The 72,089-nt window shown below is 29.4% G+C and overlaps 2 protein-coding genes and 1 non-coding gene across 3 annotated transcripts; 2 read left to right on the top strand and 1 right to left on the bottom strand.

Annotated features, from left to right (window-relative positions):
* The first annotated feature begins 9,004 nt into the window (after positions 1–9,004).
* On the top strand, positions 9,005–11,083 carry LOC139429523 (uncharacterized). The gene is made up of 3 exons (XM_071195296.1): positions 9,005–9,911; positions 9,971–10,977; positions 11,045–11,083. Exons 1-3 carry the CDS (start codon positions 9,353–9,355, stop codon positions 11,081–11,083), a joined length of 1,605 nt encoding a protein of 534 aa, XP_071051397.1. The 5' UTR covers positions 9,005–9,352.
* Positions 11,084–23,580: 12,497 nt separating this feature from the next.
* LOC111421349 (uncharacterized) lies at positions 23,581–70,995 on the bottom strand. Its single transcript, XM_071195376.1, has 5 exons — positions 70,872–70,995; positions 47,599–47,711; positions 40,562–40,660; positions 31,943–32,035; positions 23,581–23,751 (listed from the first exon to the last, which is right to left on the bottom strand). Exons 2-5 carry the CDS (start codon positions 47,700–47,702, stop codon positions 23,652–23,654), a joined length of 396 nt encoding a protein of 131 aa, XP_071051477.1. The 5' UTR covers positions 47,703–47,711; positions 70,872–70,995; the 3' UTR covers positions 23,581–23,651.
* A 243-nt stretch (positions 70,996–71,238) lies between these two features.
* On the top strand, positions 71,239–71,310 carry TRNAD-GUC (transfer RNA aspartic acid (anticodon GUC)). Its single transcript has one exon. It is a non-coding gene; the product is annotated as a tRNA-Asp (tRNA).
* Positions 71,311–72,089: the final 779 nt, after the last annotated feature.

Genomic DNA, 72,089 nt, shown 5'->3' with positions numbered 1-72,089 from the left:
AAATGTTTTAAATAAAATTTGTTTCAATTTCGATTTTGAATCAATTATCTTAATAAAAAATTTTTACATCTCTATTAATTAAGCATCTAAGTATAATTATGTATAAAAACGGAAAAATTATTATTTTGAGGTTATCTCCTTAATTATTGATTAAATCAAAAAAAAATGTTGACAAAGTTTGTTTAGAATTGTTTCAGGAACAATTTTTGTTAACACAATTTTTTTCTAACTTGAAATTTTAATTTCCCACTGAACAGTATGCTGTTCTTTTAATCAAGATTTTCTGAGAACGAGTGGAGGGAGGAAATCGTATCGTTTTGTTCCGTGCCCTGGTTATTATACAATATTTCAAAACAACTAAAACCACAAAGAAAGTTAGTGGAGGGCCTACAGCGTATTAAAACATAATACCAACCTAAATTTAATCACTTTTGTGTCACACTGTATACTCAATTTTATGGCGTGAATTTCGTAACATATGTTATTATTGTGATTATATTATTAGGAAAATTGGATTATTTTGGATTATATATTACACAAACTTTAAAATAAATTAATAATTATTTCAAATTCTCCTGTATACTCAATTTTGTAATCAACTATACTTCTGTCATTTTAAACAAGACGAAGTTAGATACATAGTTAAATTTGTAACTTAAAACTGAGTCATATTATGACGTCTATTCCTTTTTCTGCACGAGATGACCGAGTTATTTGTACAAATCCGAAATTGCTGAGGTCGTTCGCCCACTTTATAATCAACCTACGTCATCAACGAGTAAAACTCGACGAAAATTACAGAGCGCAATCTAAACAAATTATATTTATTCAAGTTTTATTATTATTTTTTTCTTTATTTATTTCAATCGGTTTAATTGTAATCGCAAAATTTAATTTAAAATTATCACTAAACTCAATTACACATTTATTAACAAATTAAATCGATTAAACCAACTTCACGTTTGTTTTGGTTATCGCACAATTTAAAGAACTGTCATTGTCAATTAATCGGATTTTTTTTTGACAATGACAATAAAATAGGCAACCAATTTAACTTTATATAAAAAATTATTTTTCGAAAAAAGATTTTTGCGATAAGATATTTTGATAAACGTTTCGAAATAAATTATTTATTTAAGTTATAATTTATTTATTTGACAATGGAAATAAAATAAAGTGTTAAATAAAGTGTGGTAGTAGTTAAGCACGCATAACAGTTTTGTTCAAGGTGACATAGCGCAAAGAGGTCAATTGACCAAGATTAACGAGTTTTTCTCTCGTCTCTCGTTTATTGCTTAATCGAAAAGAATTCGAAACATTTTTTTGTTGAACTAAAAAATCTTTATTATTGATTATTATTAAATACTTCTATAATATGTAAAAAAAAATAAAACACCGGTGGCGTCATCTTTTAATGCAATTTTGATTCTTTTTTGGAACGAAAACTTTCAAGGTCACTTACATTATAAATTTCATTCTTCAACATAATAAATAAACATCGCCATTAAAACACGAACGTTTTTGGCTAAATTAATCGTTTTAACTTTAAAGTTTGAAAGTTATTAATAGTTTTTAAAGGTGTAAAGTAAAGTGGTGAAGTTATCTGCATTTGGTGTTAAATAACATCATTTTTTTAAGTCATATTTATCAATTTTTTTAACATTTCTTAAAGCAACAGTTTCAACAAACAGGTTTGTTTTTTAAATCACGTTTTATTTTAAACAAATTAAACCATTATTTAAAAAAAATCCACTTTTTACTGAACTGTCACTTTGACAGTAATTTTCTTGGTTATGTTTTTTTTGTAAATTAACATTTTTTTGCAAATCTTTTAAAAGCTGTCTTGTTCCTGTCACGTTTTATCGTCCGCTTTCCGGAATTTAATAAAATCGATACTTTAGCAGCGAGAACAGGTGCTGTGAGGGTCATACACAGTGTATCAAAGCAGTGTTGTATTTATAAACTCGAACCTTCCCTCTATCTGCTCCGTTGGGTTTCATCTCAAATCAACACGCTCATCGTATCACGTTCTTTGTAATCAAAAGGAATCTTCAAATAAAATCTAATTGAGCAGACTGCTTTTTTGACCATTTTAAGTCGCAAACCCTATCATTATTTGCATCATTTGCAGAGCCATTTATCTGATTTGGCACTGCCCTTATAGGTAAATTAGCAGTTTTGAGCCCATATTTATCCAATAAAACTTTTTTCATGGAATACAACTTTATTTATATCAGGTTTGTCATTAGCAACCTCATTGTAACAATTCCAATACGATATATAAAATCTCTTATTACATATAACATTCATTACTAATGAATTATTGAAATAATCCACAATTTTTTCGAATTTTGCAATTTTAGCCGATTAAGTTTTAAAAATTCGTATAAAATCCATTTCTTGGAATATGAGTATGAAAATTTCCCAAAGTGTTAATAAAAGTCTCCTCTTTCCAATGAACCAACCCGTTTTGAAAAATCGCTTTTAGTTTTTGAGAAAAAATTTTTTGAAATGATCGAAATTTTTTTCGAATTTTGCAATTTTCGCCGATTAAGTTTTAAAAATTCGTGTTAAATCCATTTCTTGGAATATGAGTATGAAAATTTCCCAAATTGTTAATAAAAGTGTCCTCTTTCCAATGAACCAACCCGTTTTGAAAAATAACTTTTGGTTTTTGAGAAAATAATATTTGAAGTTTTGATAAAATTTTCGATGTTGCAGTTTTCATTGATAACTTTCAAAATTCGCTATAAAATTCATTTCTTAAAGGATCCTTGTGAAAATATCACCAATTATTAATTAAAGTGTCCTCTTTTTAATGCAACAAGCCGTTTTGAAAAATCGCTTTTAGTTTTTGAGAAAAAATTTTTTGAAATGATCGAAATTTTTTTTGAGTTTTGCAATTTTCGCCGATTAAGTTTTAAAAATTCGTGTTAAATCCATTTCTTGGAATATGAGTATGAAAATTTCCCAAATTGTTAATAAAAGTGTCCTCTTTCCAATGAACCAACCCGTTTTGAAAAATAACTTTTGGTTTTTGAGAAAATAATATTTGAAGTTTTGATAAAATTTTCGATGTTGCAGTTTTCATCGATAACTTTCAAAATTCGCTATAAAATTCATTTCTTGAAGGATCCTTGTGAAAATATCACCAATTATTAATTAAAGTGTCCTCTTTTTAATGCAACAAGCCGTTTTGAAAAATCGCTTTTAGTTTTTGAGAAAAAAATTTTTGAAATGATCGAAATTTTTTTCGAATTTTGCAATTTTCGCTGATTAAGTTTTAAAAATTCGTGTTAAATCCATTTCTTGGAATATGAGTATGAAAATTTCTCAAATTGTTAATAAAAGTGTCCTCTTTCCAATGAACCAACCCGTTTTGAAAAATAACTTTTTGTTTTTGAGAAAATAATATTTGAAGTTTTGATAAAATTTTCGATGTTGCAGTTTTCATTGATAACTTTCAAAATTCGCTATAAAATTCATTTCTTGAAGGATCCTTGTGAAAATATCACCAATTATTAATTAAAGTGTCCTCTTTTTAATGCAACAAGCCGTTTTGAAAAATCGCTTTTAGTTTTTGAGAAAAAAATTTTTGAAATGATCGAAATTTTTTTCGAATTTTGCAATTTTCGCCGATTAAGTTTTAAAAATTCGTGTTAAATCCATTTCTTGGAATATGAGTATGAAAATTTCCCAAATTGTTAATAAAAGTGTCCTCTTTCCAATGAACCAACCTGTTTTGAAAAATAACTTTTAGTTTTTGAGAAAGCAATATTTCAAGTTTTGATAAAATTTTCGATGTTGTAATTTTCATCGATGATTTTCAAAATTCGCTATAAAATTCATTTCTTAAAGGATCCTTGTGAAAATATCACCAATTATAAATTAAAGTGTCCTCTTTTTAATGCAACAAGCCGTTTTGAAAAATCGCTTTTAGCTTTTGAGAAAAAAATTTTTGAAATGATCGAAATTTTTTTCGAATTTTGCAATTTTCGCCGATTAAGTTTTAAAAATTCGTGTTAAATCCATTTCTTGGAATATGAGTATGAAAATTTCCCAAATTGTTAATAAAAGTGTCCTCTTTCCAATGAACCAACCCGTTTTGAAAAATAACTTTTAGTTTTTGAGAAAGCAATATTTCAAGTTTTGATAAAATTTTCGATGTTGTAATTTTCATCGATGATTTTCAAAATTCGCTATAAAATTCATTTCTTAAAGGATCCTTGTGAAAATATCACCAATTATTAATTAAAGTGTCCTCTTTTTAATGCAACAAGCCGTTTTGAAAAATCGCTTTTAGCTTTCGAGAAAAAAAATTTTTGAAATGATCGAAATTTTTTTCGAATTTTGCAATTTTCGCCGATTAAGTTTTAAAAATTCGTGTTAAATCCATTTCTTGGAATACGAGTATGAAAATTTACCAAATTGTTAATAAAAGTGTCCTCTTTCCAATGAACCAACCCGTTTTGAAAAATAACTTTTGGTTTTTGAGAAAATAATATTTGAAGTTTTGATAAAATTTTCGATGTTGCAGTTTTCATCGATAACTTTCAAAATTCGCTATAAAATTGATTTCTTGAAGGATCCTTGTGAAAATATCACCAATTATTAATTAAAGTTCCTCTTTTTAATGCAACAAGCCGTTTTGAAAAATCGCTTTTAGTTTTTGAGAAAAAAATTTTTGAAATGATCGAAATTTTTTTCGAATTTTGCAATTTTCGCTGATTAAGTTTTAAAAATTCGTGTTAAATCCATTTCTTGGAATATGAGTATGAAAATTTCCCAAATTGTTAATAAAAGTGTCCTCTTTCCAATAAACCAACCCGTTTTGAAAAATAACTTTTGGTTTTTGAGAAAATAATATTTGAAGTTTTGATAAAATTTTCGATGTTGCAGTTTTCATTGATAACTTTCAAAATTCGCTATAAAATTCATTTCTTGAAGGATCCTTGTGAAAATATCACCAATTATTAATTATAGTGTCCTCTTTTTAATGCAACAAGCCGTTTTGAAAAATCGCTTTTAGTTTTTGAGAAAAAAATTTTTGAAATGATCGAAATTTTTTTCGAATTTTGCAATTTTAGCCGATTAAGTTTTAAAAATTCGTGTTAAATCCATTTCCTGGAATATGAGTATGAAAATTTCCCAAATTGTTAATAAAAGTGTCCTCTTTCCAATGAACCAACCCGTTTTGAAAAATAACTTTTGGTTTTTGAGAAAATAATATTTGAAGTTTTGATAAAATTTTCGATGTTGCAGTTTTCATCGATAACTTTCAAAATTCGCTATAAAATTCATTTCTTGAAGGATCCTTGTGAAAATATCACCAATTATTAATTAAAGTGTCCTCTTTTTAATGCAACAAGCCGTTTTGAAAAATCGCTTTTAGTTTTTGAGAAAAAAATTTTTGAAATGATCGAAATTTTTTTCGAATTTTGCAATTTTAGCCGATTAAGTTTTAAAAATTCGTGTTAAATCCATTTCTTGGAATATGAGTATGAAAATTTCCCAAATTGTTAATAAAAGTGTCCTCTTTCCAATGAACCAACCCGTTTTGAAAAATAACTTTTGGTTTTTGAGAAAATAATATTTGAAGTTTTGATAAAATTTTCGATGTTGCAGTTTTCATCGATAACTTTCAAAATTCGCTATAAAATTCATTTCTTAAAGGATCTTTGTGAAAATATCACCAATTATTAATTAAAGTGTCCTCTTTTTAATGCAACAAGCCATTTTGAAAAATTATAATTGAATATGAATTCATAATTTGAAAAATTATGAATTTTATAATATTTGAAGTTTTGATAAAATTTTCGATGTTGCAAAAAGAAGACAAGAAGAAAACAATATTTATTTGGACTTATATAAAAATAATAACAAATACGAAAAGAAATACATATGTAAAACAAATAATAAAAAAACAGTCCAAAAGGGCTATAAACTTTAGTCTTCCTGTCCGTGACTTTGAATTCGGTTTGGTTGTATTTAGATCTTCTCAGTTGGGCCTTATTTTTTTAAGCAGTGTGAGCCGTCTTATGGGACAGTGGGTAAGGGAGAGGGGAGTGATGATGAAATTTTTTAGGGCGTTTTTGGGGAATTTCATAGTTGCTTTATGGGATAAGGATTATAGACGGGAGTTTATAGGAGGAATCTTTGTAAGGTCGTAAAGGAGTTCGTTGGAAGGGTTGAAAAGTGGGTTGTGAGGGTGTCTAATGCGGGTGATAATTCTCAGGGCTGCTCCTCTACTACTTCCAGATGGTACTGTGATCCTCTCGGCGCTTCAGTCATTATTAATGAGGCATATTCGATTATAGGTCGGCATATTGAAGTGTATATGTGGTGGATATTCCTCGGCCTCTATATGACAGTGAGCGGAAGTGTTTGGCGCGGTTTTTGACTTTCATTTTTACTTTGATAGCGTGGGCAGAGAATTTAAGGGTTCTATCCAAGGTGATGCCGAGGTAGTTGCAAGTTGGTGATGCTGTGATAGGAGAAGATTGAATTATTATTGTGGGAGGAGCAACGCGAATAGGGAGGAAGGGGATGAAGAATTGGGTTTTGGAAGGATTTATCAGGATACGCCATTTTCGGTACCATTCCTCTATGTTTTGGATGAGCGTCTGCAGCCTTAGGAGTGATGATGGAGTGTCTACATCATGTGCGACGAGAGTAGTATCATCGGCATAAAGTAGGGCGTAAGACATCGGATCGAAGACGTCTGGGTTGTCGTTGTAGATGTCATGGCAGTAGACGTTGTATAGTGCTGGTGAGATGCGAGACCTTGTTGAGCGGTGAAACTGTGAGAGTAGTAATTTTTCACTTTAACCAATGAGGAGCGGTCTGAAAAAAATTTTTTTAGCAGGTTAAGGTGATAAGATGGGATTTTCAACATAGCTAGCTTGTACAGTGGACCTCTGTGCCATACGGAGTCGAATGCCTTCCGAACATCCAGGAAGACTGCGGCGGATTGTTGTTTTTGGTAACGTGCGACTTGGAAGTTTGAGACAAGCACTGCCAAGGGATGAGATGTAGATCTACCTCGTTGGAATCCAAATTGGTATGACGGAATCCTCCTTGCAACAACATCGAGCAGCTTGTTCTTCAAGTGTACTTCGAAAAGCTTCCCCATTACGGGTAGCAATGAGATAGGACGGTAGTTCGCAGGGTCGGATAGAGAAGAATCTTTCTTGGGGATGCATATGATAATAGAGGTCTTCCAATCTTGTGGGAAATGCTGGGTGGTAAGGCAATAGTTGTAAATTTTTCTTATGTAGGCGTGGATATCAAGATCCAGCTTCCTTAAGATTTCCCTTGAGATGTTGTCGTATCCAGTGTTAAGAAGTGTGAAGTATTCTTCTTCCTGCATGAGAGCATCTTGAGGTGTTTCGGACGAATTGAGAAAGGCGTGTTGGTACCAATTGTCTATTGTGTTTTTGTTGTGAGGGCAGAACAGGGCCTCATTGCTGAAGGAAAACACCCTCTCAAGGTATTCAGCGTGGATGTTTACTATTTTTTCCGGGCTAGAGTGTGAGCAGCCATCCGTAGGGTCAATAAGCTCCTGGGTTTTTGGCGACTTTTGGTACTTCGAAAGTTTGCGGACTTCTTGCCAGTAGTTTTTACCCTTGCTTCTGTTGATTTTATCACCAGAACCATGTTGACCACTTTTGGATATTTTTATTAAGCTCATTGGACATTCTTTTCAGAGCAGGCTCCTCATAGGATCTAAAATCGCGGTAGAGTCGTCTCTTTTCTTTAATTAAACGGAGAATAAATGGTGGCAGAGGGAAATTGTAATGTTTCTTGTTGTAAGAAGGGCTCGCTTCATCCACCAAATTAAGCAAGCGTTTATTAAAGGTTGCGATAGACTCGGGTGTGATAACAGGGTTAGATCTCACATATTCCTTTATTCCTGCGTTCACTCTTTCCATATTACAAAGTTTATAGTTTTTGATCAGAGTAGGAGCTACTTTAGGTATTCGAGTGGTTGTATTAATGCAGATCACAAGATCCAGATGGTCCGAGCACAGATCAGGAATGACATTAACAGACGTGATGAGTGGTCTTATGTTGTGTGTGCAGAAGATTAAATCAGGCTTGGAGTTGGGATTATTTGCCATTACAAACGTCGGAGGTGTTGCGATGCGCACAAAATTTGACATATTCACAAATTGATTGATGTGTCTGTTTTTGGCTGGGTTTGGGTTAAAGTCACCGATTATTAGACAATTGTCGTACCGTGCAGCCATGTTAAATATTATTTCTTCTATCTTGCTAAAAGGATGCATATAAACCAACAATATATGCATTCTTTCTGTGCCAATCATAAAAGTAAAATGGAGGGCGTTGTTTAGTGGAGAATTTATTCTGGGAGGATTAGCTTTTCCAATTTGTAATGCAGCATTGGGGACGCCTTGTATAGGTGCTTTGGGTCGATTTTTGCATATCATAGACCAGGCACTATGACCTTCAATGCCACAGGACCTACATTTCTGTGGTAGTTGGGAGGTACATTTGGTGGTGCTGTGTGGACCCAAGCATTTGGAGCATTACACCGGATTTTTTTTAATTGAAGAGTGACACATGTAAAGGATTGTAGTCGTGAAGTTGCTTTGTAGAGTATAAACTCGCATCCGTTAAATCCGAATGAGTTTTGTGTCGGTGGTCGTGATCATATGGTGAGGACTTTTGATCAAAGGAATTGTGGACCATCTGTTAAACCGTTAAAATGCTATAATCCTTTCGAGGTAATTATTTTTAAGTTAAGTAATTAATTAGCATTATGTTTTTTATTAATACAGTAAAACCTCGGTATAATGGATTAATATAGGGAAGGAAGTGTCTGTTATAGCCAAAAGTTTGTTATAAGAAAAAAAAATTTTATTTAACTTATTTTCCAATTGCTGTAAGTAGTAGATAAAAGCCGATTCTAGAACCTCCTCTCAGAACCTCAGGTCAAGGTCAAGGCCAAGGTCACGTTGAGTGACCATGACCTTGACCTTGCCCTGAGGTTCTGGGAGGAGGTTCCAGAATCGGCTATTGCAAAGGGGGTCGTTGACCAGTAACCTAGACCTAAACAATGACCTTTACTTTGAGCTCACCTCAGGTCAAGATCACGTTTAGTGACCATGACCTTGATCAGTAACCTTGACCTGAACAATGACCTTTACTTTGACCTCAACGGAGACCTTGAAGTCAACCTTAATTGTGACCATGACATTGACCTTGTACGTGACCTGAAATGAAGGTTACACGACGTGAGTTCATTGAAAACCCCACTTCGGAGGAGGTATGCTTTAAATAGCAGATAGAAAATCGTGTTCAACAGTATTGAAGTAAGAGTGTTGTGAACATGTTGACCTGCGACGTGTGTTACAAAGAGTTTACTAGACCAGATAATCTTGTGAGACATCAACGCACAGCATGTATTGGGAAACGTCGAAAGGTGGAAGAGGATCAACAAGGAGATGTTATAGTGTGTGAAATATGTGATGAACACGTAACCAGACAATGTTATTCCTCACATCTGCGCAGCAACAAACATAAACAGAAAGCCTTCGTAATAATAGATGATGGTGTAGAAAAAATAGATTCGATATTTGGAGATAAAATATGTAGTTTTAGAGTGAGCGATCATGAACGGAAGTACGTAGACATGAAGGAATTCAGTAACCGAATTAGAGAAAAAGTTATCAGTTTGATACAGTCCGTGAGGAATGTAAATGGTAGTTTAAAAGTGAATACGGAAATTTTTGGATTGTATTTCATAAATACGAAGGAAGAAGTGGAAATCAAATCATTCAACACAAAAAATAAAATTATAACAGTAGCCGTAGACTTGTACCAAACATACGAGGACTTTATGGACGAGATTATGGTGAAAATGTCGGAATTCCAAGAACGGGACTCAGGTAAGAGTATAAGAATAGAAAAGTAGTAAAATGCGAAACTAAAGGCGTTAATACTGCAGGTTGGACCTTGTTGGAAATATTATATCTTGAAGTGAACTGTAACAAGTTTAATCCTACAAGAGCATCGAGCTACATCGACTTACCGACATCCATAAAAGGGAAGAGAGCGGTAATAAACGTGCAAAATAACGATAATAAGTGCTTTGCTTGGGCACTGATATCCGCGCTGTACCAACCCACAGGTTTACCGCAAAGAATATCATCATACCCAGATTATAGGGAAACAGAATTAAAGTTTGACTGCGTAACATTCCCAGTACCCATCAGAGACATACCAAAATTTGAGGAAGAAAATAACATTTCAATTAACGTCTATGGTATAAATTCTTGGTATAATGGAGAGAAAATGGTAGATGATATTGTAACTGTATGTATATGTAAACAGAAACGGGAGCGTCATGTAAACTTATTAGTAGTCAGCGACAATTTCGGGAATAACCACTATTGTTGGATAAAAAACTTATCTCGACTGATAAATACACAATCATCGACTCATGAACATCAAAGATATATTTGTGAGGGTTGTTTGCAATACTTTTCAACTGAAGACAAGTTGGTACGACATCAGATGGATGACTGTAAAAAAGTGAAAGCAACAGTACCAAGCGAACAAATAAAAGTGAATAAGTTCGGACATCTAGAAAAGGAAAATGTTTTACAATTTGAAGGATTTGAAAAAAAAATGAAAGTTCCGTTTGTGGTGTACGCCGATTTCGAGGCGATTCTGAAACCCTTAACGCCCGAAGAAGGAAAAGTTTACGATGATAATAAACCATATACGGCCCGATGTTTTGAACACGAACCATACGCGTTTGCGTACTACATTAAGTGTGCTTACGATGATAACTTATCGAAATTCCGAATATACCGAGGGCGAAACGCTGCTCTGGAATTTATTATAAGATTGGAGAAGGATGTAATAGAGATCTATAAACAACATTTGAGGCAAACAAAGGATATGATACCGCTAAGCTGTCTGGACCAATTTGTACATGAACTGAGTTCCGTATGTCACATTTGTGATAAACCAATAAACAAAGAAGAGAAAGTGTGTGATCACGATCACTTGACAGGATTGTATAGGGGTCCTGCGCATTCCGTCTGCAATATAAATTATAAATTACCGATGTTTATCCCTGTGTTTTTCCACAACCTGTCGAATTACGATGCCCACATGTTTGTGAAAAGTATTGCCCTAAACAAGGAGGAAGTAGAGGTGATAGCACAAAACAAAGAAAAATATATTTCTTTTTCCAAAAAAATAGTTGTCGGAGAAACAACCGATAACAAGGGAAAGAAACGCAAAGTGTTTATGAAAATAAGATTCGTCGACTCGTTTAGATTTATGGCGAGTTCTTTGGAAAAGTTGGTTTCATATTTGGATGATAAGGATTGTGTGGAAGTGAAAAAAAAATTCAAAGACTCTGAAGAATTTAGATTGATGCGCCAGAAAGGTGTATTTCCATATTCGTTCGTAGATTCGTTTGAAAAGTTGGAGTATAGTAAATTGCCTGATCATACACAGTTTTACGACATATTGAGTTCAAGTAATATTTCAAAGGAACAATACTCTAGAGCACAGACTGTATGGAATAAATTTAAGTGTACAACGTTGGGAGAATACAGTGACCTGTATTTGACGTCAGATGTGTTAATGTTGACTGACGTCTTTGAAAATTTCAGGACAATATCTTTGGAGAATTACAATCTGGATCCTAGCCATTATTATACTGCGCCCGGGTTTGGGTGGGATGCTCTGTTAAAAATGACAGGTGTAAAATTAGAATTGTTATCAGACATTGACATGTTACACTTTTTTAAGAAAGGAATTAGAGCCTAATAATAGCCTAAGAATCCTAGAATGGACTGTAAGCCGGCTATAAGGATATAAAATGTATCATACTACACATCCTAACTCCAAAGGAAGCAGTGCAGTTATGATGATAGACAATATTAACTTTTACCAGGAGATGAAATACAGCACAAAGATGATGCAGGCTAATATCATCATAACTTATGAGCTAATTGTCACAGCTATTTATTGCCCACCCAGACATACTATCAAAAAAGAACAATATAGTTTCTAGAATTACAAAGCTATAGGTTCTTCATAGGAAGAGACCTCAATGCCTAGCACACCCACTGGGGATCAAGGCTTATCATAACTAAGGGAAGAGAACTCTTGAACGCAACCAAGCAATTGAATTGCGAAATTTTATCTACAAGCAAGCCACTGATTGACTTTTTCATAACAAGGAATATATCAGTAAACTACATGCTAGTAGAAGAGGAATAGGATTTGAATTCTGACCATTCTCCCATTCTACTTCTATTGTTAGACAAACAAGCTCCAGAAGATAAAACTAGACTGAATATTGCCACCCAACAGCTAAAAAGGGTTATCAAGAATTTCAAGAATAATGCTCTAAATGCCAAATCTAGGGATTACTCACTATGGAATCACCAAAAATCACCCAATTAGAAATAAAGATGGAAGCTGGGCTAGAAATAATTAGCAAAAAGCAAATAGATTTGCAGAACACCTGGCAAATACATTTAAAACTAATGCAGGAGAATAGCAGTTAGAACTGATAATACAAATCAGGACACTGTGGAAATAACTTTCACTACTCCAAGGGAGATATCCACTGGAACATTACATTTATCGGTCGTGTGAGCAAAATCATGGCATTTACTGCATGGAATTGGAATTGGTGGTGGAGGACGGCTCTCGTAAACTAGGAAATGACAGTTTTTATAAAAAAAACCCTCCTGGAGTAGCCTTTGGTACGAATCAACGCATCCTGTGATTATTCTAATCTTATAGGTTGGATTGTTAGTGGCTTTTGAAATTATTCTTTTGCAGAATCTATGCGATAGTTTCTGTGAATTCAGTTCGTCGCTAATTTCTTGGTCTCCAATTTCCAGATCGACGGATGTGATGACGGCCGAATACCAGGCCGAAGGTATTTTTTTAGTAGAAGGAATGAGATTCTTTGCTTCAGAGAACTCTGCGATTTTGTTTTGGTCTTTTAGGAGAGTTAGATTAGTGATTTGCTGTGTTTTATTGTTGTCGGATTTAATTATGAAATCCTGCTGTGTTTTAATAATAACGTCGCGAGGGTTAAACCAGTTTTTCGTCCAAATTTCGGACAATTCGATTCTGCTCAGTGAGACAGATGGTTTTACGAAAAATACGTTATTGTATGTTTTGGTTTTTTGTTGATATTTGAGAGGTCGTTCGGTGAACTGGTTTATGGTTGATGCACGTGGAGGGAGTTTATCCGAGTTCGGTGTTTGCGGAGTGCCCGTATTTTTTGGTAGTTTTGGAATTTTTAAAGTGGAGTCACTACCGCTTGTGTTTTGTTTTTTAAACGGACGATCCGTGTGTGAGTGTTTTTTTCGGACGACCCCGTTTTTTGTTACCACTACTAGACTCACCGTCCTGGTCGGATTCAGAGGCCGAAGCCTCTGAACCTTTCGATGTCATTGTTTCCATTCACAGTCCCTGAGTTAGGGGAGTAGATAAGGTATGTACAAAAACAAAATATTTGGTTGTAGCACTAAAACTAGATCACTTATTTACGGAAAGAACACGAATCACGCGTGATCCGTGCGAATGTCTTGAGAAGACGTATAATCGACAATTTTTTCAAATTTTGCAATTTTAGCCGATTAAGTTTTAAAAATTCGTATAAAATCCATTTGTTGGAATATGAGTATGAAAATTTCCCAACGTGTTAATAAAAGTGTCCTCTTTCCAATGAACCAACCCGTTTCGAAAAATAACTTTTAGTTTTTGAGAAAACGATATTTGAAGTTTTGATAAAATTTTCGATGTTGCAATTTTCATCGATAACTTTCAAAATTCGCTATAAAATTCATTTCTTGAAGGATCCTTGTGAAAACATCAGCAATTATTAATTAAAGTGTCCTCTTTTTAATGCAACAAGCCGTTTTGAAAAATCGCTTTTAGTTTTTGAGAAATAAATTTTTGAAATGATCGACAATTTTTTCGAATTTTGTAATTTTCGCCGATTAAGTTTTAAAAATTCCTATAAAATCCATTTCTTGGAATATGGGTATGAAAATTATCCAAAGTGTTAATAAAAGTGTCCTCTTTCCAATGAACCAACATGTTTTGAAAAATAACTTTTGGTTTTTCAGAAAACAATATTTGAAGTTTTGATAAAATTTTCAATGTTGCAATTTTCATCGATAACTTTCAAAATGCGCTATAAAATTAATTTTTTGAAGGATCCTTGTGGAAATGTCACCAATTTTTAATTAAAGTATCCTCTTTTTAATGCAAAAAGCCGTTTTGAAAAATCACTTTTAGTTCTTGAGAAAAAATTTTTGAGTAATCGACAATTTTTTCGAATTTTGCAATTTTCGCTGATTAAGATTTAAAAATTCGTATAAAATCCAGTTCTTGGAATATGAGTATGAAAATTTCCTAAAGTGTTAATAAAAGTGTCTTCTTTCTAATGCACCAGCCTATTTTGAAAAATAGCTCTTAGTTTTTGAGAAAACAATATTTGTAGTTTTGATAAAATTTTCGATGTTGCAATTTTTATCGATAACTTTCAAAATTTGCTATAAAATTCATTTCTTGAAAGACCCTTGTGGAAATATGATCAATTATTAATTAAAGTATCCTCTTTTTAATGCAACAACTCGTTTTGAAAAATCGCTTTTAGTTTTTGAGAAATAAATTTTTGAATTAATCGACAATTTTTTCGCATTTTGCAATTTTCGCCGATTAAGTTTTAAAAATTCGTATAAAATCCATTTTTTGGAATATGAGTATGAAAATTTCCCAAAATGTTAATAAGAGTATCCTCTTTCCAATGTACCAACACGTTTTGAAAAATATCTTTTAGTTTTTGAGAAAATAATATTTGAAGTTTTGATAAAATTTTCGATGTTGCAGTTTTCATCGATAACATTCAAAATTCGCTATAAAATTCATTTCTTGAAGGATCCTTGTGAAAATATCAGCAATTATTAATTAAAGTGTCCTCTTTTTAATGCAACAAGCCGTTTTGAAAAATCGCTTTTAGTTTTTGAGAAATAAATTGTTGAAATGATCGACAATTTTTTCGAATTTTGTAATTTTCGCCGGTTAAGTTTTAAAAATTCCTATAAAATCCAATTCTTGGAATATGGGTATGAAAATTTTCCAAAGTGTTAATAAAAGTGTCCTCTTTCCAATGAACCAACATGTTTTTAAAAATAACTTTTGGTTTTTCAGAAAACAATATTTGAAGTTTTGATAAAATTTTCAATGTTGCAATTTTCATCAATAATTTTCAAAATTCGTTATAAAATTCACTTCTTGAAGGATCCTTGTGGAAATATCACCACTTATTAATTAAAGTATCCTCTTTTTAATGCAACAAGCCGGTTTGAAAAATCGCTTTTAGTTTTTGAGAAAAAAATTTTTGAGTAATCGACAATTTTTCGAATTTTGTAATTTTCGCCGATTAAGTTTTAAAAATTCGTATAAAATCCAGTTCTTGGAATATGAGTATGAAAATTTCCTAAAGTGTTAATAAAAGTGTCTTCTTTCTAATGCACCAGCCGATTTTGAAAAATAGCTCTTAGTTTTTGAGAAAACAATATTAGTAGTTTTGATAAAATTTTCGATGTTGCAATTTTTATCGATAACTTTTAAAATTCGCTATAAAATTCATTTCTTGAAGGATCCTTGTGGAAATATCACCAATTATTAATTAAAGTATGCTCTTTTTAATGCAACAAGCCGTTTTGAAAAATCGCTTTTAGTTTTTGAGAAATAAATTTTCGAAATGAACGACTATTTTTTCGAATTTTGTAATTTTCGCCGATTAAGTTTTAAAAATTCGTATAAAATCCATTTCTTGGAATAAGAGTATGAAAATTTCCCAAAGTGTTAATAAAAGTGTCCTCTTTCCAATGAACCGACCCGTTTTGAAAAATAACTTTTGGTTTTTGAGAAAATAATATTTGAAGTTTTGATAAAATATTCGATGTTGCAATTTTCATCGATAACTTTTAAAATTCGCTATAAAATTAATTTCTTGAAGGATCCTTGTGGAAATATCACCAATTGTTAATTAAAATATCCTCTTTTTAGTGCAATAAGCCGTTTTGCAAAATCACTTTTAGTTCTTAAGAAATACATTTTTGAAATAATCGACAATTTCTCGAATTTTGTAATTTTCGCCGATTAAGTTTTAAAAATTCGTATAAAATCCATGTCTTCGAATATGAGTAGGAAAATTTTCCAAAGTGTTAATAAAACTGTCCTCTTTCCAATGAACCAACACGTTTTGAAAAATAGCTTTTAGTTTTTGAGAAAACAATGTTTGAAGTTTTGTTAAAATTTTCGATGTTGCAATTTTCCTCGATAATTTTCAAAATTCCCTATAAAATTAATTTCTTGAAGGATCCTCATGGAAATATCACCAATTATTAATTAAAGTATCCTCTTTTTAATGCAACAAGCCGTTTTGAAAAATCACTTTTAGTTCTTGAGAAAAAAATTTTTGAGTAATCGACAATTTTTTCGAATTTTGCAATTTTCGCTGATTAAGTTTTAAAAATTCGTATAAAATCCATTTCTTGGAATATGAGTATGAAAACTTCCCAAGGTGTTAATAAAAGTGTCCTCTTTCTGATGAACCAACCCGTTTTAAAAAATAACTTTTAGTTTTTGAGAAAATAATATTTGAAGTTTTGATAAAATTTTCGATGTTGTAATTTTCATCGATATCTTTCAAAATTCCCTATAAAATTAATTTCTTGAAGGATCCTCATGGAAATATCACCACTTATTAATTAAAGTATCCTCTTTTTAATGCTACAAGCCGTTTTAAAAAATCGCTTTTAGTTTTTGAGAAATAAATTTTTGAAATGATTGACAATTTTTTCGAATTTTTCAATTTTAGCCGATTAAGTTTTAAAAATTCGTATAAAATCCATTTCTTGGATTATGAGTATGAAAATGTCCTAAAGTGTTAATGAGGGTATCCTCTTTCCAATGAATTAACACGTTTTGAAAGATAACGTTTAGTTTTTGAGAAAATAATATTTGAAGTTTTAATAACATTTTCGATGTTGCAATTTTCATCGATAACTTTCAAAATCCGCTATAAAATTCATTTCGTGAAGGATCCTTATGGAAATATCACCAATTATTAATTAAAGTATCTTCTTTTAATGCAACAAGCCTTTTTGAAAAATCAAACATCGCAATAATGTGGCAATATAGGGTATCATTTCAGAAATGCACCAGAAATGGCCGGATAGATATGCCGGATATCCGGCCGAATATCCCGGATATATCACTAGTTAAAATCATCTGTAAGATTCAATAAATAATAATAAGATTGTCTAATAAATAAATAAATAATCTATAAAAGAAATATAAATTTATTGCTTGTTTATAATTGGTAAATTTTGATTTATTTGAAATAAGAATGGATTTAAAAGATTTTAGTTGTTAGGTAAATGTATATTAATAGTTCACGGTCTCGAGACTGACTAGAAATAGATAGTTACTTATAAATACATTTTGGATTTCGTCCCATGCAGTAATCTCGTTCAAAATTATGCGAGAATGAACACATTTTCCACGTAACAACAAATTCTTATTAAAAAAAATTTATGTAATGAACTAATTTTTGGCTGCAAATTAAATGGTTTTGCGTAAATAAATTTAGGCAGTTTATAATAATGTAACAGCTCGCAGTTTTCGTTTATTTTATTTCAAATAGCTTCAGGGCTGGGTAAATTCGAGGATTATAAATCGTACTTTGTAATCAAACCGTTGAATTATTCATTTTTTTGGGGGTTTTCTCTCTACGTTTTTGGGCTTATCTAGATCTGCAATTTTATTTTATTTATTTACAAAACTAAAAATTTGTATATAAAAATAAAATTTTTATTTACTTTTTTATTATTAATTATATTATTTTGTATTCAAATTTGTACCTCTAACAAATAAATAACTAAACATATTTTAACAAGTTTTAACGAATTTAATTTATATTTAGTTTTTAGTTGTGTGAGATGAAGTTTCGTCGTTTAGTGTTCATCAGATCAAAAAGGTAAATTTTTTTTTAATCTCAGGTATACAGGGTGTTTCATAATATATGCGCAGGACTTACCCTCTAAAATGCACCATTTTCGAGATACAGGGTGTTGAAATTTAATAAATAAAAATCGTTTTTTGCGAATATCTCCTGAACCGTTTATCGTACTAAAAACAGCTTTTGTAAGCATTTTCTACTCATAATAAGCTAAGTTTTGTGCTAGAAAAAATTTTTTAAAATCATAATTGGTGAAAATTTTTAAGGGGTGGTAGTTGTTTTTTCCCCAACATCTACGCCACTGGAAAAAGTACGGTTTCGAGACGCCCATTTGAACCGTCAATGTTTTCTACACAAAAAAGGTACTGTAGGTCATGAGCTCTAAAGTTGACCGTTTTCTAGAAAAATCAACTTTTCGCTTAAGCTTCGCTTGATCATTAATGTAACACTTGGTTTTTTCTTTTTTTTTTTCGTTATGCATCTGATTGAAATGCTTTGAAAGTCGCTTGTAAGGAAGTAGATCGTGGCTTTGTCTCCTTCAATAGGGAAAATATCCTGTTTTGCTTAAACAAAATCATTGCTGTTAAGAAGAAAAAAAGTGTCAGCTCCAAATTATAAAGTCCAAACTGTACAAGATGTAATGCTGTAACTGTTTCGTTTAAGCAAAAAGCATAGTTTAGCACATAAATGACTATGAAGAATTACAAGAATATTTTATGGACGAAATAGGTATCAAAAATGCATAATTCGAAAAAATTGTTGATTATTTTAAAATTTTTTTTCTCAAGAACTAAAAGTGATTTTCCAAAACGGCTTTTTGCATTAAAAAGAGGATACTTTAATTAATAATTGATGATATTTCCACAAGGATCCTTCAAGAAATTAATTTTATAGCGAATTTTGAAAATAATCGATGAAAATTGCAACATCGAAAATTTTATCAAAACTTCAAATATTGTTTACTCAAAAACTAAAAGTTATTTTTTAAAACGGTTTGGTTCATTGGAAAGAGGACACTTTTATTAACAATTTGGGAAATTTTCATATTCATATTCCAAGAAATGGATTTTATAGGAATTTTTAAAACTTAATTGGCGAAAATTGCTAAATTCGAAAAAATTGTTGATCATTTAAAAAATTTATTTCTCAAAAACTAAAAGCGATTTTTCAAAACGTCTTTTTGCATTAAAAAGAGGATACTTTAATTAATGATTGGTAATATTTCCACAAGGATCCTTCAAGAAATTAATTTTATAGCGAATTTTGAAAATAATCGATGAAAATTGCAACATCGAAAATTTTATCAAAACTTCAAATATTGTTTTCTCAAAAATTAAAAGTTATTTTTTAAAACGGTTTGGTTCATTGGAAAGAGGACACTTTTATTAACAATTTGGGAAATTTTCATATTCATATTCCAAGAAATGGATTTTATAGGAATTTTTAAAACTTAATCGGCGAAAATTGCTAAATTCGAAAAAATTGTTGATCATTTCAAAAATTTATTTCTCAAAAACTAAAAGCGATTTTTCAAAACGGCTTGTTGCATTAAAAAGAGGATACTTTAATTAATAATTGGTGATATTTCCACAACGATCCTTCAAGAAATGAATTTTATAACGAATTTTGAAAGTTATCGATCAAAATTGCAACATCGAAAATTTAATCAAAACTTCAAATATTGTTTTCTCAAAAACTAAAAGTTATTTTTTAAAACGGTTTGGTTTATTGGAAAGAGGACACTTTTATTAACAATTTAGGAAATTTTCATACTCATATTCCAAGAAATGGATTTTATAGGACTTTTTAAAACTTAATCGGCGAAAATTGCTAAATTCAAAAAAATTGTTGATCATTTCAAAAATTTATTTCTCAAAATCTAAAAGCGATTTTTCAAAACGGCTTGTTGCATTAAAAAGAGGATACTTTAATTAATAATTGGTGATATTTTCACAAGGATCCTTCAAGAAATGAATTTTATAGCGAATTTTCAAAATTATTAATGAAAATTGCAACATCGAAAATTTTATTAAAACTTCAAATATTGTTTTTTCAAAAACTAAAAGCTATTTTTTAAAACGGGTTGGTTCATTGGAAAGAGGACACTTTTATTAACACTTTGGGAAATTTTCATACTCATATTCCAAGAAATAAATTTAATACGAATTTTTAAAACTTAATCGACGAAAATTGCTAAAGTTGAATAATTTATTTGGCTTGAAGATAATTTTTGAGAAAAGAATGATAAAGGTTGTGCTTTATTGTCTATAGTCTGTTATAAAACTGCTTCTTCGGCTGTAGTCAAAAAAATGTCGTGATGGTGTGTCTAGGAAGTGATTGATTTAAGTTTTTGCGAGTAAAGTGTTTTTGATAAATGATGGAAAGGAGCTAAAATGTTTCACATGTCTCGCAAAAATCTGCGATAAAAATTTATCATTCCTAAGAATAGCTGTAATTGTTTAAGTGTGGTTGGTTTTGGAAATTCAGTTATGGCATTAACCTTAGTCTAATGTTAGTTCTAGTAACAGTGCTAGTGTAAAACTAGAACTAATACTATACCTAGAACTAGAATCATTTGGGTTTAGCCGTCTTTAGAGACGTGCGGCTAAACCCAAATGATTCTAGTTCTAGGTATAGTGTTAGTTCTAATTTTACACTAGTACTGTTACTATGTATGTACTGTTACTATGTATGTACAGTACTAGTGTAAAATTAGAACTAACACTATACCTAGAACTAGAATCATTTGGGTTTAGCCGTCTTTAGAGACGTGCGGCTAAACTCAAATGATTCTAGTTCTAGGTATAGTGTTAGTTCTACATACATAGTAACAGTACATGTGTAAAATTAGAACTAACACTATATCTAGAACTAGAATCATTTGGGTTTTGCCGTCTTTAGAGACATTCGGCTAAACCCAAATGATTCTAGTTCTAGATATACTGTTAGTTTTACATACATAGTAACAGTACTAGTGTAAAACTAGAACTAACACTATACCTAGAACTAGAATCATTTGGGTTTAGCCGTCTTTAGAGACGTGCGGCTAAACCCAAATGATTCTAGTTCTAGGTATAGTGTTAGTTCTAATTTTACACTAGTACTGTTACTATGTATGTACTGTTACTATGTATGTACAGTACTAGTGTAAAATTAGAACTAACACTATACCTAGAACTAGAATCATTTGGGTTTAGCCGTCTTTAGAGACGTGCGGCTAAACTCAAATGATTCTAGTTCTAGGTATAGTGTTAGTTCTACATACATAGTAACAGTACATGTGTAAAATTAGAACTAACACTATATCTAGAACTAGAATCATTTGGGTTTTGCCGTCTTTAGAGACGTTCGGCTAAACCCAAATGATTCTAGTTCTAGATATACTGTTAGTTTTACATACATAGTAACAGTACTAGTGTAAAACTAGAACTAACACTATACCTAGAACTAGAATCATTTGGGTTTAGCCGTCTTTAGAGACGTGCGGCTAAACCCAACTGATTCTAGCTCTAGGTATAGTGTTAGTTCTACATACATAGTAACAGTGCTAGTGTAAAACTAGAACTAACACTATACCTAGAACTAGAATCATTTGGGTTTAGCCGCACGTCTCTAAAGACGGCTAAACCCAAATGATTCGAGTTCTAGGTATAGTGTTAGTTCTACATACATAGTAACAGTACATGTGTAAAATTAGAACTAACACTATATCTAGCACGTCTCTAAAGTCGGCTAAACCCAAATGATTCTATTTCTAGGTATAGTGTTAGTTCTACATACATAGTAACAGTATAAGTGTAAAATTAGAACTAACACTATATCTAGAACTAGAATCATTTGGGTTTAGCCGTCTTTAGAGACGTGCGGCTAAACCCAAATGATTCTAGTTCTAGGTATACTGTTAGTTCTACATACACAGTAACAGTATTAGTGTAAAATTAGAACTAACACTATACCTAGAACTAGAATCATTTGGGTTTAGCCGTCTTTAGAGACGTGCGGCTAAACCCAAATGATTCTAGTTCTAGGTCTAGTGTTAGTTCTAGTTTTACACTAGTACTATTACTATGTATGTAGAACTAACACTATACCTAGAAATAGAATCATTTGGGTTTAGCCGTCTTTAGAAACTTGCGGCTAAACCCAAATGATTCTAGTTCTAGGTATAGTGTTAGTTCTACATACATAGTAATAGTACTAGTGTAAAACTAGAACTAACACTAGACCTAGAACTAGTATTAGTTAGTATTGGTATTAGTCTAGTATTAGTTCTAGTTTTAATTGTTATTAAGCGCTAGATTGTTGTATATTTTTATTGAACGAAGAGTAAAACTAGCACTAGACTTAGAACCAGAAATATTCGTGCGTTTAGACGTCACCTTTTTCAAACAAAACTTTTAATGCCTCTACTATTAAGCTATATTGCATTCTATGTGGAGCAGTGCAAGATCATACTAGTTTAGTTTAGTAACTATGGTTTCTGCATTCATATATGGCGAGTTATATGAAATTCCCAACACATATCTTTTAACTAATTCCATCATTATTAAGTAAATTTTTTTAATTTTTTGCCATTCTTTAATGCAACTTTTTTATATTTTTACCTTATTAAGTAAATTTGAGTTTAATTGATTATTTTGCTATTTTATTTATTTTCTTTACACTTTTTTATTTGATTCAACAAGATTACTTTCGAACACTGAAATAACTTAGTTAGGAACTTTGTTCCTTTCCAAGATTGTTTAGGTTAACCATTTCCTTTCCCCATCAGTTTTAGTTTTATTTACTTTGAAAGCGTACATACAAAAAGGAAATGTGTAAATAAATAAATTCGCAAATATATTTTCATTGATCAGTTTAAATTTTATTTATGACTTTGAGGTTTAAATCGTTTTATCTGTTTCTAATCTAATCTAAATTACAATAAAAATAATAACGAAACAACTAAAAAAATGCAGCCACTAAATTTTTTATTATCATTATTTTTTTTTTAATTAACATTAAGTATATTTTTAGACACCGATTAATTATTATTAATAATAATTAGGTTATTTTGGTATATATATTTTTTTGATTTTAAAGGAGTAGACACACATCGAGAGAGAGAGGGGGGGTTTAGTTTTTCCTCGATAAAGTTGGACAAAGAGGGATAAATATTGTAGTAGTACCTTGGGGACATTTAGGAACATTGTGTATATATTTTTTTTTTATTTATATTTTCTTTTTATTGTTACATGTTTTTTTTTTGTTTTGTTTCTAAACAATCTAAAGGGAATTGGATTTATTTTTGTTTTTTTATTGTAATTTATGCGAAATCTTCAACACTTCGACGTCTCCTTCCGGGTCCTCCGGCGAAATTCGCCGCGGCCAAACCCATTAAATGTTTAGCAGCTTGAGAACCAGAATATCCACGACCCAACCCCAAATCCAATCCACGTTTAGAACTGAAATTAAATTCAAATTTAATTTAATATAATATATTATAATAAATTTAAAAATATATATATTTATATAATATAGAGAAATTTAATGTGTGTGCTATAAATTAGAATTTATTTTAATTTTAAAAACGTTACACAATAATTGATATTTATTATAATTTTTTTTATCTTTTTCCTTTATCATTTGCTGACTCCCATGCCATTTTTTGTTTGGATGAAGCGATCGCTGAGTGTGCCCTTTGCATCCCAAAATCCCATTTTTTGCTGTAAGAAAGTGAGGAATTCCGATTTTAAAAAATGTTTCTAATAAAATTAATATTTAGAATTATAATGAACTCATTTGCATCATTTAGAAGAAATTACTAATTGTAAGTTGGCCTATATCACTAAACTCTTTTTATTATTTAAACTATATATTGTATAGCGCATTTTGTTGTGACAATCAAAAGTATGAATTTAAATCCCCAAGATACTCCTGGTAAGTTTTGACGTAGAACCTTCATTTAATGCCGCACACTGGGTTAAATCTCGATTCTAGCTGGCCAAAAGTAAAAAGCCAATGACAAATAAGGAAAATTCAATTCATTAAATTTTTAAAATTTCTTTATTATGCTATAATTAATAATATATTCAAAGAAGGAGGGTCAAAATGAACCATAAATTGAGACACAACAAAAATTTTCCATTTAAAACTCCGATCAAGCTGATAACACTTTTTCATTTTCTTTAAATTTTTTTTATAAAACTTGGTAGTGGTGGGATCTTTTGGGCAGTCGATTACGAATTACGAGTAGATCGAGTATATGGTTGGTAGTGACGGAACGGATAGTGATTTTGTGAAAAGCCGCAAAATTTAATCGACGAAAATTGAAAAATTCAAAAATTTATATCTCATGAACTGAAAGTGATTTTTCAAAACGGCTTTTTGCCTTACAAAGAGGATACTTTAATTAATAATTGGTGATATTTTCACAAGGATCCTCCAAGAAATTAATTTTATAGCGAATTTTGAAGATTATCGATGAAAATTGCTATATCGAAAATTTTATCAAAACTTCAAATATTGTTTTCTCAAAAACTAAAACCTATTTTCCAAAACTGATTGGTTCATTAGAAAGAAGACACTTTTATTAACACTTTGCGAAATTTTCATACTTATGTTCCAAGAACTGGATTTTATACGAATTTTTAAAACTTAATCGGCGAAAATTGCAAAATTCGAAAAAATTGTCGATCATTTCAAAAATTTATTTCTCAAGAACTAAAAGTGATTTTTCAAAACGGCTTGTTCCATTAAAAAGAGGATACTTTAATTAATAATTGGTGATATTTCCACAAGGATCCTCCAAGAAATTAATTTTATAGCGAATTTTGAAAATTATCGATGAAAATTGCTACATCGAAAATTTTATCAAAACTTCAAATATTGTTTTCTCAAAAACTAAAACCTATTTTCCAAAACTGATTGGTTCATTGGAAAGAAGACACTTTTATTAACACTTTGGGAAATTTTCAAACTCATATTCCAAGAACTGGATTTTATACGAATTTTTAAAACTTAATCGGTGAATATTGCAAAATTAGAAAAAATTGTCGATCATTTCAAAAATTTATTTCTCAAAAACTAAAAGCGATTTTTCAAAACGACTTGTTGCATTAAAAAGAGGATACTTTAATTAATAATTGGTGATATTTCCACAAGGATTCTTCAAGAAATGAATTTTATAGCGAATTTTGAAAGATATCGATGAAATTTGCAACATCGAAAATTTTATCAAAACTTCAAATATTGTTTTCTCAAAAACTAAAACCTATTTTCCAAAACTGATTGGTTCATTAGAAAGAGGACACTTTTATTAACACTTTGCGAAATTTTCATACTTATATTCCAAGAACTGGATTTTATACGAATTTTTAAAACTTAATCGGCGAAAATTGCAAAATTCGAAAAAATTGTCGATCATTTCAAAAATTTATTTCTCAAGAACTAAAAGTGATTTTTCAAAACGGCTTGTTCCATTAAAAAGAGGATACTTTAATTAATAATTGGTGATATTTCCACAAGGATCCTCCAAGAAATTAATTTTATAGCGAATTTTGAAAATTATCGATGAAAATTGCTACATCGAAAATTTTATCAAAACTTCAAATATTGTTTTCTCAAAAACTAAAACCTATTTTCCAAAACTGATTGGTTCATTGGAAAGAAGACACTTTTATTAACACTTTGGGAAATTTTCAAACTCATATTCCAAGAACTGGATTTTATACGAATTTTTAAAACTTAATCGGTGAATATTGCAAAATTAGAAAAAATTGTCGATCATTTCAAAAATTTATTTCTCAAAAACTAAAAGCGATTTTTCAAAACGACTTGTTGCATTAAAAAGAGGATACTTTAATTAATAATCGGTGATATTTCCACAAGGATTCTTCAAGAAATGAATTTTATAGCGAATTTTGAAAGTTATCGATGAAAATTGCAACATCGAAAATTTTATCAAATCTTCAAATATTGTTTCCTCAAAAACTAAAAGCTATTTTCCAAAACTGGTTGGTTCATTGGAAAGAAGACACTTTTATTAACAATTTGGGAAATTTTCAAACTCATATTCTAAGAAGTGGATTTTATACGAATTTTTAAAACTTAATCGGTGAAAATTGCAAAATTCGAAAAAATTGTCGATCATTTCAAAAATTTATTTCTCAAAAACTAAAAGTGATTTTTCAAAACGACTTGTTACATTAAAAAGAGGATACTTTAATTAATAATTGGTAATATTTCCACAAGGATTCTTCAAGAAATGAATTTTATAGCGAATTTTGAAAATTATCGATGAAAATTTAACATTGAAAATTTATCAAAATTTCAAATATTGTTTTCTCAAAAACTAAAAGCTATTTTTCAAAACTGGTTGGTTCATTGGAAAGAAGACACTTTTATCAATATTTTGAGAAATTTTCTTACTCATATTCCAAGAACTGGATTTTATACGAATTTTTAAAACTTAATCGGCAAAAATTGCAAAATTCGAAAAAATTATCGATCATTTTAAAAATTTATTTCTCAAAAACTAAAAGTGATTTTTCAAAACGGTTTGTTGCGTTAAAAAGAGGATACTTTAATTAATAATCGAATGTGATAACAGCGACAGTTCTGTTAGTAATGAATGTGACAATGATTTTAAGCGAAGAGTAGAAAACTAGACGAAACTGTAACAAGACATTTTATATATCGTATTGGGATTATTGCAATGAGTACTATTGGGGCTGAACTTGTTTATTATCTGTAGTGTCCAACACCTAAACGAGATACTAATTCCTGTGAATAGTGGAGTACTAAGTGATAGTTTAATGCTGCACACTGGGCTGAATTTCGATTCTAGCTGGCCAAAAGTAAAAAATCAATGTCAAATCAGATATTCAATATAAAAAATATACTATAAATATACTATATAAAAAATAATACTTCATTCATTACTTTGAAAACTGTCTAATGCAATTAGAGCATAATACATTAATGTGATCTTCCTTATAAATGTGATTATTTATTTTTGTTTGAGTGTTAATCTAACTAGTTTAGATAACTTTTAAAACGAAGTTTCAAGCACTGAAAACATCCGATTTAAGGGTGTGATTTTGCTTCGTGAAAATTAAAAAATTCTTTACATTTTACTGTGCAACTATTTTTCATTAGATGTGGTTGACTTCAAATTTTTTGAATTTCTTTATTATGATATAATTAATAATATATTTTTATAAAACTTGGTATTGGCGTGATCTTTTGATGTGCTGATTACGAATCAGCGGAAGATTCAGTGGAAGAGAATATCGTTAATGAGCAGCATAGCGAAGTGGAGAGAAGTATTCTCCGAGCGAATCGGAAGATGATTTTGATTTCAATTTTTCCTAAAAGGAATATGCAAAACCTCAAAATTCAGTCAAAATTTTGTTCTGAGAACTAAAACACCTAAATGAAAATCTTAATGTTAAAATGTTGTTCTACTATGTTGCCAAATTTAAAAACAGTTAAAAACGAACTTTAAAGCTAAAGAAAATAACTTTACCACAAAAACTAGTTTTCAACATTCTTTTTATTCTAAATTACAGCTTCGTTATCAACAGATATTGAATATTAATGATTATTTATGGACAAATTATCCGAACTTTAAGAACCTCATGAAGACGTACGAAGCATGGTACAACATTTTACAATTAAGATTTTCGATTTAAAATCGAACGAAGAATGTCGCTACGTATTGATTATCCATCAATTTCTGAACACCCTGTATATATATTTTTTTGCTATTCTAGTCTTCAAGTCCTTGTTAAGTCCATAAAATAATTTTATCCAGCTAGAATCGGGATTCACCCCAGTGGATGATCTTGCCTGATTTGAATGTTTCTAGTTCTAGTTTCTATTCTTTTTACAGCAGCATTTAGTTTTTTACCTACAGTATCTAGTCTTTTGGAAGCAGTATCCAATCATCTACCAGCAATATTTAGTGTTCTGGTGACGATATCAAGTTTTCTAGAAATAATATCTAGTCCTGTATCAGCACTGTCTAATGTTATGTTACAGATCTAGTCTTCTGACAGCAGTATTTAGTTTTCTGGTAGCAATATCTCGTCTTTGAGAAGTAGTATATAATCTTTTATCAGCATAATCTGATGTTTTACAACAAAATACAATATTTTTCTGGAAACAATATCTTATTAGTCTTCCATCGGTGGTATCTACTTATTTTGAAGCATTATCTGCTTTTTTATTATTTTTTGTCTTATACAAGGTACAAGAAATAACTTGAACACAACTCAATATTTTGTTTACATTCTATAATTTTATTGAAATTTGGACTTATATAACTTGTTTAGTAGTTAGACCTCTTCCAGCTGTCACCACAAAATTGGGCCTTTTTTCACTTTTGCGAGTGTTTCGATCTGCGATTTTCTGGCGTTAAGTTGCTCGAGAGTATCTGGTGTGCTAACATAAACTTGGTTTTAAGGTATTCCCACAGGAAAGGGTCAGGAGGTGTCAAATCAAGCGAATTTGGAAACATGGTACGCAGTAAATCCATGGTTAATCGGGCAACATGACATGTTACACCATCTTGTTGGAATTAGTAGTCATCCATGTTATTTTCTGCGGATTCACTTGCCAAAAAACTCGGAGAACAACGTCTTCGAAGAACGCCGCACCAAATAGTAACTTTTGGTGAATGTAAAGGCATTTCAAATGTGCTTCGTCTATCATAATCACATAGCTTCAAAGATCCAAAGATGTTCAAACTTTGAACAGTTTCAATTATAAGTCTTCCTTTAATAAGGCTTTAGCAATATTTAGTCTCTTGGTGACAATATTCAGTTTTCTAGAAACAATATCATCTACTTAGTCTTGTATCCACAGTATCTGATGTTCTGTAACAGATCTGGCCCTCTACTAGCAATGATAAGTCTACCGGCGACAATATTTAATCTTTTGAAAGTAGTATCTAGTCTTCTATACGTACTATCAGCTATTCTACAAGCAGCATCTTTTTTTATAGTATCTATTCTTTTGACAGTAGTATTTAATTTTGTGGTAGTAATATGTCAGCTTTGAGAAGTAGTATATAATCTTTTATTAGCATAATCTTGTGTTTTACAACAATATACAATATTTTTCTGGAAATAATATCTTATTAGTCTTTCATCAGTAGTATCTAGTATTCTGGAAGCAGTTTATGTTCTTTTTACAGCAATATCTAGACATTTACCTTCATTATCTAGTTTTTTGGAACCAGTTTCAGGTCGTATGCCAGAAATATTTAGTCTTTTGGTGGCAAAATCTAGTTTTCTAGAAACAATATCATCTACTTAGGCTTGTATTGCCAGTATGTAGTGTTCTGTAACAGATCTACTCCTCTGCCAGCAATAATAAGTCTTCCAGCGACAATAATTAGTCTTTTGAAAGTAGTATCTAGTCTTCCATCGGTACTATAAACTATTCTAGAAGAAGCATCTATTTTTGTCAGCAGTAACTGGTCTTTTGCAACAGTATCTAGTCTTTTGGCAGCAGTATTTAGTTTTGTGGTAGTAATATCTCGACTTTGAAAAGCAGTACATAATCTTTTATCAGTAATATCTGGTGTTTTACAACAAAATACAATATTTTTCAGGAAACAATATCTTATTAGCTTTCCATCGGTAGTATCTACTTATTTAGAAGCATTATCTACTTTTTTGTCATTTTTTGTCTTACATTAGTAATATATAGTAACATAACGACAGTATCTAGTATTCTGGAAGCAGTTTATGTTCTTTTTACAGCAATATCTAGACACTTACCTTCATTATCTAGTTTTTTAGAACCAGTTTCAAGTCGTATGCCAGAAATATTTAGTCTTTTGGTGGCAAAATCTAGTTTTTTAGAAACAATATCATCTACTTAGTCTTGTATTAGCAGTATCTAATGTTCTGTAACAGATCTACTCCTCTGCCAGCAATAATAAGTCTTCCAGCGACAATAATTAGTCTTTTGAAAGTAGTATCTAGTCTTCCATCGGTACTATAAACTATTCTAGAAGAAGCATCTATTTTTGTCAGCAGTAACTGGTCTTTTGCAACAGTATCTAGTCTTTTGGCAGCAGTATTTAGTTTTGTGGTAGTAATATCTCGACTTTGAAAAGCAGTACATAATCTTTTATCAGTAATATCTGGTGTTTTACAACAAAATACAATATTTTTCAGGAAACAATATCTTATTAGCTTTCCATCGGTAGTATCTACTTATTTAGAAGCATTATCTACTTTTTTGTCATTTTTTGTCTTACATTAGTAATATATAGTAACATAACGACAGTATCTAGTATTCTGGAAGCAGTTTATGTTCTTTTTACAGCAATATCTAGACACTTACCTTCATTATCTAGTTTTTTAGAACCAGTTTCAAGTCGTATGCCAGAAATATTTAGTCTTTTGGTGGCAAAATCTAGTTTTTTAGAAACAATATCATCTACTTAGTCTTGTATTAGCAGTATCTAATGTTCTGTAACAGATCTACTCCTCTGCCAGCAATAATAAGTCTTCCAGCGACAATAATTAGTCTTTTGAAAGTAGTATCTAGTCTTCCATCGGTACTATAAATTATTCTAGAAGAAGCATCTATTTTCGTCAGCAGCAACTGGTCTTTTGCAATAGTATCTAGTCCTTTGACAGCAGTATTTAGTTTTGTGGTAGTAATATCTCGACTTTGAGAAGCAGTACATAATCATTTATCAGTAATATCTGGTGACTTACAACAAAATACAATATTTTTCAGGAAACAATATCTTATTAGCCTTCCATCGGCAGTATCTACTTATTTAGTAGCATTATCTACTTTTTTGTCATTTTTTGTCTTGCATTAGTGATATATAGTAATATAACAACAGTATTTAGTATTCTGGAAGCAGTTTATGTTCTTTTTACTGCAGTATTTAGACTTTTAGCTCCATTATCTAGTGTTTTAAAAGCAGTTTCAGGTCGTATGCCAGAAATATTTAGTCTTTTGGTGACAAAATCTAGTTTCCATCGGTACTATAAACTATTCTAGAAGAAGCATCTATTTTTGTCAGCAGTAACTGGTCTTTTGCAACAGTATCTAGTCTTTTGGCAGCAGTATTTAGTTTTGTGGTAGTAATATCTCGACTTTGAAAAGCAGTACATAATCTTTTATCAGTAATATCTGGTGTTTTACAACAAAATACAATATTTTTCAGGAAACAATATCTTATTAGTCTTCCATCGGTAGTATCTACTTATTTAGTAGCATTATCTACTTTTTTGTCATTTTTTGTCTTGCATTAGTGATATATAGTAATATAACAACAGTATCTAGTATTCTGGTAGCAGTTTATGTTCTTTTTACTGCAGTGTTTAGACTTTTAGTTCCATTATCTAGTGTTTTAGAAGCAGTTTCAGATCGTATGCCAGAAATATTTAGTCTTTTGGTGACAAAATCTAGTTTTCTAGAAAACTTAGTCTTGTATCAGCAGTATCCGATGCTCTGTAACAGATCTAGTCCTCTGCCAGTAATAATAAGTTTTCAGCCAACAATATTCTGCCTTTTGAAAGTAATATCTAATCTTCCATCGGTGCTATCAGCTATTCTAGAAGCAGCATCTATTTTTGTAAGCAGTAACTAGTCTTTTGCAACAGTATCTAGTCTTTTGACAGCAGTATTTAGGTTTGTGGTAGTAATACCTCGACTTTAGACCTAGAACTAGAAACATTTGGGTTTAGCCATTTTTTGAGACTCGAATGTTTCTGGTTCTAGATCTAATGTGATCTATTAAGTAATAATAATTATGTAAATAATATCTATTTCACTCCCTATTAAAAATGTGTGTGCTTCGGTGATAATGGCCATAAATAATCCGTGTATATTTGAGCTAATTATGATGCAAATGGTTAAAATAAAAAAAAAATTAATTACGATCTCATATTGGAAGATTTCCATTTTTGACACAATTGATTCATAAGAAATTCATCATCATCATCCCAATCGTTCTTCATATTCGTTTCAAAACTATAAAAAAAAATAATAAAATAAAAGTTAAAATAAATAAACAAATAAAATAAATTTAAGAAATAAGATTTTTTTGGGCCAAAATAAAAAAACACACTTTTGTATTATTAATAACAATAAATCACCGAATCCGCCGGGTTTGTATTGTTTGGTGCCAAATGACTGCAGTACTCGGCATTTTGGACCCTCTATTTTTGGGATGCCTCGATGTTTAGATGTCATTTCAGAATTTTTAGTGAAAATACTTGGCGAGAAAATAACACTTATCTCGAAAGATTTATTTATTCACGAAACAAAAAGTTTTTTTTTATACATTTTTAATTTTTATTATAATACATTAGATCGCACCTAAATCGTTTATTTTCTTCTTAGATTTTTTTTCACGTAACTTAAAAAAAAAACGAGAAAATGTCTAAGATTTTTTTTTTCGATTTAGTAAAGAAAATCCTTACAGGAACGATTTGCAGATTTCTTTCGATGGGTGTTGTTCGCAATAAACCATAGCTCTCATTATAGCTTCGATATTTCCCGTATATCCTCTATCAGTGCCGAAATTTCTTTTTTTAGGGCGATCCCCACTGCAAAAATTAATTTAATCCCATTTAAAAATAATTTAAACAATTATCTTTGTATTTAAAGCACACTTACTGTACAATTTTTTTTTAATTTACAAAAAAATATTTACACTTTTTTAAAACGGAACACAATCAAGTTTTATTTGACACAAGGATTCTCTGAAATAACCACTACTTCCTTTTTTTTATTTATTTCGATTTCAAAGAGCTTTTAGCACTTCAAACCGATAATATTTTTCGAATTGGTTTTATTATAGCCTTTGGAAAATCCGAGCGAATCTCCAAACGAAACGTTAACGATTCTAGCTGGTGCAGAAAATTAGTTCGTTATTGGTTATAAAGGGAAGCGTTTATTGGTTTCCTCAATACGAGATTTTTTTTGCAAAAAGTTATTTTTTTAGCTCTAAATTTTGCAATTTTAATTATTTAATTATTTTTTTATTCCTAAAATGTTCAAAATGTTCCAAGGAACACGATGAGTACCCCCAATTTAAATTTGGCAGTACAAAAAAAAATTACGCGATTGCATAAAGTCAGTTCCTTAGCCACAAATTTAAAATTTTTAAATTTTGAAATTTTTTTGCTTCTAAAATACGTAAAATATCCTTTGGAACACGGCTAATACACACATTTCAATTTTGGCAATATCAAAAATACTTAATTCTTTAATTTCTAAAGTCGCAATTTCAATTTTTTTATTTTTTTTGTTCCTAAGATGTTCAAAATGATCCAAGGAACACGATGAGTACACGCAATTTAAATTTGGCAGTACAAAAAAAAATTACGCGATTGCATAAAGTCAGTTCCTTAGCCCCAAATTTAAAATTTTTAAATTTTTTGCTTCTAAAATACGTAAAATATCCTTTGGAACACGGCTAATACACACATTTCAATTTTGGCAATATCAAAAATACTTAATCCCTTAATTTCTAAAGTCGCAATTTCAATTTTTTTATTTTTTTTGTTCCTAAGATGTTCAAAATGATCCAAGGAACACGAGGAGTACTCGCAATTTAAATTTGGCAGTACAAAAAAAAATTACGCGATTGCATAAAGTCAGTTCCTTAGCCCCAAATTTAAAATTTTAAAATTTAAAAAATTTTTTGTTTCTAAAATACGTAAAATATCCTTTGGAACACGGTTAATACACACATTTCAATTGTGGCAATATCAAAAATGCTTAATTCCTTAATTTCTAAAGTCGCAATTTCAATTTTTTTATTTTTTTTGTTTCTAAGATGTTCAAAATGATCCAAGGAACACGATGAGTACCCGCAATTTAAATTTGGCAGTACAAAAAAAAATTACGCGATTGAATAAAGCTACTTCTTTAGCCCCAAATTTAAAATTTTTTAATTTTGAAATTTTTTTGCTTCTAAAATACGTAAAATATCCTTTGGAACACGGCTAATACACAAATTTCAATTTTGGCAATATCAAAAATGCTCAATCCCTTAATTTCTAAAGTTGCAATTTCAATTTTTTTATTTTTTTTATTCCTAAGATGTTCAAAATGATCCAAGGAACACGATGAGTACCCGCAATTTAAATTTGGCAATACAAAAAAAAATTACGCGATTGCATAAAGTCAGTTCCTTAGCCACAAATTTAAAATTTTTTAATTTTTAAATTTTTTTGCTTCTAAAATACGTAAAATATCCTTTAGAACACGGCTAATACACACATTTCAATTTTGGCAATATCAAAAATACTTAATCCCTTAATTTCTAAAGTCGCAATTTTAATTTTTTTAATTTTTTTTGTTCCTAAGATGTTCAAAATGATCCAAGGAACACGATGGGTACCCGCAATTTAAACTTGGCAGTACAAAAAAAAATTACGTGATTGAATAAAGCTACTTCCTTAGCCCTAAATTTAAAATTTTTTAATTTTGAAATTTTTTTGCTTCTAAAATGCGTAAAATATCCTTGGGAACACGACTAATACACACATTTCAATTTCGGCAATGCCAAAAATATTTGTTTCCTTAACTTCTAAATTGGCAATTTTAATATTTTTTGTTCCTAAGATGTTCTAAACTATCTATGGAACACCGTGAGTACACGGAATTCAAATTTGGCAGTACAAAAAAAAATTACCGCATCGCTTATGTTCGCTCATATACCGGTTTGAAGCCAACGCAAGAGCATTTGTTTGCAAACAAAATAGACCTTGGTCCTAGCGACAGTGGCGTGTACGAATTAGATGAAATTGGTCAGACTTTATCCAGTGGCGTGTCCAAAGAGCATCCTAATTTCATATATAAAACTACAATCAGAAATTAATTGTTAAACTAACTACCAATTGAAAAACTATTGCCGTAATGATTTTATAAATTGCAGAATGAATTTTTTTTTATATCTTTGTCAAGTTTTAATAAGATTTTGAAGTATTAAACACAATAAATATAATCTTGTAATCTTTTAAATTAATCAGACCTAGAAACAATATACATACTTGGTAAACGATACAAGTATGTACTATTTTGATTGATAAGTTCTATTTCTAACTAAAAGTAGTGGTATACTAAATGTATAATATATATAAATAAAAATGACTATAAGAACGACTTTGAAGATTTATTGATTCGCAAATAGGATTCGTTATTTTAGTGTATGTCTTATTCTAGGGGTTAAAATAATATTCGGGAGTGTTCGGCGATAATCGGCCGATGGTCCGATCTCAAGGACAGTAGAATCTAACAGGACTGCTATATCCATTGTATTTTTGTAGTCCACTACGGGTTGGTTGCCCGCACTCTACGTCACACTATTTGCCACGCCTGCTAACTGTCTGTATTTTTCGAGGTTATATGATAGACATTAATACGTCTAAAAGCATAAAACTTCAAAAATAATAGGAATACGTCTAGGATATAACCTCTAAAAATACGCAGCAAACGCATAGACCATAACAACAGCTAGGCGTGGAAAATGGTGTGATGTAGTTTGCGGGCAGGTTGTCACAACAATGGATGTGGCAGTCCTGATAGATTCTACTGTCCTTGGTTTACAACTGCTTAAGTGCCAACTGCGATTAGGTAACTTTTGCAGCTGCAATGACGTATTCTACGTTTTCTGGCTTAACCACTTATGTAATTAAAATCTTATAAGAGATAAAAACGGTTTAGAACTGAATAGGCTATTCAGAAATTATAATAATGTAATTGTCGCCTGGCCAGAAAAAAATATGGAGTAATATTCGGTGAACACATGACTTTTCCATCATTCCTGTGTTTCTAAAATTGTATCAAAAACCATAAAAAGACGTTAATCGAACCTAGGAACTCACTTCTGAAAAATGGTTTCATTTGATTTACGCGTTTTCGAGTTATAAAAAATAAAAGAATTGTTTTTCCAAAGAAGCAACTTTGGATATAGATAACTTAACTTAAATCGACCTATTTTGAGCCAAGGAATCTGTGGTTTTCCGTTGTACACGCATTTCGGAGACACCCTGTATATACAATTTCTTTGCTTAGCCCCACATTTAAAATTTTTTTGCTTCTAAAATACGTAAAATATCCTTTGGAACACGACTAATACACACATTTCAATTTCGGCAATGCCAAAAATACTTGTTCCTTTAATTTCTAAATTGATAATTTTAATTTTTTTAATATTTTTTATTCCTAAGATGTTCTAAACAGTCTATGGAACACGATGAGTACCCGCAATTTAAATTTGGCAGTACAAAAAAATATTACGCTATTACATAAAGTCAGTTCCTTAGCTCCAAATTTAAAATTTTTAAATTTTGATAATTTTTTGTTTCTAAAATACGTAAAATATCCTTGGGAACACGACTAATACACACATTTCAATTTTGGCAATATCAAAAATACTTAATCCCCTAATTGCTAAAGTCGCAATTTCAATTTTTTTATTTTTTTTGCTCCTAAGATGTTCAAAATGATCCAAGGAACACGACGAGTATACTTAATTCAAATTTGGCAGTAGCAAAAAAAATTACGCGACTACAAAAAGTCATTTCCTTAGCTCTAAATTTGCAATTTTAATTTTTTTAATAATTTTTTTCTTTTAGAATAAGTAAAATATCCTTTGGAACACGACTAATACACACATTTTAATTTTGGCAATATCAAAAATACTTAATCCTTTAATTTCTAAAGTCGCAATTTTAATTTTTTATTTTTTTTTGTTCCTAATATGTTCAAAATGATCCAAGGAATACGATGAGTACCCGCAATTTAAATTTGGCAGTACAAAAAAATATTACGCTATTACATAAAGTCAGTTCCTTAGCTCAAAATTTAAAATTTTTAAATTTTGATAATTTTTTGTTTCTAAAATACGTAAAATATCCTTTGGAACACGACTAATACACACATTTCAAATTCGGCAATGCCAAAAATATTTGTTCCCTTAACTTCTAAATTGGCAATTTTAATTTTTTTAATATTTTTTGTTCCTAAGATGTTCTAAACGGTCTATGGAACACCATGAGTACACGCAATTTAAATTTGGCAGTACAAAAAAAAATTACACGATTGGATAAAGTCATTTCCTTAGCCCCAAAATTAAAATTTTTTAATTTTCAAATTCTTTTGCTTCTAAAATACGTAAAATATGCTTTTTTCTTGCAAAAAGTTATTTGTTTAGCTCTAAATTTTGCAATTTTAATTTTTTAAATAATAATTGGAATTAATATAAACGTGTATGTAACATATAAATGAAACACAACCAGAAGAAAGAACACCTTTACACGCTAAGGACAGGTTAATTTTTCCTTTCTGTTATTCCTGTCCTTAACGTGTAAAGGTGTCCTTCCTTCTGGTTGTGTTTCATTTATATGTTACGTACACGTTTATATTAATTCCAATTATTATTTAATTAATTTTTCTTCACCGGCTTTCTCCGGAATTAAAATCTTGTGACGTTGGTCCTTAAATTGTGCATGTGAATGACATTAATGCGGTCCAGAAAATGTACAGGTTGAAAGGAATCCTTGTCTGTTAATTTCCTCCTTCTGTTATTCCTGTCCTTAACATGTAAAGGTGTCCTTCCTTCTGGTTGTGTTTCATTTAATTTTTTAATTATTTTTTTATTTGTAAGATGTTCAAAATGTTCCAAGGAACACGATGAGTACCCGCAATTTAAATTTGGCAGTACAAAAAAAAATTACGCGATTGCATAAAATCAGTTCCTTAGCCCCAAATTTAAAATTTTTAAATTAAAAAATTTTTTTGCTTCTAAAATACGTAAAATATCCTTTGGAACACGATTAATACACATATTTCAATTTTGGCAATATCAAAAATACTTAATCCCTTAATTGCTAAAGTCGCAATTTTAATTTTTTTATTTTTTTTTGCTCGTAAGATGTTCAAAATGATCCAAGGAACACGATGAGTAAACTTAATTCAAATTTGGCAGTAGCAAAAAAAATTACGCGACTACAAAAAGTCATTTCCTTAGCTCTAAATTTGCAATTTTAATTTTTTTGATAAATTTTTTCTTTTAAAATAAGTAAAATATCCTTTGGAACACGACTAATACACACACTTTATTTTGGCAATATCAAAAATACTTAATCCCTTAATTTCTAAAGTCGCAATTTCAATTTTTTTATTTTTTTTGTTCCTAAGATGTTCAAAATGATTCAAGGAACACGATGAGTACCCGCAATTCAAATTTGGCAGTATCAAACAAAATTACGCGACTGCAAAAGTCATTTCCTTAGCTCTAAATTTGTAATTTTAATTTTTTTTTTTTAATTTTTTCTTCTAAAATACATAAAATATTCTTTGGAACACGACTAATACACATATTTCAATTTTGGTAATATCAAAAATAGAAATTAGAGCATTAAAACTGACGATTTTTGGGAATTTTACGTCTTGAACATGATTATAGGTGATAAATTAAAAACTGAAAGTAATACAGTAAAACTGTTGGCATAAAAACATTAACAATCAACCTATAAACGATAATCCATAAAAGGTATTTCCCCATCATTGGTTATTACCAACCTAGGGCACTAAAACTTATTAATTTTTGGAGTTTTACGTTTTTGACATGACTATAGGTAAGAAATTAAAAACTGAAAGTGATGTAATAAAACTGCTTGGAAAAAAACATTAATAATCAACCTGTACACCAAAATCCATAAAAGATATTTCCTTATCATTGGTTATTACGAACTTAGAGTAATAAAACTGACGAATTGTTGGAGTTTTACGTCTTGAACATGATTGTATGTAATAAATTAAAGACTGAAAGTGATAGAGTGAAACTGTTAGAATAAAAAATATTAACAATCAAGCCATAAACGATAATCCATAGAAGATTTTTCCCCATCATTGGTTATTACCAACCTAGGGCACTAAAGCTCATGAATCTTTGAAGTTCTATGTTTTTGACATGATTATAGGTAATAAATTAACGACTGAAAGTGATGGAATAAAACTGCTTGGAAAAAAGAACATTCTAATATATATTATTAATATATTATTATTATAAATATATATATATTAATATCAAAAATATTTGGTCCCTTAATTTCTAAAGTCATAATTTTAATTTTTTTAATTTTTTTTTGTTCCTAAAATGTTCAAAATGATCCAAGGAACACGATAAGTATACGCAATTCAAATTTGGCAGTAGCAAAAAAAATACGCGACTGCAAAAAATCGCTTCCTTAGCTCTAAATTTGCTATTTTGATTTTTTTTTTAAATTTTCTCTTCTAAAATACATAAAATATCCTTTGGAACACGACTAATACACACATTTTAATTTTGGCAGTATCAAAAATACTTAATCCCTTAATTTTTAAAGTCGCAATTTAAATTTTTTTATTTTTTTTGCTTCTAAGATGTTCAAAATGATCCAAGGAACACGATGAGTATACTTAATTCAAATTTGGCAGTAGCAAAAAAAATTACGCGACTACAAAAAGTCATTTCCTTAGCTCTAAATTTGCAATTTTAATTTTTTTAATAAATTTTTTCTTTTATAATATGTAAAATATCCTTTGGCACACGACTAATACACACATTTTAATTTTGGCAATATCAAAAATACTTAATCCCTTAATTTCTAAAGTCGCAATTTTAATTTTTTTATTTTTTTTTTGGTCCTAAGATGTTCTAAACGGTCTATGGAACACTATGAGTACACACAATTCAAATTTGGCAGTACAAAAAAAAATTACGCGATTGCAAAAAATCATTTACTTAGCCCCAAATTTAAAATTTTTTAATTTTGAAATTTTTTTGCTTCTAAAATACGTAAAATATCCTTTGGAACACGACTAATACACACATTTCAATTTTGGCAATGCCAAAAATATTTGTTCCCTTAACTTCTAAATTTGCAATTTTAATTTTTTAATTTTTTTTTGTTTCTAAGATGTTCTAAACGGTCTATGGAACACCATGACTACACGCAATTCAAATTTGGCAGTACAAAAAAAAAATTACACGATTGCATAAAGTCATTTCCTTAGCCTTAATTTTTTAATTTTGAAATTTTTTTGCTTCTAAAATACGTAAAATATCCTTTGGAATACGACTAATACACACAATTCAAATTTGGCAGTAGCAAATAAAATTACGCGATTACAAAAGTCATTATTTTTAAATACTTTATCTGATATTATTTTAATTTTTATTGTTTTAAACAACTAATAAAACGTCGATCATGAAACATCCCAAAATTTTACAAAGCTTTATTACCTCCAAAGCTGTATCTTTATGTTCGAACACGTGATATTTTGCGATAATTACGACCCATAAAAAGATTTATGCGCAACAAACGTTTGGTTCATGTTACGTGACAAAAAAAAAACGTTAAACGATTAATATAACAAAGAAAAATAGGTGGTTCGTTTATTATACCTGAAAAAAATTCGTATTTACACATAAACAGATATTTACAGCATTAATTTCTTGTGTATGAGGAAATAATATATAAAAAAAAGTTTACTTACTTTTCCAAGTCATCTTCGGCGATTAAAGCTTGTCTTAATCTGGCCAACGTTTGAAGAATATATTCTGGATTTTGACTCTCGTATTGGGATTGATAAAAACTGTTGAAAACAAACATAATTAAAGATTTATATTTAATAATTTCCTAATAGCGCCATCTTTTGTAAAGTAGCGGAACTAAATACGTTAAATTGATTCATAATAAAATATTTAACTCACTTCATAATAAAAAATACGATGTAGTTATCTTTAAAAATGATTGAGGTGATAACAAAATTTTTATTATTAACCTCACTTTTAATTGGTTAACTTCCGGTAATAACTTTCTTATTTTTTGAAATAAATTGGTCGTGTTTGTACTCGTTTTGAAGCATTTTTTATTTCCTATGAGATAAAATTAGTTGTTTTAATGCAACTTAATGAGTTTGGTTGATTATAATTAAATAACATCCTGTATTTATTTCAAACTGAGGAGATCTGCATTCTTGCTACTCGAACGTGGTAGAAATCCACTTCAATTTGTCATTAACGGAAGGTGTGCAGACCGCACTCGAGCACGTCACGTGACTCGGTTAGGTTAATTAAGTTAATTTCTAGAGCAAGAGCACTGACATTAAATGATCCATCCGTTTCTCGCTGGTGTACAACTAACTTCATTATTACCTCTTAGAACTTGAACTATTTTAGAAGAATAGGAGATATAGTAAAACCTTTATATAACGGACAAAAGTTTTATTTTTGAAAATTTTTTGCGTCTAGATTATGTAAAACATTCTTCGTAGTACGATTAATGCATAAATTTCAATTTTGGCAATGTCAAAAATTAAAAAATTTTAATTTTTTTTGTTCCTAAGATGCTCTAAATAATCTATGGAACACGATGAGTACATGCAAATCAAATTTGGTAGTGGCAAAAAAATTATGCGATTGCATAAAGTCATTTTCTTAGCTCTAAATATGAAATTTTCATTTTTTTAAAGTTTTTTGCTTCTACAATACGTAACATATCCTTTGTAACAGGAGGTTAACTTGAGGTTGAGCTCGAGCTTAGGGGGATGGCTGATTCCAGTTTAGATTTAGATACTGTAGATAATTTTAGAAAACTACAATTTGCAAGCTTACCATTCAAATTTTCGTTATAAAAGTGCAGCACTAGCACACAATCATTTTTTATGGCAGCTAAAACATTAAAACTCCAGTATCCTTGAAATTGTCTTTCAAGAAATATGTGTTAGCATATAGGTTAGTATCACTCCAATAAGGAGAGTTATACAGCATTCTTGTGAAATTTTGCCTCATCTGTCCAAACTATTTTTTCCAAAAAATCTTGAGTCAATCAACATAAATTCACAAAAATCAATTCTCCTTTGATCGTCACCTGGGCTTAAACTCTGTGCCAATGAGTAAAAATAATGATGAAAGTTATGTTTTTTTAAAATTCTGTGATTGCTTTTTTTAGATATTCCCAAATCTCTTTCACGCTCTGAAGTACAGTTACTAAATCCTAAACGGAACATGATTAACACGTTTGATATGTAAACATCAAATTATTTGTTTTAATACGATAGTTTTTGTTTCTTCGGTTTGGTTACTACAAACCAAACCGAACTGATAATTTTATTTCCCTTATTTTCCAGTGTACAATACGCCGGTGAAGGAAAAAATTGGGGTTGCTATTTAAAAAAATTAAGTTTTCGACTTCTCGAGATAGGGAAATTCGGCACAAATTTCTGACCACCCTGTATAATTTTTTAAAAAACTTTTCAAGGGTTATGTAAGCTATGGGATGGGTCCTCTCTGTGCAAATCCTGAGAATATTTGGCCAACCTCGAGTGTAATTTCGAAAAATTATTTTTATTATGAAAGCCAAAATTTTCGAAAAAACTGAAATAATTCAAAAATGTTGCATTCTAGACATATGATGACTTATATCAAATTGTATTAAAATTTAGCGGGGATCTCGAAAATTTAATGAAAATTGGTACTTTCCATTTAAAATACCGAATTTGGGGTCCATTTCCCGTATAACTGAAAATATTTTAGCCGAAACGAGCACCTAGGATAAACGCTTTAAATTTGCATATGATGATTATTTAAACAACTTTTTTTTCAAAAACTAAAAGTGATTTTTCAAAACGGCTTGTTGCATTAAAAAGAGGATACTTTAATTAACAATTGCTGATATTTCCACAAGCATCGTTAAAGAAATTAATTTTATAGCGAATTTTGAAATTATCGATGAAAATTACAACATCGAAAATTTTATCAAAACTTCAAATATTGTTTTCTCAAAAACTAAAAGTTATTTTTCAAAACGGGTTGGTTCATTGGAAAGAGGACACCTTTATTAACATTTTGGGAAATTTTCATACTCATATTCCGAGAAATCGATTTTATACGAATTATTAAAATTTAATCGACGAAAATTGCAAAATTAAAAAAAATTGTGGAACATTTCAAAAATTTATTTCTCAAGAACTAAAAGTGATTTTTCAAAACGCCTTTTTGCATTAGAAAGAGAATACTATAATTAATAATTGGTGATATTTCCACAAGGATCCTTCAAGAAATTAATTTTATAGCGAATTTTGAAAATTATCGATGAAAATTGCAATATCGAAAATTTTATCAAACCTTCAAATATTGTTTTCTCAAAAACTAAAAGTTGTTTTTCAAAACGTGTTGGTTCATTGGAAAGAGGACACTTTTATTAACATTTTGGGAATTTTTGATACTCATATTCCAAAAAATCGATTTTATACGAATTATTAAAATTTAATCGACGAAAATTGCAAAATTCGAAAAAAAAGTCGTCACCGTACGGACACAACCTCAGTCATCACCGTTTTCCTTATCCACAAAAGAAAGAGAATCTGTGTAAGGAGTGGATTTTAAAATGTGGAAATTCAAAACTTACAGATCTTTCACTGGATATAATCTATAGATCGCACAAATGCATACTTAAAACCTGCCAGTGTACCAATTCTACATTTGCCATTAAATTGTATGTATTTTAGTTAGTGTTGTTAAATACCCGGGTATTTATTTTCAAGGGAAAATACTCTGGATATATACCCAAGATGGGTATTTAGAAGTATGTATAAAATTTGATTTAAATTGAGTTGATGGCAGTTTTGTAAGTACTTCAAGAATGCAGAGTCGATTATCTATACACCAAACTTATTTATAACATTTACAAGATAAGGAAATAAGTATTATATTCCTCGTCTTCAATGTCTATTTCATCATCTTCCTCTACATTTTTTTCAGAATCTGTAAAATTTTTAGTTGTATCACTTTTATGTACAGGGTGGGCAAATTTGGGTGTTATTATAGGCTATCTCAGAAACTATAAGAGATACGAAAAAAGTAGGTGCCATGTGGTCTCTTTTTTCGAGACTAAGCCAATCCCGCAAACACCAAACCTCTATCTTCTTTTGTTTTTAAGTTATAACCAAAAAGTCAAATTTTCGTGATTTCAAAAAATGCTCATATTTCGTTTATTTTTAAAATTAGAGAAATGGGGTTGATACGTTCTTAAGGCACTTTTTTAAGTAGAATATACTGACGTTGAAAAATTTTAAAAATATTTAATGATTTTTGAGATACAACACAAAGTTGTATTTTTTTAAATACAAAGTATACTTGATTATGATATTAATGAAAAGAGCATATTTTTAGCTTTCCAATGATGTATCGCATGTATGGTGTATTTGCGGAAAATAAGCGTTAATTTTCAATTCCAAAATAGTAAGCGCTAAAGTTAAAAATTTTGATAATAGTAGGCGGGTTCGGACAGTAATTACTACCTAATTGCTATATGATTTTGTACGAATATGACAGAAAGTTTCAGTGTCTTATCCCTGACTTTGTTCACCAATAAAATATTATTTATAGATAAAGTTTGTTTATTAAAAATGCAAGAAACGTATTAATTAATGAATAATTAAATATGAACAATAACTTCAGGAACTAAACAATCACAGACTGTGTCATCTTCTTCTACTAAACTTACTGGTTGTAAGGTTAGAACAGTTGGGTATCAATAAATGAAATCTTCGGTAGTATGTTCCCAGTTCTCCCCAACCATGAGATTTAGAAGTTTTTTCATATTTGCAACCTTTTCTTTTGAAATTGGGTGAGATAGAGGAAGATTAGGAATCATAAACTGGGCAGCGGACTTTCCATTAAAACGATGTTTACATTTTCAAAGAGTCATTTTTTAATTTTACCGCTTTATGTATTTAAAGATAATGAGGAATTTTTAAGCAGGAAACTCGTTTCGAAAAATTCATGAATGAAATAATCAGTAAACTCACGTTACTATAGTAACTAAGTGGCATTTAACGTTTTCCTCGCCTACTACAATTAAAATTTTGAATATTAATCTTTAATATTTTAGAATTAAAAAATAACGCTTATTTTCCGCAAATACACCATACATGCGATACATCATTGGAAAGCTAAAAATATGCTCTTTTCATTAACATCATAATCAAGTATAATTTGTATTTAAAAAAATACAACTTTGTGTTGTATCTCTAAAATCATCAAATATTTTTAAAATTTTTCAACGGCAATATATTCTACTTAAAAAAGTGTCTTAAGAACGTATCAACCCCATTTCTCTAATTTCAAAAATAAACGAAATATGAGCATTGTTTAAAATGACGAAAATTTGACTTTTTGGCTTTAACTTAAAAACAAAAGAAGATAGAGGTTTGGTGTTTGCGGGATTGGGTTAGTCTCGAAAAAAGAGATCGGGACATGGCACCTACTTTTTTCGTATCTCTTATAGTTTCTGAGATAGCCTATAAGAACACCCAAATTTGCCCACCCTGTACATTTTGGGTATTTATCCTGGACCGGGGTAAATACCCATTCTATTCTACATTAAATGTTTGTTCTTTTACTTTGCGACCTAATTACTTGGATATGACAGCACAAAAGACATTGAAATACATATTATCATTAGTAATTCAATGTTTTTTCTGTAAAAAATGGAATTCTAAAAAAATTTACAATACAATAAATACCCGCTAAAAGTTTCCCTTAGCGGAAAACACCTCAACAGATGGCGCTTATGGCAGTTCAATTTTATGTCGTTAAGTGACACATCTATATTACTATATTGCTATCCCTTATCAATGGTGAATGCAAATAACAACTTTCAACACTCGTATCTAAGTTAGAAACTCACAATTTCAAAGGTAGGATTGAACAAAAGTTATTTTTCAAAACGGGTTAGTTCATTGGAAAGAGGACACTTTTATTAACACTTTGGGAGATTTTAATACTCATATTCCAAGAAATCGATTTTATACGAATTTTTAAAACTTAATCGGCGAAAATTGCAAAATTCGAAAAATTGTCGATCATTTCAAAAATTTTTTTTTCAAGAACTTAAAGTGATTTTTCAAAACGGCTTTTTGCATTAAAAAGAGGATACTTTAATTAATAATTGGTGATATTTCCACAAGGATCCTTCAAGAAATTAATTTTATAGCGAATTTTGAAAGTTATCGATGAAAATTGCAACATCGAAAATATTATCAAAACTTCAAACATTGTTTTTTCAAAAACTAAAAATTATTTTTCAAAACGGGTTAGTTCATTGGAAAGAGGACACTTTTATTAACATTTTGGGAAATTTTCATACTCATATTCCAAAATGTGGATTTTATATGAATTTTTAAAACTTAATCGGCGAAAATTGCAAAATTCGAAAAAATTGTCGATCATTTCAAAAATTTATTTCTCAAGAACTAAGAGTGATTTTTCAAAACGGCTTGTTGCATTAAACAGAGGATACTTTAATTAATAATTGCTGATATTTCCACAAATACACTTCAAGAAATTAATTTTATAGGGAATTTTGAAAATTATTAATGAAAATAGCAACATCGAAAATGTTATCAAAACTTCAAATATTGTTTTCTCAAAAACTAAAAGTTATTTTTCAAAACGTGTTGGTTCATTGGAAGGAGGACACTTTTATTAACAATTTGGGAAATTTTCATACTCATATTCCAAGGAATGGATTTTATACGAATTTTTAAGACTTAATCGGCGAAAATTGCAAAATTCGAAAGAATTATCGATTATTTCAAAAATTTATTTCTCAAGAACTAAGAGTGATTTTACAAAACGGCTTTTTGCATTAAAAAGAGGATAGTTTAATTAATAATTGGTAATATTTCCACAACGATCCTTCAAGAAATTAATTTTATAGCGAATTTTGAAAGTTATCGATGAAAATTGCAACATCGAAAATGTTATCAAAACTTCAAATATTGTTTTCTCAAAAACTAAAAGTTATTTTTAAAAGCGGGTTGGTTTATTGGAAAGAGGACACTTTTATTAACAATTTGGGAAATTTTCATACTCATATTCCGAGAAATGGATTTTATACGAATTTTTAAAACTTAATCGGCGAAAATTGCAAAATTCGAAAAAATTGTCGATCATTTCAAAAATTTATTTCTCAAGAACTAAAAGTGATTTTTCAAAACGGCTTTTTGCATTAAAAAGAGGATACTTTAATTAATAATTGGTGATATTTCCACAAGGATCCTTCAAGAAATTAATTTTATAGCGAATTTTGAAAATTATCGATGAAAATTGCAACATCGAAAATTTTATCAAAACTTCAAATATTGTTTTCTCAAAAACTAAAAGTTATTTTTCAAAACGAGTTGGTTCATTGGAAAGAGGACACTTTTATTAATGTGATGAGTACACGCAATTCAAATTTGGCAGTAACAAATAAAATTACCCGCTTGCAAAGTAATTTCATTCTTGAAATTTTTTTGTATATCTCTTTGTTGTCTCGTTTTACACATTTCAATTTTGCAAAGACTTCGTCTCGCCACGAATTATTTCCCCAGCGATTTAAAAGACGGCATCGGTTTAATATATTATTTCCGCGTCGCAGTTAAATTCTTTAGTGGCCCTTTGAGGCCATCAAAGACACCGTGCGCGATTCGTTAACCAATAAAAATTTTTATATCATTTTTATCATACAGTTTTCTTTTCTTACCTGGGCAAATGTGGTGCAGCTTGCGATTGATTAACCGAAAAGATTAAAATTCCTGCCATCACAACCAATACGGTTATTGCAACGTTTCCGAATGAGGTCTTCATTGTGTTTGCCTGAAAAAAAAAAATAATAATTGCAACAATTTAATTTTATTAAATTTAAAATAATTTTGAGCAAAACTCGGAATTTATTAATAAATTAGGACCAAAAATTTAATAAAAATATATCCATTGAGATTTTTTTTTTATAAAAAGAAATATTTTCATCTTCTTTTATAAAATTCGTATTTTAACGTTGCTAAAGTCGATTCCCACGGCGATGATACGAGCTTTTCTCACATCTTGCATTTTCAACCGTTTATATTTATGAGATACCTGACATTACCCGCAGCTATAAACGTAGTTCTTCAATCAAAAAAATAAACATTATTATATATTACATATTCCCATCATAGTTCGTTTCATTTACTCTTTGCATTTGAGCCGGGTTTTAATGCTTTTGGCTCGAAATTTCACATCAACGATCCACATTTGCATAATTTTCCAAGTAATTCCATTTTGCAATTTTCAGGGTGGCAATCTAAACTAAACTGCCAACACTATTTGCGAAGTCATCGAAAATCAGACGGTGCAAAATCATAAGTTTGTGTTAAATCGTCTCTATGTATTTATTCCCCATAGTTTTCACAACGTAACGTGATGAATTTCAAATTCGTCTCGTTGACATTCCGAATTGGAAAGATTTTGGACTTCCCCGCAAACATCTCTCTATTTATTCTACGATTTAAAATGAAACGCGAAAGAAATCGATAAATTTTCGACATTTTGAATTCAAGTTATCGAGTTAAACTTAATTTCAACATCAAAGACGAACGGTTGATATCTTGCCTTTATATTAAAGGATGCCTCTTTGAAGGGAGGGTGATGGTACATATTGTACTTTGCCCTCGCGACGTGACGTATGTGCGATATTCGTTCGGACGGGTTGGGAATGCAAAATGTTTGCTGTCGCGGCTTATCATGGCACGTTCGTTTTGACACGAAATCCACCGAAATTCAGTGTCATACCTGGACATTTTTCAATTTTTGGGGTTTTCTCACAAGAATCTTAACTCGGAGGAAATTTGATAAATTTAAAAAAAACACAATGAAAATAAATTGATTCAAAATGCTTTAGAAAGATTAACTTGGTAAGTGACATCTGAGATACTTTATTGATATAAAAGATAGATATGAAGTTGACAAAATGAATAATAATTGATTTCAGTTAAGATGAAAATATCTACTCAAAGTTAGTCACAAATTGCGATATTCTTAAGATATAAAGCTAGTGTTTGTAAGTAAAGAGGGTTTTTAACTAAAACTACATCAAAAATAACTTCTAAATTCGCAATTTTAATTTTTTTAAACTTTTTTTGTTCGTAAGATGTTCAAAATGATCCAAGGAACACGATGAGTATCTGCAATTAAAATTTGGCAGTAGCAAAAAAAATTACACGACTACAATAAGTCATTTCCTTAGCTCTAAATTCGCAATTTTAATTTTTTTTAAATTTTTTTCTTCTAATATACGTAAAATATCCTTTGGAACACGACTAATACACACATTTCAATTTTGGCAATATCAAAAATGCTTAATCCTTTAATTTCTAAAGTCGCAATTTCAAATTTTTATTTTTTTTGTTCCTTAGATGTTCAAAATGATTCAAGGAACACGATGAGTACCCGCAATTTAAATTTGGCAGTAGCAAAAAAAATTACGCGACTGCAAAAAGTTGCTTCCTTAGCTCTAAATTTGCTATTTATATTTTTTTTTTAATTTATTGCTTCTAAAATACGTAAAATATCCTTTGAAACACGGCTAATACACACATTTCAATTTTGGCAATATCAAAAATGCTTAATCCTTTAATTTCTAAACTCGCAATTTCAAATTTTTTATTTTTTTTGTTCCTAAGATGTTCAAAATGATCCAAGGAACACGATGAGTATACGCAATTCAAATTTGGCAGTATCAAAAAAAATTACGCGACTACAAAAAGTAATTTCCTTAGCTCTAAATTTGCAATTTTAATTTTTATTTTTAATTTTTTCTTCTAAAATACATAAAATATCCTTTGGAACACGGCTAATACACACATTTCAATTTTGGCAATATCAAAAATGCTTAATCTCTTAATTTCTAAAGTCGCAATTTCAATTTTTTAATTTTTTTTGTTACTAAGATGTTCAAAATGATGCAAGGAACACGATGAGTATACTTAATTCAAATTTGGCAGTAGCAAACAAATTTACGCGTTTACAAAAAGTCATTTCCTAAGCTTTAAATTTGTAATTTTAATTTTTTTAAACATTTTTTTCTTCTAAAATACATAAAATATCGTTTAGAACACGGCTAATACACACATTTCAATTTTGGCAATATCAAAAATAGAAATTAGAGCATTAAAACTGACGATTTTTGGGAATTTTACGTCTTGAACATAGGTATAGGTAAGAAATAGGTAAGAAATTAAAAACTGAAAGTGATGTAATAACACTGCTTGGAAAAAAACTTAATAATCAACCTGTACATCAAAATCCATAAAAGATATTTCCTTATCATTGGTTATTACGAACTTAGAGCACTAAAACTGACGAATTGTTGGAGTTTTACGTCTTGAACATGATTGTATGTAATAGATTAAAGACTTGAAAGTGATAGAGTGAAACTGTTAGAATAAAAAATATTAACAATGAAGCCATAAACGATAATCCATAGAAGATCTTTCCCCATCATTGGTTATTATCAAGCTAGGGCACTAAAGCTCATGAATCTTTGAAGTTCTATGTTTTTGACATGATTATAGGTAATAAATTAAAGACTGAAAGTGATGGAATAAAACTGCTTGGGAACAAAAAAACATTCTAATATATATTATTAATATATTATTATTATAAATATATTATATATATATATTAATATCAAAAATATTTGGTCCCTTAATTTCTAAAGTCGTAATTTTAATTTTTTTTATTTTTCTTTGTTCCTAAGATGTTCAAAATTATCTAAGGAATACGATAAGTATACGCAATTCAAACTTGGCAGTAGCAAAAAAAATTACGCGACTGCAAAAAGTCGCTTCCTTAGCTCTAAATTTGCAATTTTAATTTTTTTTTAAATTTTTTTTCTAAAATACGTAAAATATCCTTTGGAACACGACTAATACACACATTTCAATTTTGGCAATATCAAAAATACTTAATCCCTTAATTTCTAAAGTCACAATTTCAATTTTTTTATTTTTTTTGTTCCTAAGATGTTCAAAATGATCCAAGGAACACGATGAGTACCCGCAATTCAAATTTGGCAGTATCAAAAAAAATTACGCGACTGCAAAAAGTCATTTCCTTAGCTCTAAATTTGCAATTTTAATTTTTAAAAAAATTTTTTTTTCTAAAATACGTAAAATATCCTTTGGAACACGACTAATACACACATTTCAATTTTGGCAATATCAAAAATACTTAATCCCTTAATTTCTAAAGTCACAATTTCAATTTTTTTATTTTTTTTGTTCCTAAGGTGTTCAAAATGATCCAAGGAACACGATGAGTACTCTCAATTCAAATTTGGCAGTATCAAAAAAAATTACGCGATTGCAAAAAATCATTTCCTTAGCTCTAAATTCGCAATTTTCATTTTTTAAAAATTTTTTTCTTATTATTTTTACTATTACTTTAAATTTATCGTATTCTGAAGCCCGTTATATCGAGGTTTTATTGTAATATAATAAAGCATTATGAATTTGGGCTAGGAATTGTTTGAAATTCGTCGGCTGTTGCTTGCGTTTCATTACGCTAGTAGAGGTTTGCGTTAGTTGAACAAATAACCCACTAAAAGGACAACCGGAATATGTAATTGACCGCGGATGTGAGTAAACACAGAAACGGAAAATTTAATGAAAACAGTGTGACAAAGAAAATGGTAATTAAAAAAAAAACGAAATTTTAAACTAACTAAACAAGATGAGAACTAAATAACTTAAAAAGAAAAATGTATATTTATGTATACAGCGTGTCCTGTATCTTCCGCATCAGAGCATTATACGGTTGTAGAATACATTATTCTGAAGCGATCTTTCTAATAAAATTTTTTCGAAATGTTTATAATAACCGCACGGGAACTGTTTAACGACGACCAATAACGGACAACTTTGATTCATCGAAAAAGTTTATTTCTCTTTCCATGACGAATTTATTGGTGAGTACACGTGGGAAACGAGTTCCATCGGCGTAGCGGACCGGCCGAGGGTGGCACCGATTACCTGAGTCTGATTTGCGATCTGCTGATTGGACGAAAAACAGTTCCTTTAAACAGTTCCCGTGCGGTTATTATAAACATTTCGAAAAAATTTTATTAGTAAGATCGCTTCAGAATAATGTATCCTACAACCGTATAATGCTCTGATGCGGAAGATACGGGACACGCTGTATACCGTGTCTGGATCTCCTTCATAACCTGATTTAAATGAAGCTAACGGTGTTACGCGGCGGTAAATTCCTCCCTTACTACTCAAGAACGTCGGCTCGGCTTCTGATTTAATCGACTATAATCTACCCAACCCCTAAAGGAGCTCGAAACTGAAACTGTTCGGTATCTGCGTTCGAAGCTTAATTATTCCATTTACTAATATCTTTGTGATGTAATGTTTCTGACAGCTAATATCTTTTAAATCTTTTTGTTATTTATCTTTATTCGATTAATACACACATTACAATAAATATTTAATTGTTTTTTGTCCTTAAGATGTTCAAAATGATCTAAGGAACATGATGAGTACACGCAATTCAAACTTGGCAGTAGCAAAAAAAATTACGCGAGTGCAAAAAGTCATTTAATAAGCTCTAAATTTGAAATTTTCGTTTTTTGAAAAATTTTTCTTCTAGAATAGGTAAAATATAGTTTGGAACACGATTAATACACACATTTCAATTTTGGCAATGTCACAAATATTGTTTCCTTAACTTCTAAATTCGCAATTTTAATTTTTTTGTTTTATTTTGTTCCTAAGATGTTCAAAATGATCCAAGGAACACGATGAGTATACTTAATTCAAATTTGGCAGTAGCAAAAAAAATTACGCGATTGCAGAAAGACATTTAATTAGCGTTAAATTTGAACTTTTCGTTTTTTGAAAATTTTTTGCTTTTAGAATATATAAAATATCCTTGGGAACACGACTAATACACATATTTTAATTTTATCAATGTTAAAAATTCGCTCAGTGGCATAAAAAACGCAATGATGACCAGTTTCAAAGTGTAATAACTTTTGAACGTATTGCTCGATTTGAATAAGGTTTTATTTATTCGAAAAGTCTACCCTTTACCAATATTTCTGTAAGTACCTTCCCCATTTTGGCAGTCTCAAATTTCAGCAATGGTGAATATCGAGTGTTTTCTTCCTACACTTCAAGCGAGGGGAGGAAATATCCGTTATTAACATTTTGTTTGATTTACTTGTCACAGTTTAATACACTACAGTACATTTCCTCGACGTCTATGACTTGCATTAATTTCTGATGTCGCTGCTTAACAAGATGCGTTATCTTTTAGAGCTTGTAACTTTAGTGTTAACAACAATAGAAACTTGAACAATAAACAGAAGTGATCAGAACAAACAAGACTATAAGCTTCTTATGTTTAAAATTAATATCTTTTGTCGGTGCACCACACAGCAAGCTTCAAAGTGTAGGAAGAAAACACGCATTAGCGTTATTCACCATTGCTGAAATTGAAGATATGCCAAAATGAGGAAGGCACGTACATAAATTGGCACAGGGTAGACCTTTCAAAGAAAAAAAACCTTATTCAAATCGAGCAATACGTTCAAAAGTTATTACAATTTAAAACTAGTCATCATTTTAGGTGATGCTAAAACTTTTATGTTCGTAATTTTAATTTTTTTGTTTCTTTTTGTTCCTAAGATGTTTAAAATGATCTAAGAAACACGATGAGTACGCGCAATTCAAATTTGGCAGTAGCAAAAAAAATTACACGATTACAAAATGTCATTTAATTTAATTCTAAATTTGAAATTTTCGTTTTTTGAAAATTTTTTGCTTCTAGAATACGTAAAATGAACCTTTGGAACACGACTAATACACACATTTCAATTTTGGCAATATCAAAAATAGTTGGTTCTTTAACCTCTAAATTCACAATTTTAATTTTTTATCTTTTTTTGTTCCTAATATGTTCAAAATAATCCATGGAACACGATGCGTACACACGATTCAAATTTGGCAGTAGCAAAAAAAATTACGCGATGGCAACAAATCGTTCCTTTAGCTCCAAAATTGAAATTTTCGTTTTTTGAAAAATTTTTGCTTCTGGAATAAGTAAAATATCCTTGGAAATACGACTAATACACACATATCAATTTTGGCAATGTTAATTTTAAGATGTTCAAAATGATCTAAAGGTGAGTTTAGATATGCATGGATTTAGTGGCGCCAGTAGTTGCGCCAGTTCTATTTGCACTACATGTACAAAAACAAAAATAAGTGACACTTCAGTTTCATTTATAAAGTGTATTGCACTTGTATATACACAAATTAGGACCTCAACCGAAACAAAAATAGATATATTCTAGGTTTAATGAGGATAATTAAACGTTATCGTTGAATGTGTTAACATAATTGGGATTTAATTTGAATGCAATGAAACATAACCTAAATTTGACATTAAAAATTTTGTGTTTTTGTGGACTCATCACTTGCGTACCTTCATTTCAGGAGGGTGCAGACTTTTTCGATCCATGCATGGATGATTTCAACTTGCACGCCAGTTGATGTTTACACATGCAATTTCATTTTACTTGCGCGTCAGTTTTTATTGGCTCCACTAAATCCATGCATGTCTAAACTCACTATAAGGAACACGATGAGTTCTTTTATTCCTAATATGTTCAAAACAATCCATGGAGCACGATGAGTACACACATTTCAAATTTGGCAGTAGCAAAAAAAATTACACGATTGCAAAAACTCATTTTTTTAGCGCAAAATTTATCTCGTAACAATTTTTTTTTGTAATCTGTCATATTAATTTGCAAAAGGTATTGAAACCAATCAATAACGCACTAATTATTCTATTTACCAATATCTTTTAGTATCTTTTACTAATATGTTTTTGACAGCGAATATCTAAATCTTTTTGTTATTTATCTTTATTCGATTAATACACACATTTCAATAAATATTTAATTGTTTTTTGTTCTTAAGATGTTCAAAATGGTTTAAGGAACACGATAAGTACTCGCAATTCAAATTTGGCAGTAGTAAAAAAAAATTACGCGGTTGCAAAAAATCATTTCATTAGCTCCAAATTTCAAATTTTCGCTTTTTTGTAAATTTTTTGTTTCTAGAATACATAAAATGTCCTTGGGAACACGACTAATACACACATTTCAATTTTGGCAATATCAAAAATAGTTGGTTCCTTAACCTCTAAATTCTCAATTTTAATTTTTTTATTTTTTTTTGTTCCTAATATGTTCAAAATGATCTAAGGAACACGATGAGTACGCGCAATTCAAGTTTTGCAGTAGCAAACAAAATTACACGGTTGCAAAAAGTCATTTCCTTAGCACTAAATTAGAAATTTTCGTTTTTTGAAAATTTTCTGCTTCTAGATTACGTTAAATATCCTTTGGAACACGACTAATACACACATTTCAATTTTGGCAATGTTAAAAATACTTGGTCCCTTAACTTTTAAATTCGCAATTTTAATTTTTTTGTTTTTTTTTGTTCCTAAGATGTTCAAAATGATCTAAGGAACACGATGAGTACACGGAAGACAAATTTGGCAGTAGTAAATAAAATTACGCGATTGTAAAAAGTCATTTAGTTGCTGGATTTATTATGATTTTTTTTTCTTTTCCTTTCTCATCTCATTGTTTTGTCCCAGCCATATTCCCTGCCAGTCATATTCAGTAGTCATGTTTTGTTTTAATATTTTTTTATTATATTGTTTATTATTGTTTCTTTTTTATGAGGGTATGGAAGACCAGCTAATGAGCTGAATACCTACCATTTTGTTTTCTCACTCGATCTTATATATTTTCGTCTTACACATATATGTATATGTCTTTTCTCTTTGCTGTAATGTAATAAGAGTGAGGAACAATAAAGAATTTATAAAAAATGTATTATTTAATTAGCTCTAAATTAGCAATTTTAATTTTTTTAATATTTTTTGTTTCTAAGATGTTCTAAACGGTCTATGGAACACGATGAGTACACGCAATTTAAATTTGGCAGTAGCAAAAAAAATTACGCGATTGCATAAAACCACTTCCTTAGCCCCAAATTTAAAATTTTTTAATTTTGAAATTTTTTTGCTTCTAGAATACGTAAAATATACTTTGGAACACGACTAATACACACATTTCAATTTTGGCAATGTCAAAAATATTGTTTCCTTAACTTCTAAGTTCGCAATTTTAATTTTTTTAATATTTTTTGTTTCTAAGATGCTCAAAATGATCTAAGGAACACGATGAGTACTCGCAATTCAAATTTGGCAGTAGCAAAAAAAATTACGCGATTGCATAAAACCACTTCCTTGGCCCCAAATTTAAAATTTTCGTTTTTTTAATTTTTTTTTCTTCTAGAATACGTAAAATATCCTTTGGAACACGACTAATACACACATTTCAATTTTGGCAATGTCAAAAATATTGTTTCCTTAACTTCTAAGTTCGCAATTTTAATTTTTTTGGTTTTTTTGTTCCTAAGATGCTCAAAATGATCTAAGGAACACGATGAGTACTCGCAATTCAAATTTGGCAATAGCAAAAAAAAATACGCGATTGAATAAAACCACTTCCTTGGCCCCAAATTTAAAATTTTCGTTTTTTTAATTTTTTTTTCTTCTAGAATACGTAAAATATCCTTTGGAACACGACTAATACACACATTTCAATTTTGGCAATGTCAAAAATATTGTTTCCTTAACTTCTAAGTTCGCAATTTTAATTTTTTTGGTTTTTTTGTTCCTAAGATGCTCAAAATGATCTAAGGAACACGATGAGTACTCGCAATTCAAATTTGGCAATAGCAAAAAAAAATACGCGATTGAATAAAACCACTTCCTTGGCCCCAAATTTAAAATTTTCGTTTTTTTAATTTTTTTTTCTTCTAGAATACGTAAAATATCCTTTGGAACACGACTAATACACACATTTCAATTTTGGCAATGTCAAAAATATTGTTTCCTTAACTTCTAAGTTCGCAATTTTAATTTTTTTGGTTTTTTTGTTCCTAAGATGCTCAAAATGATCTAAGGAACACGATGAGTACTCGCAATTCAAATTTGGCAATAGCAAAAAAAAATACGCGATTGAATAAAACCACTTCCTTGGCCCCAAATTTAAAATTTTCGTTTTTTTAATTTTTTTTTCTTCTAGAATACGTAAAATATCCTTTGGAACACGACTAATACACACATTTCAATTTTGGCAATGTCAAAAATATTGTTTCCTTAACTTCTAAGTTCGCAATTTTAATTTTTTTGGTTTTTTTGTTCCTAAGATGCTCAAAATGATCTAAGGAACACGATGAGTACTCGCAATTCAAATTTGGCAATAGCAAAAAAAAATACGCGATTGAATAAAACCACTTCCTTGGCCCCAAATTTAAAATTTTCGTTTTTTTAATTTTTTTTTCTTCTAGAATACGTAAAATATCCTTTGGAACACGACTAATACACACATTTCAATTTTGGCAATGTCAAAAATATTGTTTCCTTAACTTCTAAGTTCGCAATTTTAATTTTTTTGGTTTTTTTGTTCCTAAGATGCTCAAAATGATCTAAGGAACACGATGAGTACTCGCAATTCAAATTTGGCAGTAGCAAAAAAAATTACGCGATTGCATAAAACCACTTCCTTGGCCCCAAATTTAAAATTTTCGTTTTTTTAATTTTTTTTTCTTCTAAAATACATAAAATATCGTTTGGAACACTACTAATACACACATTTCAATTTTGGCAATGTCAAAAATATTGTTTCCTTAACTTCTAAGTTCGCAATTTTAATTTTTTTGATTTTTTTTGTTCCTAAGATGCTCAAAATGATCTAAGGAACACGATGAGTACTCGCAATTCAAATTTGGCAGTAGCAAAAAAAATTACGCGTCATTTCTTTAGCTCTAAATTTGCAATTTTCGTTTATTTAATTGTTTTTTGTTATATATCTTTCAAATCTTTTTGTTATTTATCTTTATCCCACGTGAAAACATTTACTCGGATCCTTTTAAATATTAATTTCTTGTTGACACAGTCCCCCCTTTAATTTTCTTTCTCACCGTGAGTGTTTTATAACACACCCTAGCTAATTGAACAAGTTCCCAGCTCCCCTTTTGCGTTTCCTAATTTTTCTCCCATTCTCCGGGTTAAGCACAATCGATGCAAATTTAGTTAACTTCTCGGTTTGTGTTTTAGAGAAATGCGATTAAATTAAATTGGAATTAACCTAGATTATTTTAAAATCATAAATTTGAAAATATGAAATCGTTCGATTCATGTAAAACGCATAACGTTATCGTTTAATATCCACTGGGAACTGCAAGAATTCCGCTTCCCCATTGAAAATTCAAATGATAAATGTCGGTTATTTAAATCTCAATAGAGAGGAAAACGTTTTCGGATTTTCCATCGAATCGAAAGCTTAAAAAATACATTTTCCTGCAAAAATGAATCATTCCATTTATTTTATTTAATAGTTTTTCTTAAACACAATTTAAGCAGGATAAATGCATCTTTTAAAATGGCACTTTTTATTATTCCCTTAGAAAATATGAAAAGGTTCTTGTTTTGTTTAAGGATAACGTTGAATGAATATTTAATGCGAGTTTACGAACGAAGCGAGAAAGGATCGCGAAGTTTTTAAAAAATATTACTAAAGAAAATAATTTCAAAAATCGAACTTTACTAATAAAGATAAGAGCAATTTAAACATTAAACGAGTGTTACTCGACGTGGTTAGAGTGTTTAATTTAAATTATCTATAATTACCGTTTTATTGGTGTCCTCTTTATGTGTGGCGTATAATGTTAGCCAAAAATCCCATTTGGACGATGATGCTCGTTTAATGGTTCGCGTACCTTAATTGAAATCCAGCATCACATTGAAATTTGTGCATTTTAAGCGTATTATAGGAAATTATTAAATATCTCACTTTGGTTGATAATGTTAATTGAAAATGTTGTGCAAATTAAATGTGCCACCTAATTTAACATTAAATTTGAAATGAAAAAATAAAAAAAAACACAATTTAAGTTTTTCTAGTATTGAAAAAGTAAAAAAAGATAGATGGGAAGGTGAAGTACAATTTGTAGAAGGTAATTGCTCCATTACCTTCATGTTGCCTTCGGGTTTTTGCCTTTTTTCTAGAAACGCAATCGAAAGCTCGAGTAATTCGATCACGTTTGTAATTAAAAAACCAACCAACATCTATCCATTGCTCAAGTAATCCTAGACAGGGTTAAAAAGGATTTATTTTGACTTTATTTTTCTTAATAATTTAAAGAATTCTTTTTTTCTGTATTTTTTTTTTGTTCCGAAAATGTTCAAAATGGTCTAAGGAACACGATGAGTACACGCAATTTTAATTTGGCAGTAGCAAAAAAAATTACGCGATTGCAAAAAATCATTTCTTTAGCTCTAAGTTTGAAATTTTCGTTTTTTGAAAATTTTTTGCTTCTATAACACGTGAAATATAATTTGGAACACGACTAATACACACATTTCAATTTTGGCAATGACAAAAATTCTTCATCTCTTAACCTCTAAATTCGCAATTGTAATTTTTTTTTTTTTTGTTCCTAACATGTTCTAAATGATGTAGGGAACACGATGAGTACGCGCAATTCAAATTTGGCAGTAACAAAAAAAATTACACGATTGCAAAAAGTCATTTCCTTAGCACTAAATTCGCGATTATCATTTTTTTAAATTGTTTTTTATTGCTAAGATGTTCAAAATGATCTAAGGAACACGATGAGTATACCGAACACTCCCTTGCTTGTATTAATCTGCTATATCTAGGTTTAAACTTCATAAATAAAATAAACTAAGTGATGACAATTCAAATGACATTTTTTGGCGATTTATCTTAGCAACTGAGGTTAGCAACGAAGATGTTTGGAGTCGGTATAAGCTCCGCCCATCCCTGTGACGTCAAGGCTTAGGTTGTCTATTCCATAATGACGCCATAATTTGGTTGTCGCTACGTCAAATCTTTTTAAATAAAAGTTTTAATATCTCGAAAACTATGCAGTTCAAAGCATTAAAACCTTATGGCATTTTGCAACACCTTGTCAAAAGGAATCCAAAAACCTTCAAATATACAGGCTGTTCCATTTAAAAAACACACTCACCATGTCGTAACTCACACTGCTGTCAAGATTTTTATTTTATTTCCAAGATATGCGGAAAATTGTTTGAAGTAACTTTTATTTAAAATTTTTTTTAATATAAGTTGAAGTGTAGGCTGTAGAACCATTATTCCATACTTTTTGTACAGCCTGTATATCATATATACCGGGTGATTCAGACCATCCGTACCAGGGATTTTTCTCAAAAACGCGATTACCTAAGAAGTTGCAATAAAAAATAGGTAACAGTTTTTATCACGCTGGTAACACCGGAAGTTCAACTTAAAATTTTTCCAAGTTCTCATATGAATTAAGTTTTATCGTAGAATAGATATTTTAAAAATAAACAACTTTTGCTTTAACTCTTCTTAGATTGAATGCAACATTTAAGATGATTACAGTAATGATAACTAAACATGTATTATAAAAAATGCTGAAGTAATTCATATGACAACTTGGAAAATTTTTAAGTTGTCATTAATACCAACTTACGGTGTTACCAGCGTGATAAAAACTGGTGCATTGGATTCTTCCTATACGATTTCATTTTCATATTTTTTATTACGGGTAATCGCGTTTTTGAGAAAAATCCCTGGTACGGGTGGTCTGAATCACCCGGTATAACATTTTGTTGAGGATATTTTAATAATTATTGTTTGAATCAAAAAATGTTTCAAACAAATCTTATTTAGAATCGAGCCAGTAACAACTTTAATTAAAACATTTTTTTCGAATAATCGAAATTATAGAATCTTAGATTTCCCTGTGAATAGTATGGTGAAAAAAAATTCAATTTTATTAAAAATTGCTTCAGATAAAATTTGTTTTGAATATGATTTATAATCGATTATTTTAATAAAAATTATTGATATGGTTACTAGATGTCGCTGTATACCGATATATATCATATACAGGGTGTCACACAAAAAACGCCCCAAGCTGTAACTCTGTCATTTATATTCCGATTTTCATGACCGAGGTATCAAATGAAATGGTTTGATGAATACTATGGTTCATGCTACAAATAAATTTTTTTCAAGGCCATCTTCAATTTTAAGCGATTATTAACTTTTGTTTTTCAAATTGCTCCATATATTTGTCTTCACGTCATTAGATAGAGATTGTTTTTCTGAATCCACTGATGTGCAATACATCCAATTTGAATGTAATTTTAGCAGAAAAAAGACACCTGTATATACAGGTTGTCGCACAAGAACGCCATAAGCTGTAACTCTGTCATTTACCTTCCGATTTTTATGAACGAGGCAACAAATGAAATGGTTTGATGAATGCTATGATTCATGCTACAAATAAACTTTTTCCAACGCCATCTTCGATTTCAAGCGATTATTAACTTTTGATTTTCAAATTGCTCGGTATGTTTTTCTTCACGTTATGGGATAGAAATTGTTTTCTGAGCCCATTGATGTACAATACATTAACATTAATTGTAATTTTAGCAGAGAAAAACAATTAAAACATTTTCCGAACATTGTCATAGTCACTTCTGTAATACTGCAGTGTGCCATGGAAAAAAATAACACGCAAAACTGATAACAGTCATTAAATGCTATTTCAATGCCCAAGCAGTTGTAAATGATACTTATAAGTTGGTTTTTCATTTATCCCATGGCACACTACAGTATAACACAAGTGACTTTAAGAGAATGTTCAGAAACTATTTTAATGTTTTTCTATGCTACAATTACAATTAATGTTGATGTATTGTACATTAATGGATTCAGAAAAAAAACTCTATCCAATAGCGTGAAGAAAAACATACCGAGCAATTTGAAAATCAAATGTTGATAATTGCTAGAAATTGAAGATGGCGTTGGAAAAAGTTTATTTGTAGCATGAATCATAGTATTCATCACACCATTTCATTTGATAGCTAGGTCATGAAAATTGGAAGGTAAATGACAGAGATACAGCTTGCGGCGTTCTTGTGTGGCAACCTGTATATACAGGTGTTTTTTCTCTACTAAAATTATATTCAAAATGGATGTATTGTACATCAGTGGATTCAGAAAAACAATCTCTATCCAATGACGTAAAGAAAAATATATAGAGCAATTTGAAAAGCAAAAGTTAATAATCGCTTAAAATTGAAGACGACCTTGGAAAAAATTTATTTGTAGCATGAATCATAGTATTCATGAAAGCATTTCATTTGATAACCCGCTCATGAAAATCGGAATGTAAATGACAGAGTTACAGCTTGGGGCGTTTTTTGTGTGACACCCTGTACATATATAACATTTTTTTGAGGTTATCTTAATAAGTTTTGCTTGAATCAAAAAATTTTTCAAACAAATTTTATTTAGAATCGAGCCAGTAACAACTTTAATTAAAACATTTTTTTCGAATAATCGAAATTATAGAATCTTAGATTTCCCTGTGAACAGTACAGCATTAACTTTTAAATACATACATTAGTTTTAGATAGAACAAAATGAATTTATGTTAATTATTCAATAACTATAAGAAATATACCCCACAAACTATATATATTTGTTATCAGAAGAAAATAACAAATTATTTTAAGTCATAGCCAACTATGGTTTCCATTTAAAAAAATAAAGTTACGTCAAAAATCTCGAAAATAAAAGATGGGAAAAAAATTCTACCTACGCCACTGAATTCTTCGTAAAAAGTTGCCCATATAATGTTTTATTTATAATACTCCATCTTTGATAATAAGTGAGATATTTGCGATTGCCGTTTTCGCAAAATTTTCAGTTTTTGCCGATAGGGCGAAAACAAAAGACGATAGCTGTTCGGAGTTTTCGGCATTAACATTTTCTCGAAAAACGAGATCATGACATGTAAGCTACTTTTTTTCTATCTCTTTTAGTTTCGGAGATAGCCTATGTGGACATCGAAATTGGGACACCCTGTACGGTAAAAAAAATTCAATATTATCAAAAATTGTTCCAGATAAAATTTGTTTAGAATATGATTTATAATCGATTATTTTAATAAAAAATTTTTATATGGTTACTAGATGGCGCTGTATACCGATATATATCATATATACAACATTGTTTTGAGGTTATCTTAATAATTATTGTTTGAATCAAAGAATTTTTCAAACAAATCTTATTTAGAATCGAACCAGTAACAGCTTTTATTAAAACATTTTTTTCGAATAATAGAAATTATAGAATCTTAGATTTCCCTGTGAATAATATGGTGAAAAAAAATTCAATTTTATTAAAAACTGTTTCAGATAAAATTTGTTTTGAATATGATTTATAATCGATTATTTTAATAAAAATTATTGATATGGTTACTAGATGTCGCTGTATACCGATATATATATAATATATGTAACATTTTTTTGAGGTTATCTTAATAAGTATTGCTTGAATCAAAAAATTTTTCAAACAAATTTTATTTAGAATCGAGCCAGTAATAACTTTAATTAAAACATTTTTTTCGAATAATCGAAATTATAGAATCTTAGATTTCCCTGTGAATAGTACGGTGAAAAAAATTCAATTTTATCAAAAATTGTTTCAGATAAAATCTATTTAGAATATGATTTATAATCGATTATTTTAATAATAATTTTTGATATGGTTACTAAATGGCGCTGTATACCGATATATATATCATACACAGTGTGTCCGTAAAGTAACGGATATAGGTGATAAAATCATTATAAACGGTTTATGGAAAAATCCCTGAAACGGGTCTAAACATTTCAAATTTTTTTCAAATGGCAATCCCCCATTTTTATAATGGAATATGAAAGAGGATGTTTTTCTGAATCTAGTAGTCAATATTAATATTGGTTACATAAGAAAATTTTCGAGAAAAATTACTTTAAAGTTTAACTATTTCAAATTTGTTGAAATGATAAAAATAGCAGTGGCCATGAGTAACTATGGTAACCAATTATTTTAAATAATTTTCTAAGTGTCAAAAAATGATTTAGTAAGTAGTTGACCTCCTTGATGCAACATTTCTTGATCGAAAACTGCTTAGCTCATTAGTAAGGTAAGCCTAGCTGTGACTAAATTTATCTATCATTTTGTTCGTTTTTTGAGTGTGTAAGATTTTATGTTTTTTGGATTGTTTTAATATGTTTTCATATCGTCGTGCCTATCATTGTTTCGTCTCTTTTTAGCTTGTGTTGATATGCTCAATAATAATAATTTTTACGTGGTGTAATTGTCATGGCGCGATCTCTTTTAATACTTTGACTGTAAGTTTTATTGTTTTATTTATTTTTGTAAAGAAGAGATTTTAAAATGTAATTTAGTTCGGATATGTATTTACAGTTTTTTGTTGTTTTTGTGGATTCAAACTGATGATGGCCTGATTATGGCCGAAAACGTTTTTTGAGTAAATTAAATTAAAATTATTTAGCGAGGAAGAAGTTTATATTACTTTTATCTATTTCTTAAATTTAAATAGCATGGAGATCTACGAGATTTCTCCAAGTCTGTCCGACCAAATGTTTTAGGGGAGGTTCAACAAAAGGTGGTTTTGGCTGGGCAAGAAAACCCTTATTTTACTTTTTGAGGAAACCTTAACTGGAGGGAGACGTTTAAATTTTTCCAAAACGATATCATAATATTGTCCCACCTGAATTCCAATAGTAGTTGTTCAGTTTTTGACACTTAGACCCGTTTCAGGGATTTTTCTATAAACCCTTTATAATGATTTTATCGCGTATACACGTTACTTTACGGACACACTGTATATTACGCGATTGCAAAAAGTTGTTTCCTTAACACTAAATTTGCAATTTTCAATTTTAAACATTTTTAGTTTATAGAATACGTAAAATATCTTTTGTAACACAACTTATATACACATTTCAATTATGGAAATAACAAAAATACTTAGTTTTTTTGTTCCTAAGATGTTCAATATGATCTAAGGAACACGATGAGTACACGCAATTCAAATTTGGCAGTAGCAAAAAAAATTACGCGGTTACAAAAAGTCATTTCCTTAGCATTAAATTTATAATTTTCATTTTTTGAAATTTTTTGCTTCTATAATACGTAAAATATCCTTTGGAACACGACTAATACACACATTTCAACTTCGGCAGTAGCAAAAAGAAATTACGCGATTGCAAAAAGTCATTTCCTTAGCACTAAATTTGCAATTTTCATTTTTTTAATTGTTTTTTTTTCCTAAAATGTTTAAAATGATCTAAGGAACACGTTGAGTATACCGGACACTCCTTTGCTAGTATTAATCCGCTACATCGAGTTTTTACTGCATGTTCACATCTGATTGATTCACAAAATGCTTTAAAATTAATCAGTGACGCACCATTCAAAATCGAATATTATGATTATCATATCCTATCCGGTCGATGTTAATTACTGCTGGTGTTTAAATCATCGTAATCGATCCCTCGTTAATTTCTAATCCCGATAAGGAGAGAATATGTGTCCATTATCCCTATTAGCCCATAACAGTGGCGGTTCAAATTATAAATTACTACTGAATCGTAAATAAGCAGCGATTAATTCATTGAAGTATTCTGTAATTGAAGCGAAAATCATTTTTAATAAATATAATATAAACTTTGCATTCTTCCCTATCTATCGGTTTATGTACTGTTTTATATGAATGGATGGAACTCGGCTTGAAATTCTAGTTGTAAGTAGCTTCTTTTGTATCTGTGGCCTAGATAAACAAACCCGCTAAAACAAACAACTTACCGCTTCGCGCCGTTTTACTCTCTTTCAATGATTGTTACGGATTTCTCGCCTCTATATTTTAGTCTATTTTCGTAAAATCGAAACAACAAATTCAAATATCAAAAATTAAAGTAAAAGAACATGTTGTATTGATGATTCAGTAGTTGTATCGAGTTGTATTTTGGCGATTTGGAATAACGACTGGAATTAGATGATGCCTAACTTTATTTTTTCACTTTTGCACAATTTTAGACAACTTTGAATAATTTTAGACAATCTTTGTTACTTTTTGTAAAACAGTTTTCGAAGAAATTTGATAAGAGGAGAATGTTGCGTCTAAAATTAAAGGTAAATTTAGTTGCTACATAAAGAAAAAAAGGAGATAATTTGTGTGTGTAATTAGTGTCTATGAAAAAGCTCTAATTTAAAGCTGGTAAACATTTTTATCGATTTTTTAATGATTGTGAGTATATTTATACTTTCTCAAAGTTTATTAAAACATAATGGGACACGGAAACTTTAAAATTCAAAAGCTTCAAGCAACGCTGAACTATTCAAGCTGCGAAAGAGCTGTTTAAATAAGTTCTATGAAAAGCAGCTTTCATTATTTTAAAACTAAATTTTGTTTTTTAATGTTTAATTATACAAAAACCTTTATTAAAATTTTATCAAAAATTGTTTCAGATAAAATTTGTTTAGAATATGATTTATAATCGATTGTTCTAATAAAATTTTTTTGATATGGTTGCTAGATGGCGGTGTATACCGATATATATCACATATATAACAATTTCTTGAGGTTATCTTAATAATTATTGTTTGAATCAAAAAATGTTTCAAACAAATCTTATTTAGAATCGAGCCAGTAACGACTTTCATTAAAACATTTTTTTCGAATAATCGAAATTATAGAATCTTAAATTTCCCTGTGAATAGTACAATACAAAAAAATTTCAATTTATCAAAAATTGTTTCAGATAACATTTGTTTAAAATATGATTTATAAACGATTATTTTAATAAAAAATTTTGATATGGTTACTAGATGGCGGTGTATACCGATATATATCACATATATAACAATTTCTTGAGGTTATCTTAATAATTATTGTTTGAATCAAAAAATGTTTCAAACAAATCTTATTTAGAATCGAGCCAGTAACGACTTTCATTAAAACATTTTTTTCGAATAATCGAAATTATAGAATCTTAAATTTCCCTGTGAATAGTACAATACAAAAAAATTTCAATTTATCAAAAATTGTTTCAGATAACATTTGTTTAAAATATGATTTATAAACGATTATTTTAATAAAAAATTTTGATATGGTTACTAGATGGCGCTGTATACCGATATATATCATATATATAACATTTTTTTGAGGTTATCTTAATAATTATAGTTTGAATCAAAAAATTTTTCAAACAAATCTTATTTAGAATCGAGCCAGTAACGACTTTCATTAAAACATTTTTTTCGAATAATCGAAATTATAGAATCTTAAATTTCCCTGTGAATAGTACAAAAAAAATCCATTTTATTAAAAATTGTTTCAGATAAAATTTGTTTAGAATATGATTTATAATCGATTATTTTAATAAAAAATTTTGATATGGTTACTGGATGGCGCTGTATACCGATATATATCATATTTATAACATTTTTTTGAGGTTATCTTAATAATTATTGCTTGGATCAAAAAATTTTTCAAACAAATCTTATTTAGAATCGAGCCAGTAACAACTTTCATTAAAACATTTTTTTCGAATAATCAAAATTATAGAATCTTAAATTTCCCTGTGAATAGTACAATACAAAAAAATTTCAATTTATCAAAAATTGTTTCAGATAAAATGTGTTTAAAATATGATTTATAATGGATTATTTTAATGAAAAATTTGGATATGGTTACTAGATGGCGCTGTATACCGATATATATCATATATATAACATTTTTTTGAGGTTATCTTAATAATTATTGTTTGAATAAAAAAATATTTCAAACAAATCTTATTTAGAATCGAGCCAGTAACAACTTTTATTAAAACATTTTTTTCGAATAATCGAAATTATAGAATCTTAAATTTCCCTGTGAATAGTACAATAAAAAAATCCATTTTATTAAAAATTGTTTCAGATAAAATTTGTTTAGAATATGATTTATAATCGATTATTTTAATAAAAGATTTTGATATGGTTACTAGATGACGCTGTATACCGATATATATCATATATATAACATTTTTTTGAGGTTATCTTAATAATTATTGTTTGAATCAAAAAATGTTTCAAACAAGTCTTATTTAGAATTGAGCCAGTAACGACTTTCATTAAAACATTTTTTTCGAATAATCGAAATTATAGAATCTTAAATTTCCCTATGAATAGTACAAAAAAAATATCCATTTTATTAAAAATTGTTTCAGATAAAATTTGTTTAGAATATGATTTATAATCGATTATTTTAATAAAAAATTTTGATATGGTTACTGGATGGCGCTGTATACCGATATATATCATATTTATAACATTTTTTTGAGGTTATCTTAATAATTATTGCTTGGATCAAAAAATTTTTCAAACAAATCTTATTTAGAATCGAGCCAGTAACAACTTTCATTAAAACATTTTTTTCGAATAATCAAAATTATAGAATCTAAAATTTCCCTGTGAATAGTACAGTACAAAAAAATTTCAATTTATCAAAAATTGTTTCAGATAAAATGTGTTTAAAATATGATTTATAATGGATTATTTTAATGAAAAATTTGGATATGGTTACTAGATGGCGCTGTATACCGATATATATCATATATATAACATTTTTTTGAGGTTATCTTAATAATTATTGTTTGAATAAAAAAATATTTCAAACAAATCTTATTTAGAATCGAGCCAGTAACAACTTTTATTAAAACATTTTTTTCGAATAATCGAAATTATAGGATCTTAAATTTCAGTATGAATAGTACAAAAAAAATATCCATTTTATTAAAAATTGTTTCAGATAAAATTTGTTTAGAATATGATTTATAATCGATTATTTTGATATGGTTACTGGATGGCGCTGTATACCGATATATATCATATTTATAACATTTTTTTGAGGTTATCTTAATAATTATTGCTTGGATCAAAAAATTTTTCAAACAAATCTTATTTAGAATCGAGCCAGTAACAACTTTCATTAAAACATTTTTTTCGAATAATCAAAATTATAGAATCTTAAATTTCCCTGTGAATAGTACAGTACAAAAAAATTTCAATTTATCAAAAATTGTTTCAGATAAAATGTGTTTTAAATATGATTTATAATGGATTATTTTAATGAAAAATTTGGATATGGTTACTAGATCGCGCTGTATACCGATATATATCATATATATAACATTTTTTTGAGGTTATCTTAATAATTATTGTTTGAATAAAAAAATATTTCAAACAAATCTTATTTAGAATCGAGCCAGTAACAACTTTTATTAAAACATTTTTTTCGAATAATCGAAATTATAGGATCTTAAATTTCCCTGTGAATAGTACAATAAAAAAATCCATTTTATTAAAAATTGTTTCAGATAAAATTTGTTTAGAATATGATTTATAATCGATTATTTTAATAAAAGATTTTGATATGGTTACTAGATGGCGCTGTATACCGATATATATCATATATATAACATTTTTTTGAGGTTATCTTAATAATTATTGTTTGAATCAAAAAATGTTTCAAACAAATCTTATTTAGAATTGAGCCAGTAACGACTTTCATTAAAACATTTTTTTCGAATAATCGAAATTATAGAATCTTAAATTTCCCTATGAATAGTACAAAAAAAATATCCATTTTATTAAAAATTGTTTCAGATAAAATTTGTTTAGAATATGATTTATAATCGATTATTTTAATAAAAAATTTTGATATGGTTACTGGATGGCGCTGTATACCGATATATATCATATTTATAACATTTTTTTGAGGTTATCTTAATAATTATTGCTTGGATCAAAAAATTTTTCAAACAAATCTTATTTAGAATCGAGCCAGTAACAACTTTCATTAAAACATCTTTTTCGAATAATCGAAATTATGGAATCTTAAATTTCCCTGTGAATAGTACAATACAAAAAATTTTCAATTTATCAAAAATTGTTTATAATATGATTTATAATCGATTATTTTAATAAAATATTTTGATATGGTTACTAGATGGCGCTGTATACCGATATATATCATATTTATAACATTTTTTTGAGGTTATCTTAATAATTATTGTTTGAATCAAAAAATTTTTCAAACAAATCTTATTTAGAATCGAGCCAGTAACAACTTTCATTAAAACATTTTTTTCGAATAATCGTAATTATAGAATATATAAAAAAAATTCATTGTTTCAGATAAAATTTGTTTAGAATTTGATTTATAATCGATTATTTTAATGATTGAGTATATTTATACTTTCCCAAAGTTTATTAAAACATAAAGGGACACGGAAACTTTAAAATTCAAAAGCTTCAAACAACGCTGAACTATTCAAGCTGTTAATAAGTTTTATAAAAAGCAGCTTTCATTATTTTAAAACTAAATTTTGTTTTTTAATATTTAATTATACAAAAATTTTTCTTAATATTTTCTATATCCCGAAAATTAAATCCAAAAACGGTTTTGTTTGATGAAATAAAAAGTTTTCCATTGATTTACCCTTCCTGTTTTTCCAAACGTACCAACTCTTTCGATTAAAACCGTTGATTTTAGTTTGAAATTTTCTGTTTGACATGGTTTGTTGTTCCAAATTTTTTTGTTTTAAATTTTTTGTTAGATATTCGCCGAATAAAAAAAAGTTAACTTAACTTTTTCATCTTTTTTTTCCTAATAATATTCCATTTAAATTCCACAGAAACATTAATTAAATATCGATTTGAAATTTTAAATCTTTTAACTATATCTCTTTAATTTCCACTTTATGAATATTAAACTTGCGCAAACACGAAATTCGTTATCAATTTCTCCTTTCTTTATTATTCCCTCTTTACTTTTCTTTCGACCTTTTTCACAAAAAGATCTTCAAGATCAGATATCCTCAAGCGTTTAAAAAACATACTTGAGAATCCGACCTTTTACTTTTTCTTTAAATCTTAAAAAGAAAAATCGTCGTGGTTTTAACTTTTTTTAGACTTACCTATTTTATTAGGGTTTAGGTTATTGATTGGCCTCCAGTTGGGTTTTCGAATTCGAACTCTTCGCTCATATCAGCTCTTTGTTTTTAAAAACTTTCTATCTCACGATTTTACTACAACTTATTGTTAGTTTTGCTTCTTTGAGGTTATAATTTTAAAACTGTCAATCATTAAGTGTCAAGAAATGCGCAATGAAGTGAAGTTAGTTATAATAAAATTAATTTATTTAATTAAATTTTAAAACACAAAAATTTAATTAAATAAATTAAATTTACTTATTAATCTAAATTAATTCAAATAAATCATTGATAATTATTAAAAACATTAAAATATAACCTAAATTTTCAAAAAATTGCTTTATTTGACATGTCCCAGATAGTATAGTGGTCAGTATCCCCGCCTGTCACGCGGGAGACCGGGGTTCGATTCCCCGTCTGGGAGAATTTTTTTTCGTTCTAAACCCAAAAAAAAAAATAATAAATTGAAGAGTTAACGAGATCGTATCATTACTTCACAATTTAAGGAAAAGTTTGACGCTTTTCCGTGGTATTAAGCCAGATTAAAGGGTTTCTAGTTTAATTATTGCTCGGTTTCCTCAACGATCCTTCAAACGATCCCTTGAAACAATAAATTTTAAGGGTTTATGTTTGATCGATTGGTTTCGACGAAGGGTGGAGAATGGGATAAAGTGGCCGAGGGGATTTTATAGGTTCAATTGATTGACGGACGATTAGCAAAATTGTTTAAGATATATTGATTTATGATGATTTCATTAATTTATTAGAAATATTTTTAGATAACGAAACCAAAAACAACTATAATACGTTATCCCAAAACTTGATTTATTTTATAAACGTTATCTTTAACACGATAATAACTTAATTAGCAATATTTCATGATGCACATAAAGAATTCGATTATAAATTTAATTTCCATTGAATCAAAATAGAAAAGCAACTTTCCATTATAAACGAGATATAACTGCTTTAGGGTGGGTTTGGGAACGGCGTGTGCATCACAAGAGAGTTAAGCCACGTTTTCAACTCCATCCATAGTTTCTGTAGATACAGAGAAAGAGAATATAATGGGGTTTGCGAGGGTTTACACAGAAAGGTATGTAGTAGTTCGAACCGTGTGTTTACCGTCGAACCGTCGATTGAAATACGATCAGGTGCGTTTATTTCGCATTTTACGATCGCGCAAACAATGCTCGGAAGTTA

Source organism: Onthophagus taurus, chromosome 3 (assembly GCF_036711975.1).
Source record: "Onthophagus taurus isolate NC chromosome 3, IU_Otau_3.0, whole genome shotgun sequence".
NCBI classification, from domain to species: Eukaryota; Metazoa; Arthropoda; class Insecta; order Coleoptera; family Scarabaeidae; genus Onthophagus; species Onthophagus taurus.
Note: the sequence above shows the minus strand (reverse complement) of the source record. Positions and strands in the feature narration are given on the sequence as shown.

Excerpts from the sequence above, each read along its gene's own strand:
- LOC139429523 (XM_071195296.1), top strand. The coding sequence starts at position 9,353 with ATGTTGACCTGCGACGTGTGTTACAAAGAGTTTACTAGACCAGATAAT. Across the intron at positions 9,912-9,970 it reads ATTCCAAGAACGGGACTCAG|GTTGGACCTTGTTGGAAATA; the intron begins GTAAGAGTATAA and ends TTAATACTGCAG. Across the intron at positions 10,978-11,044 it reads TTGTACATGAACTGAGTTCC|GATTGTATAGGGGTCCTGCG; the intron begins GTATGTCACATT and ends ATCACTTGACAG.
- LOC111421349 (XM_071195376.1), bottom strand. The coding sequence starts at position 47,702 with ATGAAGACCTCATTCGGAAACGTTGCAATAACCGTATTGGTTGTGATG. Across the intron at positions 40,661-47,598 it reads GCTGCACCACATTTGCCCAG|TTTTTATCAATCCCAATACG; the intron begins GTAAGAAAAGAA and ends TGTTTTCAACAG. Across the intron at positions 23,752-31,942 it reads AAATCTTCCAATATGAGATC|CAAAAAATGGGATTTTGGGA; the intron begins GTAATTAATTTT and ends ACTTTCTTACAG.